Genomic DNA, 72,089 nt, shown 5'->3' with positions numbered 1-72,089 from the left:
GGCCTTAAGGCTCGACCTAGATTGAGTCTTTGTTCTCCATGTTAGTGCACCGCGGCCTTAAGGCTCAAACTTGAGTTTGAGCCTTTGCTCTCCATGTTAGTGCACCCCGGCCTTAAGGCTCGAACTTGAGTTTGAGCCTTTGCTCTCCATGCTAGTGCACCCCGGCGTTAAGGCTCGAACTTGAGTTTGAGCCTTTACTCCTTTGCTCTCCATGCTAGTGCACCCCAGCCTTAAGGCTCGAACTTCAGATTGAGCATTCGTTCTCCATGCTAGTGCACCCTGGCCTTAAGGCTTGAACTTGAGTTTGAGCCTTTGCTCTCCATGCTAGTGCACCCCGGCCTGAGCCTTTGCTCTCCATGCTAGTGCACCCTGGCCTTAAGGCGGCTCGACGAACTTGAGTTTGAGCCTTTACTCTCCATGCTAGTGCACCCCGTCCATGCTAGTGCACCCCGATCTTAAGGTTCGAAATTGAGTTTGAGCCTTTGCTCTCCATGCTAGTGCACCCTAGTCTTAAGGCTCGAACTTTAGATTGAGCCTTCGTTCTCCATGCTAGTGTATCCCGGCCTTAAGGCCCGACCTAGATTGAGTCTTTGTTCTTCATGTTAGTGCACCCCGGCCTTAAGGCTCGAACTTGAGTTTGAGCCTTTGCTCTCCATGTTAGTGCACCCCGGCCTTAAGGCTCAAACTTGAGTTTGAGCCTTTGCTCTCCAGGCTAGTGCACCCCGGCGTTAAGGCTCGAACTTGAGTTTGAGCCTTTGCTCCTTTGCTCTCCATGCTAGTGCACCCCGGCCTTAAGGCTCGAACTTCAGATTGAGCCTTCGTTCTCCATGCTAGTGCACCCCGGCCTTAAGACTCGAACTTGAGTTTGAGCCTTTGCTCTCCATGCTAGTGCACCCCGGCCTTCAGGCGGCTCGAACTTGAGTTTGAGCCTTTGCTCTCCATTGTAGTGCACCCCGATCTTAAGGCTCAAAATTGAGTTTGAGCCTTTGCTCTCCATGCTAGTGCACCCCAGTCTTAAGGCTCGAACTTCAGATTGAGCCTTCGTTCTCCATGCTAGTGTACCCCGGCCTTAAGGCTCGACCTAGATTGAGTCTTTGTTCTCCATGTTAGTGCACCCCGGCCTTAAGGCTCGAACTTGAGTTTGAGCCTTAGCTCTCCATGTTAGTGCACCCCGGCCTTAAGGCTCGAACTTGAGTTTGAGCCTTTGCTCTCCATGCTAGTACACCCTGGCGTTAAGGCTCGAACTTGAGTTTGAGCCTTTGCTCCTTTGCTCTTTATGCTAGTGCACCCTAACCTTAAGGCTCGAACTTCAGATTGAGCCTTTGTTCTCCATGCTAGTGCACCCCGGCCTTAAGGCTCGAACTTGAGTTTGAGCGTTTGCTCTCCATGCTAGTGCACCCCGGCCTTAAGGCGGCTCGAACTTGAGTTTGAGCCTTTGCTCTCCATGCTAGTGCACCCCGGTCTTAAGGCTCGAAATTGAGTTTGAGCCTTTGCTCTCCATGCTAGTACACCCCAGTCTTAAGGCTCGAACTTCAGATTGAGCCTTTGTTCTCCATGCTAGTGTACCCCAGCCTTAAGGCTTGACCTAGATTGAGTCTTTGTTCTCCATGTTAGTGCACCCCGGCCTTAAGGCTCAAATTCGAGTTTGAGCCTTTGCTCTCCAAGTTAGTGCACGCCGGCCTTAAGGCTCAAACTTGAGTTTGAGCCTTTGCTCTCCATGCTAGTGCACCCCGGCGTTAAGGCTCGAACTTGAGTTTGAGCCTTTGCTCCTTTGCTCCTTTGCTCTCCATGCTAGTGCACCCCGGCCTTAAGGCTCAAACTTTAGATTGAGCCTTCGTTGTCCATGCTAGTGCACCCCGGCGGCCTTAAGGCTCGAACTTGAGTTTGAGCCTTTGCTCTCCATGCTAGTGCACCCCGGCCTTAAGGCTCAAACTTAAGTTTGAGTCTTTGCTCTCCATGCTAGTGCAACCCGGTCTTAAGGCTCGAAATTGAGTTTAAGCCTTTTCTCTCCATGCTAGTGCACCCCAGTCTTAAGGCTCAAACTTCAGATTGACCCTTCGTTCTCCATGCTAGTGTACCCTGGCCTTAAGGCTCGACCTAGATTGAGTCTTTGCTCTCCATGTTAGTGCACCCCGGCCTTAAGGCTCGAACTTGAATTTGAGCCTTTGCTCTCCATGCTAGTGCATCCCGGCCTTAAGGCTCGAACTTCAGATTGAGCCTTCGTTCTCAATGCTAGTGTACCCCAGCCTTAAGGCTCGACCTAGATTGAGTCTTTGTTCTCCATGTTAGTGCACCTCGGCCTTAAGGCTTGAACTTGAGTTTGAGCATTTGCTCTCCATGTTAGTGCACCCTGGCCTTAAGGCTCGAACTTGAGTTTGAGCCTTTGCTCTCCATGCTAGTGCACCCCGGCGTTAAGGCTCGAACTTGAGTTTGAGCCTTTGCTCCTTTGCTCTCCATGCTAGTGCACCCCAGTCTTAAGGCTTGAACTTCAGATTGAGCCTTCGTTCTCCATGCTAGTGTACCCCGACCTTAAGGCTTGACCTAGATTGAGTTTTTGTTGTCCATGTTAGTGCACCTCGGCCTTAAGGCTCGAACTTCAGTTTGAGCCTTTGCTCTCCATGCTAGTGCACCCCGGCCTTAAGGCTCGAACTTCAGTTTGAGCTTTTGCTCCTTTGCTCTCCATACTAGTGCACCCCGGCCTGAACGCTCAAACTTCAGATTGAGCCTTCGTTCTCCATGCTAGTGCACCTTGGCCTTAAGGCTTGAACTTGATTTTGAGCCTTTGCTCTCCATGCTAGTGCACCTCGGCCTTAAGGCTCGAACTTCAGATAAGTTCATTCTCCATGCTAGTGTACCCTGGCCTTAAGGCTCGACCTAGATTGAGTCTTTGTTCTCCATGTTAGTGCACCCCGGCCTTAAGGCTCGAACTTGAGTTTGAGCCTTTGCTCTCCATGCTAGTGCACCCCGGCCTTAAGAATTGAACTTGAGTTTGAGCCTTTGCTCCTTTGCTCTCCATGCTAGTGCACCCCGGCCTTAATGCTCGAACTGCAGATTGAGCCTTCGTTCTCCATGCTAGTGCACCCCGGCCTTAAGGCTCGATCTTGAGTTTGAGCCTTAGCTCTCCATGCTAGTGCACCCCGGCCTTTAGGCTCAAACTTGAGTTTGAGCCTTTGCTCTCCATGCTAGTGCACCCAAGTCTTAAGGCTCGAAATTGAGTTTGAGCCTCTGCTGTCCATGCTAGTGCATTTCGGCCTTAAGGCTCGAACTTCAGATTGAGCCTTCGTTCTCCATGCTAGTGTACCGTGACCTTAAGGCTCGAATTTGAGTTGGAGCCTTTGCTCTCGATGCTAGTGTACACCAGCCTTAAGGCTCAAACTTCAGATTGAATCTCCCCTACATGGAACTTATGTTTTAAGGCTCATTCTCCATGCTTAAACATGGAACTTGGCCTTAAGGCTCCAACTTGAGTTGGAGCCTTCTCTATCTATGCTAGCGTATCCCTAGCATATGAGTGCACAACTTGGATCTAGGCTCCAGCTTAAGTTCGAGCCTCTCCTACATAAAACTTGGCCTAAAGGCTCGAACTTGAGCTTGAGCCTTGTCTCTATATGCTGGTGTACCCCTGTCATATGAGTGCATAACTTGGATCTAGGTTCTAGCTTAAGTTCGGATTTTCCCTATATGGAACTTAGCCTTAAGGCTCCAATATACTAGTGTATCCCTGGTATATGAGTGCACAACTTGTATCTAGACTCCAGCTTAAGTTCAAGCCTCCCATACATGGAACTTCGCCTTAAGGCTAAAACTTGAGTTTGAGCTTTGCCTCTCTATGCTAGCGTACCCCTAGCATATGAGTGCACAACTTAGATCTAGGCTCTAGCTTAAGTCGAGCTTCTATATGGATTAAGTAAATGCAAGTGAGGCCCTCGCTATTCAAGAAAACTAAGTGAAGCATCAATAATTGTAGCATGCATTAAGTTTCTTAAGTTTGATAGGTTTTGATTTGATATGTAGCATTTAAATCCATTTTTTTCTAAGGTTTTGAAACTTTTTTGGTGCTTCACAGGAATGGAAGCTAGCAGAGCGCCCGCTACCTCGTAACCACATGGTGCACCAATCTTTACTCTGGATGCTCTCGAAACAACAACTCAGGGGTGGATAATGTGGAGGACCTGGTGAAAGCGGTGAGGCATGCAAAGAAGGCTTTGGATTCATGAAAAAAGTCCATACCTGAAAAGGAGACAACAACCATTCAAGTTAGGAAAATTGTGGAGAAAAAAGGCAGGGCCATAGTGAATAGTGCACTTGAAGCATCTAGAAATGCTGGTGCAACTTCTTCAAAACATAAAAAGGATGGTGACAAAACAAAAGTCCTTGATGTAAGCACAATAGCTGAAGACATGGTAGGCTCTCAGGTGCAAGAAGAGGAGCAAGCACTTACAAAGAAGAGAACGGCAAAGCACTCTACCATGCTCATAGCCCATCAAGCTCTCAACCAAAGAAAGGTAGAAAAGTGCATTGATAGTGCTTATGAATGTACAACGAATGGTGATCATTGAAAGGAGCTTATCAACTACTAATATTAACATAGGTCTTGTTGAAAGTGTGGATTTGTTGAAAGGAGCTTATCAACTACTAATATTAACATAGGTCTTGTTGAAATAATTATTAGTCTTTTGATTAATACATTGGCTTTTTTGGATTCACTTTTAACATTTTTCTATTAAAGTGAATATTTCTATTCTACTTATCCTTTATTTCATGCCAACGTCTCGTACAAATGATGATGCACACTTACTATTAAGAAATTACTCCATATCCTAGTGTAGCAGAGCGAGGCTCAAACTTAAGAGGCTCAAAATTAAGTTTGAGCCCAATACAAATGATGATGCACACTTACTATTAAGAAATTACACTTACTCCATATCCTAGTGTAGCGGTGAGGCTCAAAATTAAGTTTGAGCCATACCTCCACTTATATCCAACCTTGGGGATGTCTTCTAACACAAGGCACAATCTCAAGTTGAGCGATCTTTACTTTGCCCTTGTAAGTGAGGCTCAAACTCAAGTTTGACCCTTATGTGAAAGTCTTGGCATGTAATATGGTTCCTAATTCATTATGGTACATCTCTCAATGTTGAGTAATCTAAGTTTGGATACAAAGTATATGTGTAGATATAAAAATGACTAGTATTACAACTACAAACAAATACGCCAAATAGTTGTGTCAAGATATAATCTAATGGCACAAAGAGTGCACCAACAAATAGATGTTAGCTCAAACTAGACAAAAATACCGAGTTTCCAACCAATCCTATAAGAAATGGGACTCGAATAATTCCCAAAATTCCTAAATTTGTCTTTAATATGGCCTCACACTTGAAGAGACAGGTGGAAATGCTATGTTTGTCTTGAAGCTGGATGAATGTCAAGTGGTTAAAGGTCAAAGACTGGAGCGTGTTAGTTTAACCTTGATGAGCCGAGCACTTAGAGGAAAGCCTTTAGAGACCCAAGAGTTAGATGTAACTGAAGACAGCAACAATAGGGATCAAGGGCATAAGCAAGACTACTACGGCATTCAATCAGAGAAGAACATCTGGTGGCAAGCAGCATGGGTCCTCCCAAAAGAGAACCATGATACCTTGAGGTGGTATTTTGAACGGTCTAGTATTCAACATGTCGTCTCTTGTCAGGTCAATGGTCAAAAGCTTGATGTTCCCTGAATAGGCTGCTTTAACATTGAATGGCACTTGGGTGGCGATCTAAAAACCTTAAAGTGTATGTTGGGTTGTAAAACAGGTGCGAATACTATATTCTCATGTGTTTACTGTTGTCATTCCAAGACAGCAGTAGACTCAAGAGTAAAAGGGAAACAACCTAGCAAAGGCAAAAGTCAAAAACAGGTGGGTGCAAAAAAAGCAATCGTTTTTTATGCTGAACAGAGGAAAGGATCAAAGGTATGGCATAATGACATATTAAGTTGTGACCAGAGCAAGCCACCTAGTTGTTGAACCAACATGAGAGAGAGAGAGATAGACACGTCATATGCATCCCCAAAGGTGTGTGGAATACACACAATAGATGAGTATATATAGAGGATATCCTAGGGCTATATATATAGAGACATTCTATATATAGCCAACACCCCCGCTCAAAGAAGGGTCTCTAACTGTGGATGAAAAAACCCTTGGGGGCTCAAGGGAAAAACCCACAGCTCTATATACACCTACCGCTATATTAAATTATTTTATAGTTACAAAGTATTATTCAAAGGAGCTACATCACTCCCACATATAAAATAGCCATGAAGGCTGCGAAGGAGCTACATCACTCCCATATATACAATATCCATGAAGGAGCTACATCACTCCCATATATACAATAGCCATGAAGGAGCTACATCACTCCCATATATACTTCATCACTCTTATGTGTACAATAGCCATGAAGGCTTTGAAGGTCATCCATCTTCATGTTGTCTTGATCCATTCATGTAGGTTGGGTGCGAGTCTATCTTCATGATGATGCCAAATAATATTTTTGTAGTCTCTTCTCTATATTGAAGCTCAACAATATCCAAATACAATCTTGATCCATAAACCCTGTAATATGGAAGAAGTCTCCATAACAAATGGAAAACCATAATTTTGTTATAGAAATATGAGATGTACACGAAAAGATGTACATAAAGAAATAGACATAAAGGTATCTATTATATGGTTGCTTAGGAATATAGTCCATCCGCAAGGACATGCATGGCAATGTCAACTTGTGGAAGATCATCCAATCAATGGCAAATGAACTAGATTTAGTAAGAGAATCTGGTTACTTGGAGAAGTTGACTTGGAAGATTGACCTGTCAAATAAACACTAAAATAGAAAATGACACTCATTCTAGTTAGTAAGGATATCATGGAAAGCTAGAATCATATCTTTGCCATGGGAAAAATCTATGACATAAGATCAAACCTCCAATATTATGAGTCAAGATAATGAGACAACTATAACTTGGATAAAACCTCCAAGATGACATGATATGAAAGTAAACCTCATAAGATGACAGGACGAGAAATCAAACCTCTGATGTCCATAGGTAGGATGACCAGACATGATGAAAAAGCAAACCAATAATTAGGATGTAGACACCTCTGACAGGACGAAAAAGTAAACCTCTGACATGACGTACTTGAAAGTAAACCTCATAAGATGATAGGCCGAGAAATCAAACGTGTGACATTCACAATCAGGATAGTAAACCTCATAAGATGACGAAACGAGAAATCAAACCTTTGACATCCCACAGGCAGCATGTAGCCAGGATGACATGATGTGAACATAAACCTCATAAGCTGATAGGATGAGAAATCAAACCTCTGACGGGAAGAGAAATCAAACCTCTGACATGTAGTCAGGATGACATGACGTGAACATAAACCTCATAAGCTGACAGGACGAGAAATTAAACCTCTTGGAAAATATGCTCGACAAAATTTCTTGTTAGTTGCCATAGATTGAATTCCAAGACTTGACCACCATTATAGCCATTTAGACCTGCATGGTTGCATTGTCGACCACAAAAGACATTGATAGACTTAAATAAACCTAGTCAATCTGATGAGCCAAAGCCAAGGCACGGTGCATCCACCAATGACCATGGCATCATGGATACAATCCATGGAAACGTAGTCAACCATCATTCACGAAACATGTAACCATCATTTGGAACAACACCATGGCATCATGGATAAAATCCATGGAAACACAATCAACCAGTATAGATTAGCCAAGTGAACCAACATCAACGAAACATGTAGCTTGGAATGACCAACATCAAAAAAACATATAGCTTGGAATGACCAACATCAACGAAACATATAACCATCATCATGGAACAACACCATGGCATCATGGATACAATCCATGGAAACGTAGTCAACCATCATCGACGAAACATGTAACCATCATCACGGAACAACACCATGGCATCATGGATACAATCCATGGAAACGTAGTCAACCATCATCTACGAAACATGTAACCATCATCATGGAATAACACCATGGCATCATGGATACAATCCATAGAAACGTAGTCAACCATCATTGATGAAACATGTAACCATCATCATGGAACAACACCATGGCATCATGGATTGTAGTGAGTGAATTACATCAATGCAATGAACACATATACTTATATCTATAAAATGTGTAACCATCACCACCATGGCATCATACCAAGGCACCAAAATTACAAACTCACCAAACCTGTCAGAATCACCGAGTCTTGCATGCTTAAAATAATAATTGTCAAGTCCGTGAGACTGGTTGTAATGTAACAAGCAAAGGTAGAACACATGGCACCTTTAACTATTTCTTGCAAAGGCTCCCGAGAAATAGTTGCATGCTTACAAAGCCTCTTGAGTAGTAACAGCATGCTAAGCATCAATAAAGTCCTCTTTACGCACAAGACAAACTTCCTCGAAGCCATAGAAAGGACAAGTACACAACTTCCTTGTGAGAACAATCAAACGAGAGATCAACATCACCACTGAGATAAAAGGATAATGAGATCATAACCGAGATGACCATGAGCAAGTAACTGTAACGATTCTGAAGTCATGAGATAAAACAATCAGATCATCACCGAGATGACCATGAGCAAGTAACTGTAACGATTCTGAAGTCATGAGATAAAAGGGTCTTCATTGAATTTACCACAAGCATTTCATGGGCACAAATTAGAACCAACCTATTTCAAACAAACTAATGCACACCTTTAGTTTGGTATGCGAGATTTTTGCTCACACGCACAGGGCTAAGAATTGATATTGAGAGAAGGAGTAACCATTCAAAAAGTAAGATCCAACATCAGATATGTAAGCAATATCAAGCAGACATACACCAAAAGGATAGCAAGCCAAAACCATGACATCATGGATAAAGTCCATGGAAACGTCATCAACGAATATAAAGAAATCATCATAATGACATCACAAAATAAAACCATGGCAGGATGAACAAAATCCATATACATAACATCAGTTGATCGAAAAGAAAGGCATAATTACCATCATGTGATAATACCTTGGATTGTCAATAAATACATTATGAACGTCCAAGCTTAATCATGTGATTCCTGTAGCTAGCACTAAAACAAGATCACAGCATATTAGCTCATGAAGCAATAAAAAAGATCAAGATTATCGTAGAAGTACATCATGGTAGCATAAGAGTTATACGAGACCATGGCATAAGTCATGATCAATGTGAGTTGCATAAGGTACGAAAGATCTTCTTCTACTTACATTATGAAAGTAAGAATCAAATATGTTGATTATCATGGACAAACAACTCTAAGGAATATGCATCTCATCAATATCAAATACCATATGATGGTCACTGCCATGAGGCAAGAACAGATGTGGAATCAATTTGGCTTATGTACAATAAGAATAGCTGAAAAGTATCACCAGGACGTCGGTGCCTGCTATGCACGTAGACGTACAAAGAAATTGGTAGCACCAATATTAATCCTCGCCGATTATGCCGTCATAACCCAATTCTGGTATCCCAAGCAAATCAAAAATTGTTGTGACAATATGCAAGGGCGACATAATGTCACCGAAGGGGACAAGAACAAGACTGGCAGCCTGCGTCAAAACACAAATAGGCGCCCAATTTAACTCGGCCTAGGAGCGGCCATGAAGCGTTGGGAAGTCAACGGACTGTTATAGAAATACCGCTAAATGTCTGAATAAGGCGGCTGCCTCAATTTGAAGGCGGCTGCCTCAACCTTTGCGATGTCGTTTGAGAGATGCGCCCACAATGAAAAGTGACAAAAGCAACCTTTGCGCAATCCTAGGGTTCAACCGATGGTGATGGTGTGCAAATCAGTTACTTTGCGAAGGGGAGCGATCCAGAGCTGTCCAGAGCTGCCAAAAAGCATGATGAAAGCAAAGAATTCGACCCAATACATGTCATGCTTGTCCGAAATAAGCACTAAGAAGATAAAGCTAAATCAGACGGTGCAGTCTGGCTAATTCTGTCCGAAATAAGCACTAAGAAGATAAAGCTAAATCAGACGGTGCAATCTGGCTAATTCTGCAGGGCTTGTGCTAATTCTGCAGGGCTGCAAAGTAGCGCTCTTTCGCGCTCTATCTCTACTGCACCTTTGTTCCTTGCTCTATCGCTGCTGCACCTTGCCTCCGCATGCAACCATGCACTCACGATTGGGCCTCATGCAGCCATGCACTCACGAGTGGGCCTCTCTATGCAAGCTGCACATGCATGTAGCCTTCTCTGCAACGCATGCAGCCTTCTCTGCATACTCTATAGAAACAAGTCACACACACAGGGCTGCTAGATGGCGGTTAGGAACATGCTATGAGCAACGTAATCAGAGGCTACGACTAATTACATGCATACAGCTAATTACATGCATGCACCAAACAAAGCCGTAATTACATGCATAATCCACTCAAAACAGGTGATAACAACGTTTATTTTGACGACGAACAATAAGCGATAGGCTAATACACAATTAAGCAACAACAAAAGAACAATATATCAAGGAGGAATACTACTTAGCTTCTTTGCTCGAGACGTCCGTGGAGCGTAGCCACAGCTCTAATACCATGTTGAACCAACGTGAGAGAGAGAGAGAGAGATAGACACGTCATATGCATCCCCAAAGGTGTGTGGAATACACACAATAGATGAGTATATATAGAGGAGATCCTAGGGCTATATATATAGAGACATTCTATATATAGCCAACACTAGTCGTGACCAGGAGGACAATGCTTGGAACCCAATCTTGGACATTCCACTATGTTAAGTGCATGTGTGCACATTATATGCAAGACTCAGGATTTTGGATAAGCTATTGATACTCCACATAAACTATGTCTGGAACATGGAGCCCGAAGATCGACGAGAAGAGTCAATACGTGCACTAAAGGGTGTACTTTCCTCTATTGGATTACATGCTGGAGCAGTGGTCTTGACAAAGGACAGAAAATCAAACCCTACACAAGACAACCCTAATAAAATTGGCATGGGTGGATTAAAGGCAAGACACTTGCTATCAAACCACTTGGGTTGTCATAGCCACACTAACTTTGAAATTTGGAAGAAGATATGTGATGTTACAACATATCGAGGAAATGATGGCAGGTTTGGCCTAAAACGTGCACGTGTATGGGATGTGTGTAATAAAATGGTCAATCTTCTAGAGCGACCTCACCTGGATGACCATGGTATTGAGGCACTTAAACAAGCCACTTGTAGATTTACAAAAGAAATGGTCGAGGCATGGGGAGAAACACACATTACTCACTACATGGTAATGTTATAATTCTTGTGTCCTTGAAGTATGTTCTTCATACTGTTTGTTGCCTTTTTGTAATTTTCTATGCAACATATATTGTATGCACATGGGCCATACTTTCTCGATAGATATGGCTCTTTAGCACTTTGGAGCAATCAAGGCATGGAGAAATCACATTACCAAGCAAAGACCGTGTATTTTAAGGGCACTCACCATGGTGGTGGGCAAAGTCAAGAGTAATGCGCTCCATGAAATGTTCAACTGGTTCTATCGCGTTCTGGTTGGCAAAAAAAGACAGAAAACTTGCGGTAATTTGTCTCTTAGGCGTCAAATAATGAAAACTGTTAATGCAAGAAGAGTTGAAGGATACAACAGATCAAATGCTAGGGAGAGACTACGGCAGTGGGTAGCAAGCAAGCGTCTGTGTGGTTCCTCATGGGCTTAAACTCTCTGATTATAATCTTTTTATGTTTTTAAATTTTCTAAAAGTTTTAAAGAATTATATTTATAGACATATTTAAGTCATTTTTCATTTATAGCCACCACATTTCAATTTCTTCTTTGTGCTCTACTCTCTCTTGCCCTCCCACTATCTCTCGCACATGTACATACCTAGGCCATGCCAGAAGAACAGGAACAAGACTTGTGGTTTTTCGATCAACTCGGCCCACTACCTGCTACAGCAAAAAGGAAAAATCTACCTATAGTAACAGAGCAAGAGGCAAAGGAGATGAGAGAAGAAGAGCGCAGGAAGGAGGCCGAAGAAGCGCAACGTAGGAAGGAAGCTGAAGAAGCAGAGCCTAGTAGAGAAGCAGAAGAAGAGCGGCATTGAAAAGAAGCCGAGGAAGGTCAAGGGCAACCACAGGAGATTGTTATTGAGGCCGACACCCTAGAACAGCTAGAAACACCATATTAGTGAATTTGGAAATTTCCCAATTCCCATTTTTGAATACTTAAAAAAGGGGACATGGATAACATGTTTGTAAGTTTCTCAAAACCCTATCATATGACCTATCGTTGGAAAGCGCTTGAAAAATGGAATCTAAAGAGCTATAAAGCACTCATTTTGGATTAGTGGTGTTCAAGTTAGGGTTAATCCAAACTTTTGACCATGTGTCCCAAACTTGTGGGAAATTCCCATATTCCCCAATATGGTGTTTAGAGGTTATCTTACAGAATAGGGAGGTTGAGCTCTTGTCCTATGGCATCACGAAAGATACCATTGACAAAGAGTTTGCTCTTGTGAGGGCGGCTTGGGAGATAGAAATGCAAAAGAGACAGCAGCCCAAAGAGGACACAAGGAGGGCAAGCCAAGCATAGCCACAAGTAGCCACAACATCCAGATGTCCAGTCAAGACGTGTGGCAAAAGAATGGAGGGCAAGTTTCGAGACCAACAAGAAGAGGAAGAGCGTGCATAAAAGAAAAAGAAGTTCAGGTCTGAACGACCATCGTGGGAGAATCAAAGACCACCACTGCCTCCACCGGTTACAAAGAAGAAGAGAAAATGGAGGCCAGGGACACTTGCACTACGAGAGATTAGGAAATATAAAAAAAGCATAGATCTTCTCATCCCCAAGGCACCATTCTCTCGACTGGTGAGAGAAACAATGGAAAAATTTATTGACAGGGTTGACCTCATACAGAGCACAGCTCTTGAAGCTCTTCAAGAAGCTGCTGAAGATATTGTAGTTTCTATTTTTAAAGACTCAGTGCTGGCTATGGTACATGCCAAGAGAGTCACTTTGAAGCCTGTAAATATGTCCCTAGTCCTACATCTACGTTTAGAGCGTAGCCTTCTACCTCAATAGGCTAACCCACTTTGTAATTCTCCCTACAAACTTTTGTAATGTTCCCAAATTCCTTTGTAGCATTTTCAAACATTAATGAAAGCTTTTTGAGTTGTGTTACATTCTTTGTTGAGTCCAATTTTTTTTGTATGCTCAGTGCCAATGAACATTTCATTTAAAAAAATATAAAAGCACTATACACATAGGAAAAAACACACATAAACACACACACACATATATATATATACACACATATATATATATACATATATACATATACACACACACACACACACACACACACACACACACATATATATATATATATTTATATATACAAAAAAGATAGAGTCTATAAAGTCACCTAGAGACCCTTATTGAGGGCCTTATGAGCCTCAAGACCAAAAAAAACAAAAAATAAATAAAAAATACCATGTGCGCTACGGCACGTTAATCGCCAGTTTGACCAGGTCAAAATGCCGATTTCCACGTCGTAGTGCACGTGGCTTTTTTTTTTGTTTTTTTTGGTCTTGTGAGGCTCATAAGGCCCTTTAGGTGCCCTAATAGCCCCAAAATCTTATATATTTATATAAGATATTATATATATATATATATCTTATAATAGCTCCAAAATCTTATAATATCTTATGTCTTATATATATATATATATATATCCTATATATCTTATATATATATATATATTATATATATATATATATCTTTCAATAGCCCCAAAATCTTATATATATATATATATATATATATATATATATATATATATATATAGGTACACACACACACACACATATATATGTATATATATATACATATATGTACATATATATACATATATATGAGTGTGTATACATCTATAAATACAACATTTTCAATAGTACCGCTCTAACCCAATCTCGAATACTTTTTTTAATCACGATCAAATTTAAAATGAATCCTAAACAATATTTTCTATGAACACATGAACAAAATCTTGAAATTGCGAGGCTTGAAATGGTATATCACAAGTACGCCAGGAAAAATCACAACTTACAATGCACAACAAATTTTTTTTATTAAACTTGGAAGAGAAGTTTGCATTACATCTTTTTAATAAGCTCTTGGAAGAGCTCAGGAAAGAGAGTTCTAGAGGCTGGTTTCTGGCCTAAGCTTTGAAATATATCACTCGGCTTATTGATTCCTTGAGCCTGAGAAAGGGCACAATGGCTTAAAACTGAGCCGGGATGCTTGCCCATAAAGCAATACAAGGCAGCTTCCCTAGCTACCAAAATACATTTATTTATGTTTGAGGCTAAGGGGTTCTCCGACAAGACTGCACTAAGTGCTTTACATTTTAGGAGCTCGGCATAGGCAATCTTTGAATAGTCTAAATGAAAAACCCGCACTATGTCGGCTCTGAGGGCAGGTATGTAGTGCCAAAGAGATGCATCTCGACCCTCTCTGACTTTGGCCGCGTTCCTCCTACGTGCATAGCAAACTTATCCAATTCAAAAGCAGTCTGTCAACATGTCAATATAGAAGTTAGGAAGCGTGAAATGATACAACTAAAAATAATTTGCTTTACAACTAAGAAGTTAGGACATACCTCAGTTGCATCGTCACTTGCAACTAGTTGTTGCTCATTTGTCAAGTTTATGCTTCCTTGGTCTTGAGCATCGCCAGCAACCAAGGGCATGTGTGGTTCAAAGGCAGCTACGCTCTCATAGAATTGCACATCTTGCTTTATTTCAACGAGCGCTTTGGCCACTACATCTTCCAAGGAACTGCTACCAATATCATATGCAAGCGCTTTTGTGAGGTTGTCATCTTCTAAAGAGATTTTCACTTTCCCTTTGTCTTGACCCTCAGCATTCATGACAATAATAGACAGTGCCTCATCCTCGCGAAACCCGAGTGTCTTGGCAATGTCATCCAAAAATAAAAATTCTTTCCCATCAATAATGATTGGATGCAAAGACATGACAACAAGGTCTGGGACCTCCTCAAGTACTTCATCGCCCTCTAGAACTAGGTCCAGAACCTCCTCGGGGACATTCTCTTGTAGAGTCACCAATGCAATTGAGGCCTCCCATTGTTCTATAACATTCTCTTCCTCAGCATGGGCCTCTTGGACCTGCTCCATTAGCTTTGCTTTGCCCTTTTCTTTTTCCTTGCCACTTTCTTTCGCCACACCCTCTTGTAAATAATAGAAGGACCAAAACCATGTCCCAGCTCAGGAAAGAAGTGCCGATGTTGCCCATTTGTAGATCCAAGAGTTAGTCTTCCTCCTCATTCATGTAGTCCTTTTCTGTGAGGGATTTTAAAAACCTTGATAGGCGGAATCTAAAATTCTTGTCTTCCCTGATTGATGAGGTCAACCAGAACCCATCGGCCCTCATCACCCTCAAACATGACGGAGTACGTGCTGATGTGTTGATCCATATACTGAATGACATCTGTAAAAGCATCCGCGTGTAGATGCATTGTTGCACGCACATCAATTGCTCCCTCAAACATAGGGACGATCTCATCAACCCTATGAAGTAGCTCAAGCTTTCCTAGCTGTGCAATAAGTGCGTCAAGTAGAGGTGCCATGACTATGATTGATTGCAAGAAATAGAGAGTGCGTGATACAGAAAGGTGTGCAAAATTGAGAGCAAGTGTTAGGAGAGAATGATAATGGTCAATTGATGAAAATGAGTAAAGTATCGTTTATAAATGGGCGACCTTGTTATAAAATTTTTAAAAACTTTTAAAATTTTTAAGTACCAAAAAATTTTAAAAAAATGGTATGCGAAAGCAAGAACGTATCCTTCCATCTCGCAAGGTCATTTCTAATTTACTAGTGGCTCAAGCCACAGATGCTTGTGTGACCAACCTTACACTATCACAAAAAAATAAACTTACACAAGACAATTGAAAACCCTTAATAAGACAGTGAGGTAAAAAAATTGAAATTGAATTTACTTCAATCCAAGATTACATATCTAGTGGTTATTTGATAGCTACACAGCCAGGGAAAGTAATTTCTCTACAAAGAAAAGATCGTTCCTGCCTTTTGCGCACTACTCTACCATTGATTATCAAAGCAAAATCACCACTCACGAAGAACTAAGTAGTCACGTAAGTTGGCAAGGGACCAGTCATCATTCACAGCAACATCTTCTACATCCCCACCTTGCATGGATATATGTAGTACACCCTATTCTGTAGAGGTTGTGTCGGAGTCTAACGCCTCCCATTCTCCATTTGTAAGCTTCCATCGCCTATAAGGAAACGCAATGGACAACTGTTGCTTGGCAATATGGTAGTGCATCACAACCTTCTCAACTATTACTCCGCTTCTGATGGTGTCTCCATTGTGTTGAACAACTTTTTTATCCCATGCAAGTGATAAGAAACAAGTCAGAGCTCTCTCCCCCTTTGCAATCCATAAAGTTGGGGTGCGATGTGTGTCACTTGTACGGAACAGGTACACAAAGAGGTGTAGAGGTATGAAGCAGGTGATGGTTGCTTTGTGAGATCCATATGTGCACTTAATAGCATTTTGCACCTTGCTTTCGATCTGCAAACAAGCCATGGCCACTGAAGCATTGTCTGGAATTGGCCATTCAATAGATGTGAGTTGGTGTAGGTTTTGGAACTAATTTTCCAGTACCATTTGCTATCGTGGGAACCACATATGTATCCTCATAGAAGAAGATGTTTCGTGCAAGAAGTTGTGCCACCCTCCAAAGATTAAACTACCAAGCTCCACATGGTATGCTTCAAAGGTTCCTGAAATTGCCTCCATAGGCTCCCACTCACTATAGTTTGAGGGAAAAATATCTACGCAGAGGAGCCCAAGAACAATCAAAGCAGTGCTCAGTATACCATTATTAGCATACAATTGATTTAAAAACAAGAATATAAAGTGGTGAAATGACTTACAATTTGCAGGAAATCGTTGACGTTGGTCATGGCCTACTAGTGTCACCTCTGTTGCCTTGTAAACATGTTGGACCTTGGCTAGCTTTTTTTCATCACGATCTTGTTTGAGCTCCAATATCCGCCCTTTCTAATGGTGACTTTGTATATCAACGTATCGCTTTGACACCTTGTGGGTTCCTCTTGTACTAGGCTGCATCGTAATCCAATTCCACTTCTCGTACTGTTTGATGTTCCAGTGCCCATCCTCATCTTGACCACTGCTACAAGAGAGAGATTGAATACTGATCAGAGGTCTTCGAGCTCTAGAAGAAGACATCAGATGTATATATTAGGGAGATTATAAACCTTGATGGCAAAGAAAAATAGAATGGTGAGAAAAAAACTTAGACTAGGGAGATGTACAAAAGAGAAGGAGTTGTAGAGCAAGTTCCAAGGGCTTGGCTATGCTATTACTGCACTTTGAAAGAGGATATTAGAGGGGGTGAGAGGAGACAATGAGTAAGATTATGAGAGCCAAAGCATTTGCAACTCAAGCTTCCATAGCTTGGCTCTGCTGTTACACTCTATAAAAGGAGGTTGGACAAGGTAGAAGGATGAAGTAAGGAAATGTAAGTGAGGATCAAACTTCCATAGCTTCTGAGAGGAGGTTGCAGATCAAGCTTCCATAGCTAAGCTCTGCTATTACACTCTGTAAAAGGAGGTTGGACAAGGAGGAAGGATGAAGTAAGGAAATGTAAGTGAGGATCAAACTTCCATAGCTTCTGAGAGGAGGTTGCAGATCAAGCTTCCATAGTTGTAGATCTAGGTTTCTGAGTGAAGAGAGAGGTAGATAGCTAAAAGTAGTGTAGAGAGTGAAAAATGCCCTGCTATGAGAAAGGGGGAAGAGAGAGCGTTTTGGAGGGAACGTGGGAGAGAGGGATACTGGAAAGTGAAGGAGAATGTGCATTGAATGCAAGATAATGATGGGAACTCGTTTTTAGGCCTCTATCACTTTAGAGACCTTACTTAATGGCTGCAGTTATCCTTTTCTATAAAAAGCTGCAGCTATCCTTTTCTATAAAAAATAGGGAAAAAATTCATATACGTATAAATTTTTTGAGTTTTAGTTGATTTTAAAAATTAAAAAAGAGCCTATTTAGCCTATTATTCTAAGTTTGACCACTACCTTCTAGGCTCTTATACAAACCATTGGTTTCAGTCCACATGTAATCTTCCTATTTGTCTATTTCTTAATCACCTCCATTAGGAAATGGCAAATTAAAGGGCCCAAAAAGACTCCATTGAGTTCCTAATGGATCACTTGGTTCACCCTTTCAATTTGACCATCGGTCTCGGGGTGGTAAGCTGTGCTGAGATCCAAGAAAGTTCCTACTGCTTCAAAAAATGCAGTCCAAAATCTTGACATGAATTTGGGATGTCGATCACTTACTATTCTTCTGGGTAGGCCATGCAATCTGAAGATTTCTTTGAGGAACACTCTGGCCACATCCACTACAGTAGTGTAGGTTTCTTTTACTGGAATAAGATGGGTAACTTTGGTTAGTCTATCATCTACCACGAAGATGGAGTTGTAACCTGATTGCACTGAGGGTAATCCAGTGATAAAATCCATACTGATGCATTTCCACTTCATCTGGGGGATGTCTAATGGATGTAACTTCCTAGGCATTTTTACTCTCTCGGCCTTGACTTTCTAATAGGTCAAACATTGATGTACATGATTAAGCACATCCTTTTTTAGACGAGGCCAAAAGAAGCTTTTCTTCACAGACATGTAAGTTTTGATGAAACTTGGATGCCCTGCAACAATAAGCCTGTCATGGGCTTCATTCAAAATTTGACCCTTAGTTTCCTCATCATTAGGAATGCATCGTCTACGATTATAATACATAATTCCATCATCCAGGCTGTACCCTTGAACTCGGTTGAACTCCTCTGGAGTTTTACTTTCCTGCATAAGTAGGATAGCAATAGGGCCAAAGAATCTATCCTACATGATCTTCTCACTTGCTTCAATAAACAAGGGATTTGACATTACAGTAATTGCAAGCAAGGAGGCTTTTCTACTGAGGGCATCTACTACCACATTTTCTTTTCCTGGGCAGTACTTGATTTCAAAATCAAAGAAAACAAGAACAAAATCATCCAAGTATTCTCTGAGAATGTCTTGCAAATTCTAGGAGGCCTGACCTCATGTGGTGTTTTGTTCTAAGATGTGTTTGTTGTTGTTAGTGTGAGATCCCATTGCCCCTCTGTGCACCGGATTCCAGTTGGTAGCAATGGAAGTAGCTTCCTCTAGCGTGGGGCACGGTTTCCCACTCGGGGCCTCACCCTCGAATGTCCGGGCACAAGACTAATCTGGTGGTCATTTCGAAACTGAAACCGGGAAAATTTCCCTTGCTTGGAAAATGGGGACGATTCCACCTTTTTGAATTTCTTAACGAATTTTCTAAGGTCAAGAGACTAAACTGACCTTCATCTAATTAAACCAAATAGAAAGGAAACTAATACAGACTTAACTTGAAGGAATCTTGATGCCTTTTTCCTAATTGAATCAGGCACAGTTGTTGATCTATTCATTTGAGAAGTCTTCAGGCTTTTATTTAACTACTCAAGTTCTAAGCGTATTCCTATTAATCAATTTTATTACTAAAACTCTATTGATTCTAGCCTAACCCCATCCGGCCCATGGGCTAGAATTGGTAGAACCAGACAAGTACTCACCCACCCCTAATTGAATGCTTTTCTTAACTTTTGCTTTAGAATACAAATACGCACACACTCCTCTTTAAACTTTAGCTTATGAAACCAACCATTGTCAAACAATTATTGATTACAGATATCATAACTCAAAATTTCCTTCCAGTTCTTATTTCTCAAAAATAGGTGTCACTCTGGACTCTTCGTCAAGACCAGCTGGTCAGCAACAACGAGATCCAGTAATAGATTACATTTTTTTTCGTCATCATACATATATATATCTTCCACGACATATGCATGGGTGTCCTAAGCACCGCGAGCCCGTGCATCGCCTGGTCAGAACCCTCCACCAGGATCCATAAAAGTGTTACTTTTAGCATAATTGAATTTCATGCATAGAGGTATCCATAAAAGATGAATATTTTATTATAAAAGTGTTCATTTTAGCATAATTGAATTTCATGCATAGAGGTATGCATAAAAGATGTTTTATTATAAAAGTGTTACTTTTAGCATAATGGAATTTCATGCATAGAGGTATGCATAAAAGATGAATATTTTTTTATAAAAGTGTTACTTTTAGCATAATTGAATTTCATGCATAGAGGTATGATTTATGCATAAAGGATGATTATTTTATTGTAAAAGTGTTACTTTTAGCATAATTGAATTTCATGCATAGAGGTATGCATAAAAGATATGGGAAATGATAAGATGCATATGAGATGAGTTAGGATGTGATAAGATGAGTTAAGAAGTGATAGGATGTGTATGGGATGAGGTAAGAAGTGTATGCGATGGGATAAGATGTATATGGGTTGTGATAGGGTGAGAATATGGATGTGAATGTGGATGGGTATGTATGGATGTATGCATGTAGATGTGGATGTGAATGTGGATATATGGATGTGAATGTGGATGTGGATGTAGATGTGAATGTGGATGTGTATGTATGGATGTATGCATGTAGATGTGGATGTGGATGTGGATGTATGGATGTGAATGTGGATGTGTATGTATGGGTGTATGCATGTAGATATGGATGTATGAATGTGGAGGTGGATGTATGGATATGAATGTGGATGTGTATGTATGGATGTGTGCATGTGGATGTGGATGTATGAATGTGGATGTGTATGTATGAATGTGGATGTGGATGTATGGATGTGCATGTGGATGTGGATATGGATGTATGGATGTGAATGTGGATGTGGATGTATGGATGTGAATGTGGATGTGGATGTGGATGTGGATGTATGGATGTGAATGTGGATGTGTATGTATGGATGTATGCATGTGAATGTGGATGTGGATGTATGGATGTGAATGTGGATGTGGATGTGGATGTATGGATGTGAATGTGGATGTGTATGTATGGATGTATGCATGTAGATGTGGATGTGGATGTATGGATGTGAATGTGGATGTGGATGTGGATGTATGGATGTGAATGTGGATGTGGATGTGGATGTATGCATATAGATGTGGATGTATGCATATAGATGTGGATGTATGAATGTGGATGTGGATGTATGGATGTGAATGTAGATGTGGATGTGGATGTTTGGATGTGAATGTGGATGTGTATGTATGGATGTATGCATGTAGATGTGGATGTATGAATGAGGATGTGAAAATGGATGTATGCATGGATGAGTATAAAGAATAATGAATGTGAATGGGTATGGGAAATAATGTGTCATCGATATGAGTAAAGGGATGAGAATGAATACATATGAATGGAATGTGGAATAAGTAATGTGGATTGAGGAGGTATAATATGGAAAGACAGAGTTCGATATAGAAACTGTATTTTGTGACTGTTTCATGTCAAGAATGTTGGGAAAGCATTTTGACCATCTTATGGATTAAGGTCATGGAGACCTAACTGATAAAGTTGCAACTGCTGATGGAGAGTCAATGGAGGACGTCTCGCGTAGCAAGGTCTACCGAGGTCTTGACCAGCCTTGGTTCGATTTAAATGGTGAGCTTCCGGTATGGTGGATGAGGGACCAAGGAAGCGGCCTATGAGTGAAGCGCTAGGTCACCTGCAAAGGATCCTAGAGGGTGCTGACCGTACGGTGCTCGGGCTCTGGGTCACCGAAGATACCCACACGTGCGTCGTGGAAGATATTGGAACAAGGAATAAGAGTTGTTTTCTAAAACCGGGCATGGATCTAGTTGATTGACCTTGCTGGTCCTCAACGTATGAGTCCATGGCTCTTTTATATGGATCTGTAGGTTGATCTTGCTGATCTTCCACGGAGATTCCATTCTATTATATGAATATATTGCCGGTTACTATGAGCTAGGAACTATGGAAAAGGCCACTGAGTGAATAGGTGGTGAGCGTTCTGGTTGCCAATGATGCCATAAGTATAGCGATGACTAGAAATAACGATTCAACCAGAGACTTTGACGATTGTCATCAGTGACATAATGGTTTCATTAAAGGATTGTTTTAAAGTTAGCTGATGCTAAGAAAAAGGCAATTTCATATTGGGTGTGTAAGTGGTGTGGCTAGTCTTATGTTTGCATGAACTTCCGACTAGGGGGCCTTAGAACTCTTTTCCTTGGTACCCAGGACAAAACCTAACCAAATTCCAAATTGGATCCCATCACTATAGTGGTTGGGCAGTTGGCTAACCCATGGGACTGGATGGGGTTAGGTTAGACTGATGGATCCGTAAATCAAGACTCAATTTTTGTTATTACGATAGATAAAGTAAATCCCGGATAGTAATTGTTCTATGGATAGGAATCAACGGCTGTGCCTCTTGATGGGGAAAAAAGCGTTGATCCCAATGATCCAAGTGCAAGTTTCTTCCTTGATCCGACCGAGTATCTTTATAGGTGCAGTCAGATCAGCGTGATCAGTAATGATCTTGACTATGTTAGAGTAAAAAGTTATCCTAGTGGAATCGCCCGTTGTCGTGCCACGGCACGTCTATGGTGTGAAACCATGCATGTTGTTGAAATTTGAGCAAAATGATGAGCTATGGTGGATCAAACACTAGAATCAACATAATTAACAAAGTGATTAGCAAGTGATTAAGACGTAATTAGTGAATAATTAGCACATAGATTAATGTAGGCATGGATACTCAAAAACCAGCAAATTCTCATTAGGGCTATGCCTCAATTTATAGAGTTTACATCAAGCATCAAATCCCATTGATTTCTCCATAATTTACTCCCAGAATATCTCCACCTTTTGCCTGATTCTCTCCACCTCTTCTCTTTTCCCAGATTATCTCCCAGAATATCTCCACACTCCTAAATTCCCTCATGCTACCCATTATTCTCTCCCAGTAGATTCTTCTAACCTTTTCACAGGTTCTTTCACAATTACATCTCCTCTTTTACAGCCTCTATCCAAGAGCTTGTTCCCACACACACCCTATTCACTTGTATATTTCAACACCTCCCCTCAAGTGAATAATCCTAACACACCTGGACCCTGTATCAAGTTTCCCTCTTACTTGATAGCCCGCGACCAGTGCCTCAAGTCCCTAAACTCCATAGTCCTTGACACTCTCTCTCTCTATGTGTCCAAGGCTACTATAAGTGCCCGCGACCTTGACTAAAGTGCTCACACATACATCTACCACTTGGCCTACATCATCGGTGGCTCAGAGGTGGTTTTACTTTATTGGGGCAGGTTACATTGGGTTGTGGGTTCTCTCTCTCTCTCTCTCTCAGAAAAGATGATCCGACTCCACTTCTCTTGGAGCCTCCATGAAGTTTGCCGATGTCGTTCCCTCTTCACTGGGTTTGCTGTAGCAGTCTCTCGCCATGTGTCCTGGCTTTCCACATTTGTGGCAAGTGAAGGTCCTCCCTCCTACTCTGCCTCTTCCTCGTCCTCGTCCTCGAGAGAATCCTCCTCGGGTGACGAATGCTTTTTCCTCTCCTACTGTTGAGTCGAGCTCTTTCTTCTCTTTGCCTCTGCTCTCTTGCTCTAGTAGAGCTGCTTCTATCTCGTGTATCTTCAGTTCAGGTACATTCTTTAGTGTTGCTACAATGTTTTCATAATCTCCTTTGTCCACACTCTTCAAAAGTACAGCTAATGCTTCATCATCTTCTACCTTTTTGCCAATAGCTGCCAGCTGTTGCTTAATACTTTTATATTTGTTCAAGTGTGTGATTAAGGGTTCACTTTCCTTCATGTCCAGTTTGTAGAATTGCATTAATAGATTTATCTTGGAATTTTTTGCTTGTGTACCAAATAATTTATTGAGTTCATCCCATGCATCTTTTGCCCACTGTATCCCTGTGATATGATGAATGATCTCATCATTTAAACTGAGTGCAATAAGCCCCAATGCTTTTTCATTCCTACTCTTCCACTCATTTTCCCCTCTCTCTGGGCATTCATCTCTCCCTTCAACTAATCCCCACAGATTTTTCCTCATCAGCAAATACATGGTTTTTGTTTGCCATGTATAAAACTGTTCTCCATTAAATTTGGCTATTTCCTGTGCTGAATTCATGGTGATGTGAAGGGGGTCTTACCTCTTGATCCAAATTCAAGATTCAAGGGCAGTGTCTACCCTTTTACAACTCAATCTGGTGTTTAATAGATGATTACAACAATTTTATCAGCATAAAATCACCAGAAATTACATTAAATTGAGAGTAACCAATTTGTATGGGATGGTTGGAGTATCAAACCAACTCTGATTTGCAATCTGAAGCTTTAGGGATCTGTATCAGATACCTAATGGTTAACTTGAACCCTCAATTGCACCAAAGTATAGTGATTAGCACTGATTAATCACTGATTAGCAAATTAATGCTCTAGTTTGTGTGCAGAAAACAGAGTATGCGGGGAGCCCAGATCTGGTGCCTTCCACTTCAAATGAGCTCAAATGCTTTGAAAGGCATCAATAGCAATGAGCCTAGTAGAGGATTAAGCCAAGAAACACAAGATTTGACCAAATAATGAAAGCTTAATCTCTGTTTTACCAAAGTCACCTGCAGATTTGATGAAGAGCTTGGATCTCTCTGTAGACTTGATGAAATTGATTTCTGTCTTCACCAGCTTGTAGAGCATGCTTGATTACCCCTTGTGCTAAAGGGAATTAGAAACATTTGAACTATGCTTGAAGAAATCTCTATTTTGCTTCAGAAAAACGGCGCCTGCAGAAATGACGAATTCTCCCAGTTCCTTCGGCGGTTTGCTGCACCGTTTCGATGGGCTGGTAGCCAGGGGTGTTGGCTAGCTTAAGCTAGAAGCTTGTGACCTAATTTGAAGTGTGCTAAGTGCTAGAGACCCTCCACTGGCTGGGGGTGAAGGGGAAGAGTGAAAGCTTACTAAAAAATTTATTTTTTGCTAATTATTTTACTAATCCTAATTAATTCACTAATGGGCTCATAAATCTGGTTGATTCTAGGCATGGCTTTGATACCATGTTGAAATTTGAGCAAAATGATGAGCTATGGTGGATCAAACACTAGAATCAACATAATTAACAAAGTGATTAGCAAGTGATTAAGACGTAATTAGTGAATAATTAGTACATAGATTAATGTAGGCATGGATACTCAAAAACCAGCAAATTCTCATTAGGGCTATGCCTCAATTTATAGAGTTTACATCAAGCATCAAATCCCATTGATTTCTCCATGATTTACTCCCAGAATATCTCCACCTTTTGCCTGATTCTCTCCACCTCTTCTCTTTTCCCAGATTATCTCCCAGAATATCTCCACACTCCTAAATTCCCTCATGCTACCCATTATTCTCTCCCAGTAGATTCTTCTAACCTTTTCACAGGTTCTTTCACAATTACATCTCCTCTTTTACAGCCTCTATCCAAGAGCTTGTTCCCACACACACCCTATTCACTTGTATATTTCAACACATGTGAGGCCATTAAATGCAAATCCAGATGCATGGGATTAAGTGCCTGTGTACATATGGGATGTATGGCGTGTGGAGGGTTTTGCTTTTGAGGGCGTCACCAGGTGTACAGGTGAAATGGTTTGGTGTTGAGCTTGTTACAAGCCTGTCTGGAGTAAGGTTCACTGGAGGTGAGATCAGCTGCTTGGTCGTCTGAATTTGTGGGCGCGTCCAAATACAATGGGCACTCGCGTGAGTCAGTATTCTGAGGCATGGGCAATTAGGAAAGTAATGGCCAAAAGATTGGTGTGAAAGCATTGTGTAGCCAAATTAAATATATATATATATATATATATATATATATATATAGATAAGGTGGCCAACCTATAAAAGGGGCCACATGGCTATTTGCGCTATCGCCAGCAAAGGGCCTCTAGAAGGTTGGTGTGGGTGATGCGCAGCTGACTGGGCAGCGGGAGAGAAAAGGAGCTCTCTGGCACAGCAAAAAGGAAGAGCCAAGGGGAATTCTGCAGACGGGGAGAGGGGGGGCTTCTAAAACGACAGAGGGGAGCGTGCAGCTCTGCAGATATACAAGGGGGGTCGTCTAGAAGCACAGAGTGCAAGGGCGCTGGAGAGTGGAGAGAAGATCGTGCTGCTGGCGAGCTGAACCAGGATACTGGGAAGGGCGCTCTGAAGAAGAAGGCCGGGCTGGTAATATTGGGGGGGTGGGAGAAGTAGAAAAAGAAGGGGGGTCGTCTACAAGGCAAAGGCGAGGAAGGGCCGGGCAGGTGAAAAGCGAGGTTGACAACCAGAGGCGCAAGGCCCTGGTCATTCTGAAGGGGGCCAGCAGGTTGGCAACAAAGAGTTGACAGCTGCAGAATTGTACAGTCAATCAGCCATCTATGTAGTTGCTGCACATGCTTTGAAGCCTGAATATCCGGTTTATAAGAGCGCATTACGGCTAGTGCGATCAAAGGAGTTGAGTGGTATTGTGTCGATTAAGGATAAGAGGTCAATTGTGAAGACAGCAAAAAAGAAGTTCCGGGCAGCAATCACACTTCAGTTTGATTTCCACCGTGCCATATACAATCTTGGAACTGTTCTGTATGGTCTGGCAGAGGATACAATTAGAAGTGGGGGCCTGGAAGGCGCTGGAGGGACAGCATAAAAGAGAACGGGTGGCCGCCTGGACGTAAAAAAGGGCTGGGGAATTCTATTGACAGGGAAGAGGGGACAGAAGCGCAGAGTTTTTTTTGTTTGTTTGGGGGCCGTGTTCTCTACGGAGGGAGTCTTTGGCCGTTGAGAGAGGGAGATGCTGCTGAAGCTCTGGGATGCAGCCGACTGAAGCGTTCTATGTTCTCTCTCTCTCTCTCTACCACAGGAAGGCTGAAACGTTTGATATCTTTCTCTCACACACAGGCATTAGGGGAAGGTTGAGGTCTATGGGGGCCCTTTAACCTGCCATGAGATTAAGGAGATGATTAGTGTGAAGGCCAATAGGAAAAATAAATGTGTACAAAAATGTTGGGTTGATTAAGACCCTAAATCTTGTGGTCAAAGGTGGAATCTTACCTTTTTCAGATCTGCCAGCAAAGAAAATCTTCAATATCTTTTTTTTAAATATTTTTTTAAAGGAGTGTTTCTCTCTCCTCCCTTTTAGACTAACCCACTTTCTACACCCTCACTTGTAGCCCTATCTCCATCCCCAACTTGAGGAAAGCTCTTTGCTACCACCTACTCAGAGAAAGCTCTGTTATCAGCCTCTTTCTCTCTCTAGAGGAAGCTCTGTTATCAGACTCTGTCTCTAGGTCTCTCTCTCTCTGTGTGCAAGCAGGCACCTAATGCAATCTCTCATTAGCTTTCTTTTGAGGAAAGCTCTTTGCTACCAGCTACTCAGAGGAAGCTCTGTTATCAGCCCTTCTCTCTCTCTCTAGAGGAAGCTCTCTTATCAGACTCTCTCTCTCTCTCTCTCTCTCTCTCTCTGCATGCAGGCACCTAATGCAATCTCTCATTTGCTTTCTTTTGAAGGTTTAGCTTTCTGTGTGTGTGTGCATGTGTGTGTGTGTGTGTGTGTGTGTGTGTGTATTGTGTGTGTGTGTGTATGGATTTGCAGCAAACTTCTTTGAAGCTTTAGCTAGCTCTCTCTCTCTCTCTCTAAGCAGGTATTTGCTTTTTTGCCATATTCTTAACATTCACTTTCTTTTCATTTGGGCCATCTATGGCTCTTCAGTGTGTACGTAGGCCATCATCCACTATGGAGTCCATGGCTATTTCCACAGTACAGGATGATGAAGGTTATTGGATTCCTACCGTTTTTAAGCGGTTCATGTGGATAACAATGCAGCCCAGTTTGAGGGGTGCACACAAGGTTCGTCGAAGGCACATGGCTTCCACAAGGAAAGGAAGGATCTTAGAATTCAAAGTTTGCAACAAGGATGGAAAGCGGCTTGCAAAGGTGCAACATGTTTACACCTCAAGCCAAATACATCTTGAAGATGAGAACTCACCACGGTTCCCAACTAACTGTAAGTTTCAGTACTTGTTTAATGTTTCTTTGCTTTGGAGAAATGCTTGCATGAAGACTATGTGAATATCAAGAACTCCAATGTATTCTATTGTATGCAGATGTTTTCCCTTCAACATGTGTGGAATGGCAGCCTCTAGAATGTTTTACAGGGACCTTCGAAGCATGTCATGTTGATCTAGGTAGGCTTATGTATGCTGGGGAAACAAGTTCCGAACTTGCAAATAGAGGAGTATTTTTCATTGCTACAACATATGTTGTGCCACAGAGGGGAAGGTTTGGAGCACTTGAGCAAATTTCTCCTCCTGCACTAAATAGCCCGGAATGGCCCATTCCAGACCCCACTACAATGGAGAGCTTTCAGCGCAGGATTTTTCATGACATTCAGTCAAGCCGAAAGGCTGCATATGGATCCCACAGGATAAGTGTATCTCTTTTCATGCCTTTACATGTGTTTATTGCTATTTTCAAAGCAGGCAAGTTCCATGGCAACCCAACAATGTGGATGAGCAAAGATGGGGCCTCTGAAGCTCTAGATACATTTCTAAAAGGCGATTGGACCACCAAGGTGGCAGAACATAAGGGCGATGTAATAAAGTGCTTAGCGGTAATGTCAATGGTAAGATGCAGGTATCAGATAGGCAAGCAAAATCTAACTATGGTGTACCCTATTAGAAGGTGGAAATGCTCGCATGGTGAATGGGAGGCTTTGGACTCTGATCTCTATGCTAGGGAGGAGGTAGAACTTCATATTGAAGTTCACCCAGGAGAGGAGCATACAGTGGTAGTTAATGATGATTGGAATTTTGCTCAGTTGAGAGATCGTATTGTCATGTCCTTTAATGTAAGGAACCAATTCAAGTTTGTTGTTTCTAATCGACCCATGCGTCAAAGGTCAGAGAAACATACACTCTGTGTGTCATTGGAGCCCCCTAGGGTCCTTAGCTTGAAAGACTGTTAAGTTGCAGACTTAGGTAACATTTTGAGTGATTTTGGGCGATAATTTGTAGCGGTGTACTTTTGAATACAAAATTATTGATTGCACCATAGTCCCAATGTCCTCTGTATTTCACTGCAATTTGGATTTTAATTTTGTTAATTTTAAAATTTTTAAGTATGTTCTATAAATTTATTAAACGTTATAGTGGAATGCTTTATAAGAATAGGTTTTGCTCTATAAAGCTCATTTCATTCTGAAGATCTTGCAGTTTCTATTTCCCTTCAATATCCCGCCATGGCTTCAAGCTCTAACTCGCTACGCGCAAAACTTGAGAAAATTGGGCTCTCAGAGCAGGTGCAGGTGAGAACATCGCCATTTTTGAGGGGGTGATCGATATGCAAAAAACTATAGACCTTCATGCAGAGGCTTTTCAAGAGCAGGTCTAGTACATGAATGATGTAGTGGCACAATATGTCGTGCAATTGCCTGAATCCACCACTAAATGGGTTCCAGTGGACTTAATCAGGCATCTGTACCATGGTGACAAGTCGTTCTGATTCAGGCTCAACCGATTTTTGAAAGGGCTTACATCTAGCAATTATAGGGTCGAAGATGATGACACCGTTTATGATTTGCAGGTTGGTAATGTAGGCACCACCTTCCTTTCATGGGATATGACGTTAGCACTGTTTCTGCAAGAAGCCAGGGATACAGAAAAAAAGAAGGGAAAGGCAGTGAGTAAGGAAGTAGCTCTTGTGAAGGAATCCAAAGGCGAGGTGGAAGAGGTTTTCTCAGAAGAAGCTGAAGCGTCCATGGCCTTGGTGCTTCTCCAACAAGGGTCAACTAAGGATGAAGAGCCTCATCGTGACCTCGAAGGGGATGAAATTGTGGAAGAGATCCCTGAGTTGGATGTAACCACTTTGAATCCCATCATCATGGATAACAAGGAATTTCTTTTCCTTGATGACATTTGTAAATCCTTGGGGTTAAGGGAGGATGAGGCCTTAAGCATATTAGCAATTGGGTCTAGTTTCTGCAAAGAAGACACAGTTGAGCAATAGACTACAGGTGTACAGATTGATTTTGATGACCATGATCTTACCAAAGCGCTAGCATTCCAAGGTTATGATACAGAACGTACAATTGAGGAAACTGTTTCCAATGCTCTTGTTGCTATAGAAAATGTAGCAGCAGAGTATGAAAGTGTCCCTCAAGAAGCATTTCAACCACATAAGCGCTTGCATGTAGATACATCAGTTGAGCAGCGTGGAAGCAGTATAGACATATGCAACCCACGCATTAGCCAATGTGATGATGACATTGAGGTGGGGTTAAATCAAAGTTGTGCCTTCATATTTATAAGTGAGTTATTACTAACACCTGATTTTTTTCTCTTGTAGAAAGCTTATATTTTTGACAAGTTTGCTGCACGTGGAGGTGGAGTTCGTGTGCAATCCGATGGACGAGACACCTCCCTGATTCATTACCTTCCTAGCTTCTCTCCATCATTTATTCGAGTAATCCATTTAGAGTACTCTGAGGAGGCACAAGCAGAGCTCATCAAGTGTAAAGCTCTAAGTGGGGTTCTCACCGAAGATGGGCTAGCAAATAATGCAAACAAATGTATACTTATTAGCAGGGAGGCAGCTATGTATACATTTGCAGGCAACTACAAAGGCCACGTGCTAAGCCATTGTGCCACTTCAATCTCCAAAGGTGTAACCAATCCTATTATTATAGCTAATAGCCAATGTGAGAAAACCACACAGAGTGACGAAGCTAAAGAAGCTCTCAGAAATCTTCTGAGGAACTTGTAATTTTCTTTCTACGAAATCAATACAAAATGTATACTTTTTTAATTGTAATGTTTCTAAGAAGTCTGAACCATTTCTCTTGTTTATTTGTTGTGTCAGCACTGTGCCCTCTAAACTTTTGGCAGGCATGTGAATGTGTAGGAAATTTCATTGATAATGATCAAATATTTGTTCTTTGAATGTCACTTAACATCCAGCTGAAATCTGGCAGTACAAAATCTTAACAATTTTTAAAACATCAAAATTTTTTATGTTTTTTGATATTTGTAAGCATATTTTTCATCAAAAAAGTGCACATAATGCTGGAAAGAGTCCAAAAATTTAAAAAAAAGAGCTGTGCGCTACGGCACGAATTTCAGCCTTTCAAATTGCAGGCCAGGCTTAAATTCGCGCCGTAGCGCACAGCCCTTTTTTTGATCATTTTTTCACACATAAGTGCATTGTGTGCACTTTATTTTGATGATTACTCTGCCTGGAAACATAAAAAAAAAAGAAAACTGCTGCTTTTTTAAAAAATATTCTATCTAATGCGAGATTTCACCAGGTGATTTTGAGCCCCAAATAACTTTTTTTTTTGTCCCTGAGCTTTTCTAAGGCCTTATTGAGCTTTAAGCCTTTTTTTCGGACCAAAAATAAATTCAATATAATTTTGTTTCTGCACTATGTAAGGATCCTCTGTTCAATGCCAACAACAATACCACGTATAACAAGATAATGTTTCACAATCACCTTATAAATAATATAAATTTTGTTCCTGTTTAACTAAGGCTCTTAATACATGATCAACAGTTTTACCCATTCAAACAACAGTACAAGAAATGAAATGTCTGCTTTTATAACACAGTTAAAACAAATGAATACGTTGGTTAACGAGTCATTGACAATATCTTATAGATTCAAAAAAATGTATTGCAATGTCGAGATTACAAAAGGCACAAAGGCCGGTGCCTAAAAGCTTAATCCTATCCTATAAAGCCTTGCTTATGGAGCGCTTTATCTTGACGTAAACGTAGTGCAAGTGCCATGTCAACAGGCTTTAGGGTCACCCTGTTGGCGTGAGCATGGCACAGCACCGAATCTTGAAACAGAGAGACCAAAATTGTTTCTGACGCCTCTTGGAGGGCCTCCAGTGCCGTACTCTGTACCTGAGTGACCCTGTCCTCACTGTACTTGTCGATGACTTCTTTTACAACTCTTGCAAAAGGGGCCTTCGCCATGATGGGGTTTGTGCTCTTTTGGTACTTTCTAATTTCTCGCAGAGCCACGGTCCCTGGTTTCCATTTTCTCTTCTTGTTGGCTACAGGGGTGGTGGTGGATGCGACCTCTCTTCCCATGGTTGTCTATCATTTCTAAATTTTTTTCGCCTTTCTTGCTCAGCTGGATCTAGATTTAGTCTTCTCTTACTTGCTTCTGCCTTCTTCTTTTCTTGTTCTTGTTTTAATCTGCGTGCTTCTTGAATTCTTTGTTCCCGTCTTTCCCTCTCCCTTTGCACCTCCTGCTCCAGTCTTTCCCTCTCCCTTTGCTCCTGCTCCAGTCTTTCCCTCTCCCTTTGCTCCTCTACTTGTCGTCGATCCTCCTCTTCGATCTCCACCTCTTGCTGCGTGTTTGCACGTTCCTTCTTTCTCTTGACACGAATCTTTATTCTTTGTTTTTTAGGTGGAGACGGGGGCTGACGCCTCTCAAGTTCCTCATGTAGTGTTTGTGCTAAGAGCCTATCCTGCTCTTCACGATGGCTTATTTCCTCTGCTTCATAGAAGTCAGCAGCTAGTTGATACTGCTCTTGCTCAATACACAGAAGTGCTTCCTAGTCTTCCTCAAATGCGACCCTTAGCTCCTCTTCTAGCTGCTGAGGGAATAGGGCTTGCTGTTGCTCTCTTCTTCTATGCTCCTCCTCATCAATCTGGCGTTCTTGCTCTTCCAGCACACGCTCCTGCTGCTCAGCCTCTGAGAGAGGTCGGGGGAATGGTGTACGCGTGGCTCTAAATGAGCCGGTGTCTCCAGGCTGCTTGGAGACATCCTCAATATTGTCCAGTCCTGAGAACACATCCGGCTGTACATCTTCCTGTCGGGTCTCTACCTCTCTGTCCATGCTTGTATGCTTCTTTTTGATACGTTTTTGCACTTGTTGAAATGCCTGTGCCGCGGCTACTGCGTGTATTAAGTTGTGTGCACCAGACGGTACGTTTGGGTTCTCAGTTTTGCGTGCAGTGTGCTTAGTTCTAGCCATCCATTGACGTACACGAGTGAATGAACGTGAAAATGTAATTTTAAAACTCACTTTTACAGGTTTATATAGTTTTTGAAAAAAAACTTATTAATAAAAAAAATCTCGACATTAATAAAAAAGCTTTAACTTAAAAAAGGCTACAATTTTTTAATATTGAACCCATTTTCGACCCATACGCCTCCGCGCAGCGAACCACTCACGCATCCCATGCACGGCACTTGATGCTCGCCAATTTCTCGTTGCAGATTGACATTTTTTACAACCCTTCGTAGTAATGACACCTGCCCTTTTGGTTTCTGTCGGCGTCGACCTCCCAAACTGCGATAAAACCAATTAAACATCTCATGCAAGGCATTACTTTTTTCCTTACCACCTCCACCATGTCGCATGTTCTTAAAGTATGCTGCCTTAGCTTGATAATGAGAGCGCTCCATTCCTTGGGTGCTCCAAATTTCCATTGGACCATATTCGTCGAGAAAAAACTGTGCGTGGGCAAATATAATGTGCTGCAACAAAGATCATATCAGAATTTTACTCTTTGTTATCAGTAAATAGAAAGAAAGGTAAATACCATATAGTGGGTGATATGTGTTTCTCCCCATGCATCAACCATTTGCTGAGTAAATGTATGTATTGCAGTCTTTAAGTTTGCAATCTCCTCAGCAACAAGTGGATCCTTTTCTAGCAATTGAATCATTTTGTCAAGTGACTCCCACAGCCTTGCCCGCTTGAGACCAAGCTCTGCATTATTCCCACGATAAGTGGTGCATTCACAAATGGCCTTCCATAATTCATATTTTGTGTGACTATTGTACCCCTCGTAATTTGAGAGAAGGTGTCTTGCTTTGGACCCACCCATGCATATTTTGTTTGGATTATCCTGACCCGGTCCTGACTTTTTAGTATCCTTAGTTAACTTTACAGCACCACCATGAAGCCCCACACTTGAAAGGACATCTTCCAGCTTACTGATGCATTCATTGCGAAGATGTTCAGGCTCCATATTCCATGCATAATTGATATGTAACTTCAGTAATTTGTCCATTATGCGTAACTTAGCATGAAGCGTGCAAATATGAACACGAGAAAGTGGAATCTCTAATATAGGGCTCCATGAGATATCTTCTTGATCACGATTAGGCGGACAATTGGTATTACAATTCATGATGCCATTGACCCACTGCATAGGTTTCTTTGGATCTTTGTTTTGCGTTGCACTCATTGAAGTTGGTTGTACATTTTTCTTGCCCTTTGCATGAGATTTGGTCGTCTTGGTGGCTGCAACCTTGCCTGAAGCTTTGCCGCGATCAATATACTCTGATTTTGAATGGCAGCAATAAATACATGGAAAAAAAGTATTTGCTCCTAGCTTGCATCCCAGCATACACTTCAATGTCTTTAAATCACCTGCCATGTGCCACTCAACTGTAAATGTTCCTACATCTTCCACATGCAAAGTTTCTCCTTTTGATTGCAATGATATGACATTTGGGATGCCTGTTCGGGTAAGGTACCATCGCAATGTATCATTCGTCTCCTGTGGAAGCTCAAATGCTGCCAACCACCATATATTCTTTTCTGATTGCACTCCATAGTAATCTTTTCCCTGAGATTGACTTCCCTTGTTGGAATTTGAGGCTTGTGCACTACAGTCAAGAAGATTATCATCCTGTTCCAGATTTCCTTTGATAGCCCTGTTCATAAGTGTTAGGCTGACTCTTTCTAATTTTCGTCCTTTTACAATTTGACACTCATCAAGCTTTAACACAAACACAGCCTGACCTTGGCACTCCTCAATGCTTAGACCATAATAAGAAATCATAGCTCTTTGAAGGGTCCTTAAATCAATAAAGACATTGTTGTACTTATTGTATTCAAATACCTTTGTAGTACATACAGGCAGAGCATCCTCCACATGACGGTAGCCACCTAACATGGTCGCAATTTCTGAGTTTGCACTTTTTCTTGCCATGGTTACACTGTATGGAGTTGGTAGCATGGGTCGAAGAAAACCTTTAGCACGATGACCTAGTGTAAACACCCTGTAGATGGCTTCATATCCCTTCCTACTGACACCAGCACTATCACATGCATCCATAATCTGTATGGGGCTTACCATATTTTGCAGCTCTCCAGAAATTCTGTTTCGGATTTGCTTAGATATTTTGCATGTGGGATCTTCTAGCAGCTTATATATGTCTGATAACTTAACAACATGTTTCAATATGCCTGCTCTACATTCCTCAGCACCACCTTCATATCCCATCATATCCCCAGCAATATCTCTACATGGAACATAAATACAAAATAACATCAATATGTTTCGCAAAACAGAAAGGCCTGCAAAACAATGGCAAGAATAGAAGTTACCTTGTTGCTCGTACACGTCGTTTTCTTGCTCCACTTAGGGTTGCCAAGGTTTCTAGGGACTGACGCTTTCTTTTTCGTTGTCGAAAGCCTACTGGAAGCTTCTTCAGGCTTGCAAGGTGTCGTTGCTTGTTTCGTGCATCCTGTTTGGCTGCATTCACCTTGTCCCGTTCAATATCAAAGGCCTGCTTAAGCAAAAAGTTGTTCTTCTGGAGCTCCTGATTCTGAGTTTTCAAGTTGTTCACCACTTCTTCAAGCCTATCAATGTCCTTCTTGTGTTGCTTCTGCAACTCAAGCCATAAGCCTCGGAAATGCAGTATTGAATGCGATTCCTGAGCTGCAACAAAAGAAAGCCTCCTACAATAGCCAAATAGACCATTAGCTCCATCACCTACATAACTAAGAAATGTAGTGATATTAACAAAATGAGGTGGAGCATTGGCGAGCGGGTCAATAGGGTATATGAATCCATTCATCCAGAGGTCAATACATTTTCGCCCTTGTGATCGAAGAGTACCCAATGGCACATCGGTCACACCACTTGATTTTGTGCTGCAGATTGTAGCATACTCAGCAGCCAAATCTACACGTAACCTGAACTTTGGTGCTCTGTTAGATATATCTTCAAGTGGCATTTTCTTTAGGGTTAGGCAATGCTGAAAAGAGCTTCTTGTAGAACACAATGCAAGAGTGAGGATAGGGTATTCTGAGGAGAGTGCAATGAAGTTTTACTGTAAAAAATATTACAAGGTCATAGATCTTCTTATTAGGTAATAGGAGAAAGGACAAGGAAGATGGCAAGAGGCATAGAAAATGGTAGATTGAGGTTTTGCAGCATAATGCAGTAGAGAGAGAGAGAGATGTAGATTGCAGACAGAAGTAGGGGATATGTATGGTAAACAATGCAAGAATGGAAAATGGTAAGCTCTGAAGCTATGGACGTTGACAGAGGGATTTTCTGCACTTCAATGGGGGAAAGAAATGAGAGAGAGAGAGAGAGAGAGAGAGAGAGAGAGAGCAGAAAATGATAAAAAGATGAGGCATGGAGGATGAGAGAGTGTGAGATATCTGCATTTGGAAGTGCAGAGGTTATGGAAGCTTACTAATCACAGATGCAGAGCCATGGCACACCCAAATGTGAGAAAGGGGAAGAGAAAGAGAGTGGTAGAGAAATGAGGGCGTCTTAGAGAGAGAATGTAGAGAGAGAAAGTGGGGGGGGACCTAAACGTGGAGGGAAGAGAGGAGGGAAGGCTTTTCAACCATTTTGAATTTGGGGAAACCAAAAAGTTACCCCCATTTTAGCTCAAGTAAATATATATTTGAAAAAATAGAAATTCAAATAATGATTGCATAAAGATCCCCTTGTCAGGCCTAGTCAAAGTATGTTTAGAGTCCTTAAGCAAAAGTACTTAAAAACATAATATGGCAGCTTAAAGGGCCCCCATAGACCTCAACCTTCCCCTAATGCGGAATGATAGTCATAAATATGCTCACTGGAATGTGCCACAAGTATCTCTCTTTCCTTTCTTTCAAAACTGAACTACAGGAATACTCCATCATGTCTATTCTTGGCTTTTCCAAGGCTGTGCACAAAGAGGAGAAGAGGGATAGCTTGTCAAAAACTTCATTGTTCTCCATTGGGTAATTTACTGTATACAGGGTTGTGTACGAAGTGTATCACTCTCTCGACACAGGATTCCAAACACACTGGTACAGCAAGTATTCTGTTGTTGAGCTTTTAGTTTGATGGTTATTAGACTCGTTTCTTTGGAAAGTTGCGAGCAGCTTGTAGCTATTGTTATGTAGAAAACATTTCCAAGGTGGTTGTTAGGCAGATTGGGTGCCCTATCCTTTTGATCTTCGAAGAGAGGCTAAAATACCATAGGTGTTGTGTTTTGGTGACTGGTGTGCACTACTTGTCTCTGGTCTTTACGAAACTCTTTTCCAAAATAATATACTACATGATTGCATTGATGAGGCCATGTGTTGGTGACCTGCTACTCTCAAAGCCAGAAGTCTCGCACTTTCCTAGCGATACCGCCCACGTCACGACAGCTTTGGTGAACCCGACGTGAAACTGCTGGGGTGAGAGTGTAGTGAAATACACACGGAAGCTATGGCTGATAATCCTGAGGGTCAGGGGGTTCATTTTGACCTCGGGGTTATGCAAATGTTTCAGATGTTTACTATGTATATGCAACAGCAGCAAGCGACTGAGAGGGAGCAAATTTCCATGACTAAAGCACTGAAGTCAATCGTGAAAAAGGTGGATCAATTTGATGGTAAAGACATCACAAAGTACCTACGCAATTACACAAAGGAAATGGAGCTAAACAGGGTGACTGAGGAGCATATGGTTCGAAGTTTTGAGCTGGTATGTGTTCCCGAAATAAGAGAGCGCATAAGAAGATTACAGGCAGCACATGGTGGCAGAAATTGGGAGGAGTTCAAGCTTGCTTTGAAGGATGATTATTTCATGGAGGATTCAGAGGCAGGAGACTGTATAGGTCTTGAGACTGGCTGGGAAGAACCTGTGGATTCTCAATCTGTTCATGCCTACATTGCAAAATGCCAGAATAATGAGGCACAGGTAGAGGAAAAGCATAAGAGGGAAAATGACAAAGGAGATGCCATGGATGATGGTTATGATGCTTCTATGAATGCTTTGCCATGTTTGTTTGATAGTGTTCAAGGTGTTGATGATATGCATATTGCTAATGATGTTATGGAGGATAGTGCATATGTGACCGGAAGTCATACGAATGTTGTTTCAGAGGATGTTTGCTTTGCAGATGGTGGTTTTTGTTTGGAGTTTCTCTTTCAAGACAAGCAGGTTTTGTTAGAGGATCAGTTTAGTGAAGTTAATGTTTATGTGGATGAGTCTATTGCTCAAGACAGTGAGGATCTTGGGATGGCTCAGCTGTTTAATGATGATGAGTTTCTATTTGCAAACATCGGTAACCAACAATCTATGAACGAGGCTTCTTGCACTCTTGATGATGCTAGAGATGTGTTTTGTTTACATGACAAAGATGATGCTTTTGATGCCTATGCTATTGATGGACCGGGACATTTTGATGTAGCATCACACCTTGATTTTCTTGCACCAGTTTGCATAGATGCAGGTGAAGCATGTAAAGGCTTTGACAGCATATTGGTGGTGAAGATAGATGAGGAGGTAATATGCAAAAGAGCACAATGTGATGAATGGCTTGCTATGATGCCATTATGTGTATTTGAACCAAGGATATGTTATAAGTCAATGGAGCAGGCTCATGTGGAATGCAAATGGGTATTTGATCGTGGTATATGGATTGTTGACAACCATGACAAATGTATTTGGGGATTGAATGCAGAACAATGGTGGATAATCAGGAAGGCTTTGTTTTTTTTACTTGTTTGATATTTATGGATACCAAAGCTTGGTTTGAAACACTTTAAAGTGTTCCAAACATGGGGGTTGGCCAGATGACAGGTTCTTTTTGCTGATTAATGTATGAAGATGATATTCAGATATATGTGGATCTTGATGATGACTTGGCACATACCGGAGGATGTGCAGGTTTAGAGGGGGTGAATGTCTTGCCACGGCACGTCTATGGTGTGAAACCATGCATGTGAGGCCATTAAGTGCAAATCCAGATGCATGGGATTAAGTGCCTGTGTACATATGGGATGTATGGCGTGTGGAGGGTTTTGCTTTTGAGGGTGTCGCCAGGTGTACAGGTGAAATGGTTTGGTGTTGAGCTTGTTACAAGCCTGTCTGGAGTAAGGTTCACTGGAGGTGAGATCAGCTGCTTGGTCGTCTGAATTTGTGGGCGCGTCCAAATACAATGGGCACTCGTGAGTCAGTATTCTGAGGCATGGGCAATTAGGAACGTAATGGCCAAAAGATTTGGTGTGAAAGCATTGTGTAGCCAAATTAATATATATATATATATATATATATATATATATATATAGATAAGGTGGCCAACCTATAAAAGGGGCCACATGGCTGTTTGCGCTATCACCAGCAAAGGGCCTCCAGAAGGTTGGCGTGGGTGATGCGCAGCTGACTGGGCAGCGGGAGAAAAAAGGAGCTCTCTGGCGCAGCAAAAAGGAAGAGCCAAGGGGAATTCTGCAGACGGGGAGAGGGGGGGCTTCTAAAACGACAGAGGGGAGCGGGCAGCTGCAGATATACAAGGGGGGTCGTCTAGAAGCACAGAGTGCAAAGGCGCTGGAGAGTGGAGAGAAGCTCACGAGTGCTGCTGGCGAGCTGAACCAGGATACTGGGAAGGGCGCTCTGATGAAGAAGAAGGCCGGGCTGGTAATACTGGGGGGGTGGGAGAAGTAGAAAAAGAAGGGGGGTCGTCTACAAGGCAGAGGCGAGGAAGGGCCGGACAGGTGAAAAGCGAGGTTGACAACCAGAGGTGCAAGGCCCTGGTCATTCTGAAGGGGGCCAGCAGGTTGGCAACAAAGAGTTGGCAGCTGCAGAATTGTACAGTCAATCAGCCATATATGTAGCTGCTGCACATGCTTTGAAGACTGAATATCCGATTGATAAGAGCGCATTACGGCTAGTGCGATCAAAGGAGTTGAGTGGTATTGTGTCGATTAAGGATAAGAGGTCAATTGTGAAGACAGCAAAAAAGAAGTTCCGGGCAGCAATCACACTTCAGTTTGATTTCCACCGTGCCATATACAATCTTGGAACTGTTCTGTATGGTCTGGCAGAGGATACAATTAAAAGTGGGGGCCGCTGGAGGGACAGCGTAAAAGAGAACGGGTGGCCGCCTGGACGTAAAAAAGGGCTGGGGAATTCTATTGAAAAGGAAGAGGGGACAGAAGCAAAGAGTTTTTTTTGTTTGTTTGGGGGCCGTGTTCTCTACGGAGGGAGTCTTTGGCCGTTGAGAGAGGGAGATGCTACTGAAGCTCTGGGATGCAGCCGACTGAAGCGTTCTATGTTCTCTCTCTCTCTACCACAGGAAGGCTGAAACGTTTGATATCTTTCTCTCACACACAGGCGGAATGATAGTCATCAATATGCTCGCTGACTTGAATGCGCCACAAGTATCTCTCTTTCCTTTCTTTCAAAACTGAACTACAGGAATACTCCATCATGTCTATTCTTGGCTTTTCCAAAGCTGTGCACAAAGAGGAGAAGAGGGATAGCTTGTCAAAAACTTTGTTGTTCTCCATTGGGTAATTTACTATATACAGGGCTGTGTACGAAGTGTATCACTCTCTCGACACAGGATTCCAAACACACTGGTACAGCAAGTATTCTGTTGTTGAGCTTTTAGTTTGATGGTTAGTAGACTCGTTTCTTTGGAAAGCTGCGAGCAGCTTATAGCTATTGTTATGCAGAAAACATTTCCAAGGTGGTTGTTAGGCAGATTGGGTGCCCTATCCTTTTGATCTTCGAAGAGAGGCTAAAATACCATAGGTGTTGTGTTTTGGTGTGGTTGGTGTGCACTACTTGTCTTTGGTCTTTACAAAACTCTTTTCCAAAATAATATACTACATGATTGCATTGATGAGGCCATGTGTTGGTGACCTGCTACTCTCACAGCCAGAAGTCTCGCACTTTCCCAGCGATACCGCCCACGTCACGACAGCTTTGGTGAACCCGACGTGAAACTGCTGGGGGGAGAGTGTGGTGAAATACACAGGGAAGCTATGGCTGATAATCCTGAGGGTCAGGGGGTTCATTTTGACCTCGGGGTTATGCAAATGTTTCAGATGTTTACTATGTATATGCAACAGCAGCAAGCGAACTGAGAGGGAGCAAATTTCCACGACTAAAGCACTGAAGTCAATCGTGAAAAAGGTGGATCAATTTGATGGTAAAGACATCACAAAGTACCTGCGCAATTACACAAAGGAAATGGAGCTAAACAGGGTGACTGAGGAGCATATGGTTTGAAGTTTTGAGCTGGTATGTGTTCCCGAAATAAGAGAGCGCATAAGAAGATTACAGGCAGCACATGGTGGCAGAAATTGGGAGGAGTTGAAGCTTGCTTTGAAGGATGATTATTTCATGGAGGATTCAGAGGCAGGAGACTGTATAGGTCTTGAGACTGGCTGGGAGGAGCCTGTGGATTCTCAATCTGTTCATGCCTACATTGCAAAATGCTAGAATAATGAGGCACAGGTAGAGGAAAAGCGTAAGAGGGAAAATGACAAAGGAGATGCCATGGATGATGGTTATGATGCTTCTATGAATGCTTTGCCATGTTTGTTTGATAGTGTTCAAGGTGTTGATGATATGCATGTTGCTAATGATGTTATGGAGGATAGTGCATATGTGACCGGAAGTCATACGAATGTTGTTTCAGAGGATGTTTGCTTTGCAGATGGTGGTTTTTGTTTGGAGTTTCTCTTTCAAGACAAGCAGGTTTTGTTAGAGGATCAGTTTAGTGAAGTTAATGTTTATGTGGATGAGTCTATTGCTCAAGACAGTGAGGATCTTGGGATGGCTCAGCTGTTTGATGATGATGAGTTTCTATTTGCAAACATCGGTAATCAACAATCTATGAATGAGGCTTCTTGCACTCTTGATGATGCTAGAGATGTGTTTTGTTTACATGACAAAGATGATGCTTTTGATGTTTATGCTATTGATGGACCGGGACATTTTGATGTAGCATCACACCTTGATTTTCTTGCACCAGTTTGCATAGATGCATGTGAAGCATGTAAAGGCTTTGACAGCATATTGGTGGTGAAGATAGATGAGGAGGTAATATGCGAAAGAGCACAATGTGATGAATGGCTTGCTATGATGCCATTATGTGTATTTGAACCAAGGATATGTTATGAGTCAATGGAACAGGCTTATGTGGAATGCAAATGGGTATTTGATCATGGTATATGGATTGTTGGCAACTATGACAAATGTATTTGGGGATTGAATGCAGAACAATGGTGGATAATCAGAAAGGCTTTGTTTTTTTACTTGTTTGATATTTATGGATACCAAAGCTTGGTTTGAAACACTTTAAAGTGTTCCAAACATGGGGGTTGGCCAGATGACAGGTTCTTTTTGCTGATTATGTATGAAGATGATATTCAGATATATGTGGATCTTGATGATGACTTGGCACATACCGGAGGATGTGCAGGTTTAGAGGGGGTGGATGTCGTGCCACGGCACGTCTATGGTGTGAAACCATGCATGTGAGGCCATTAAATGCAAATCCAGATGCATGGGATTAAGTGCCTGTGTACATATGGGATGTATGGCGTGTGGAGGGTTTTGCTTTTGAGGGCGTCGCCAGGTGTACAGGTGAAATGGTTTGGTGTTGAGATTGTTACAAGCCTGTCTGGAGTAAGGTTCATTGGAGGTGAGATCAACTGCTTGGTCGTCTGAATTTGTGGGCGCGTCCAAATACAATGGGCACTCGTGAGTCAGTATTCAGAGGCATGGGCATGCATGTGAGGCCATTAAATGCAAATCCAGATGCATGGGATTAAGTGCTTGTGTACATATGGGATGTATGGCGTGTGGAGGGTTTTGCTTTTGAGGGCGTCGCCAGGTGTACAGGTGAAATGGTTTGGTGTTGAGCTTGTTACAAGCCTGTCTGGAGTAAGGTTCATTGGAGGTGAGATCAACTGCTTGGTCGTCTGAATTTGTGGGCGCGTCCAAATACAATGGGCACTCGTGAGTCAGTATTCTGAGGCATGGGCAATTAGGAAAGTAATGGCCAAAAGATTTGGTGTGAAAGCATTGTGTAGCCAAATTATATATATATATATATATATATATATATAAGGTGGCCAACCTATAAAAGGGGCCACATGGCTGTTTGCGCTATCGCCAGCAAAGGGCCTCCAGAAGGTTGGCGTGGGTGATGCGCAGCTGACTGGGCAGCGGGAGAAAAAAGGAGCTCTCTGGCGCAGCGAAAAGGAAGAGCCAAGGGGAATTCTGCAGACGGGGAGAGGGGGGGCTTCTAAAACGACAAAGGGGAGCGGGCAGCTGCTGCAGATATACAAGGGGGGTCGTCTAGAAGCACAGAGTGCAAAGGCACTGGAGAGTGGAGAGAAGCTCGTGCTGCTGGCGAGCTGAACCAGGATACTGGGAAGGGCGCTCTGAAGAAGAAGGCCGGGCTAGTAATACTGGGGGGGTGGGAGAAGTAGAAAAAGAAGGGAGGTCGTCTACAAGGCAGAGGCGAGGAAGGGCCGGGTAGGTGAAAAGCGAGGTTGACAACCAGAGGCGCAAGGCCCTGGTCATTCTGTGGGGGCCAGCAGGTTGGCAACAAAGAGTTGACAGCTGCAGAATTGTACAGTCAATCAGCCATCTATGTAGCTGCTGCACATGCTTTGAAGCCTGAATATCCGGTTTATAAGAGCGGCTAGTGCGATCAAAGGAGTTGAGTGGTATTGTGTCGATTAAGGATAAGAGGTCAATTGTGAAGATAGCAAAAAAGAAGTTCCGGGCAGCAATCGCACTTCAGTTTGATTTCCACCGTGCCATATACAATCTTGGAACTGTTCTGTATGGTGTGGCAGAGGATACAATTAGAAGTGGGGGCCTGGAAGGCGCTGGAGGGACAGCGTAAAAGAGAACGGGTGGCCGCCTGGACGTAGAAAAGGGCTGGGGAATTCTATTGACAGGGAAGAGGGGACAGAAGCGCAGAGTTCTGGGATGCAGCCGACTGAAGCGTTCTATGTTCTCTCTCTCTCTACCATAGGAAGGCTGAAACGTTTGATATCTTTCTCTTACACACAGGCGGAATGATAGTCATCAATATGCTCGCTGATGACTGGAATGCGCCACAAGTATCTCTCTTTCCTTTCTTTCAAAACTGAACTACAGGAATACTCCATCATGTCTATTCTTGGCTTTTCCAAGGCTGTGCACAAAGAGGAGAAGAGGGATAGCTTGTCAAAAACTTCGTTGTTCTCCATTGGGTAATTTACTGTATACACGGCTGTGTACGAAGTATATCACTCTCTCGACACAGGATTCCAAACACACTGGTACAGCAAGTATTCTGTTGTTGAGCTTTTAGTTTGATGGTTATTAGACTCGTTTCTTTGGAAAGGTGCGAGCAGCTTGTAGCTATTGTTATGTAGAAAACATTTCCAAGGTGGTTGTTAGGCAGATTGGGTGCCCTATCCTTTTGATCTTCGAAGAGAGGCTAAATTACCATAGGTGTTGTGTTTTGGTGGCTGTTGGGGACATCATAGCATAGCGGAGGCTACACTCCAACCCACACACTTGTCAATCCGTGAATGCAACCCGGTTAGCGCATAGAGGCTATCCCGAATGGGAGAAGAGGAGTTAACCACACACCAATGACCTCTAGTCCTACTCAATCCTTCTCAACACTCAAGCAATCAATCTTACATAATCAAAGCATCAAGATTAGGCTACACTTAATCACACAAATGCAACTTATGCAAGGAACCTAATATGCAAAGAGCTATCACACAAGCCTCAACTACACATTATTTCAAGCACAAGCTTCATCACAAGCACTCTATAACTCACAAATCAAAACATCATTAAGAAATCTAGATTAGCAAGAGTGTAGACCAAAACCTCATATCATTGAAAATGTAAAGAATAGAAAGTACATGATTGAAACAAGAATGGAGATGGAGAGCCTTGGGAGAGCACTTGAGAAGGAGCTATGGAGCAAGCTCTCTCTATGAGCCTCTCAACCAAATGACCAAAGAGTGTGTTCCCTCTCTCAAATGGGCCACCTTTTATACAAAAATTCTAGAACTCCCAAAAGTTCCCATGTGGGATTATTGTCAAGCCCCCTCCCACATTCATCTACAACTTTGAACTCTTTTCAAGAGCCCTAAGTGTCTTTTTTGTTGCATCCTTGTATTGATCTTCATTTGCATGCAACACTCCCCCCTTCCTATTTTGCGCACGTCCTCGAGCGCGGTAGTAGCAAGAGCTGCAACAAAAAAACAATTGATACGAGTAAAGTCCCTTATTGAAAAAAGAAAAGAAAAGAAAAGAAAAGAAAAATCAGCAATGATAATTTCACACATGAGCATACAAGTGCAGGGCTGATTAAAGTTTTAATGAGTACTAAAATAGGTGAGTAAAGACTAGTCAAAGTGAGACTTAAGTGGTAGATAATGCTATGCAAAGGCAAGTGTGCTTTGTACACCGCCGGTTATGACCGTAGTCTCAATGTCCTACCAGTATGTAAGTTACTCCTAAATGGCATACCTACTCCTAAATATGAGCAAAGGTGATTGGAACTCTCGTTTTTTTTTTAAAAAAAAAATCTGTGTGTAGAAGTTGATGAAGATTAAGGTTCTATCCCAAAGAGACCCAAGCAATGGCCAAGAGATCTCCGCCAAGAGAATCTAAAGACCGCTAAGTATCTCAAGGGCGACAGACCCTTTTTCTTTCTTTTATGACCTAAGGAGTACCCCATGAAGATGAGGGCATCGGTCTCAAGGGCCCATAGTGTACCCCAGAGTCCTACCAACATCTATCAAGGCGATAGATTCCTCAAAGTTCTTCTTCTGAAGTTCTTAGACATCAGTGTTCATCCCATGGAAACGAAGGCATCGGCCCCAAGGTGCTAAGACAACCTCAGGTCCTACCAAGCATTTCACATGGCGGTAGACACTTCATGTCTCAATTCACTTTGTATATATATATATTTTTTAGGGTATATTTTCATAAATTTTTATGACTCCTAGCACCTAGCTCATATCTAAGAGGTAGCTACCACTAAGGATAACTAATATACCTTGAAAGCATAAGTACTTGGCATACTCCATTGGTATAGATCCTACACTGTCTTTAGATAGAATTATCTTTTACTAAGTCTTCTAAGACTCTAGAATTCACTCACCATATTTTAACAACTAATCAAAAACTGAAACCAGTCAACATTGTGTGAACATGCAAACCATGTATTCAAAAGATAAAGGTACTTAAAGAAATAAAGATTAAGATTTGAATACACCTGTTGTAGTGTCCTGTTGTTGATGTTGTTTATTTGCATTGATGCATTGCTGATTTTGTGCAGATTACTCCTCCTTGATCTTTGTAAGCGTAGCATGTCTCCCCCCTTCCTAATTTGTGTGCACGATAGGTGGACTATTGGGGCGTGTGTTTGATGCTCTTGTGTTAGCGAAGATCTCTGCAAAATTTTTATTAACAAACAAGAAAAGAGAAGAAAAGAATAAAAAATTTTCCATTGGTACCAAACACCGAATATAGCCGAGGGGAAAAAAACCAATGGGAGAAAAGTGTCCTGGCTTGTCGTTCTTATTGTGGAGTCGTTTTTACTTACCCTTGCGCTGGTGGTGGAGATCATCTCAAAAAGAACATAATCCTTTAAAGGCATAAGGAACCACACTATTCAAACATTGATCGACCAAAGAGCTTCATTTGTAGTGTTAATGCCTTATCTTTGGTGTTAGGTATGTCCTTCTTGAGTGAAAATTTTATCAATTGTCTTGGAATTTGAGCAAGATAAGAGGATTTAGGCTTTGAAATGCTAGAATCTATGCTCAAATGAGACTCCTTTGGAGTTGGAGGTACACCAGTTGATGGTGGAATTGTGTAACAAGGAGAATTTGGGACAACTGGTGACTCATTACATGTTTTAGGAAGATCAACACAAGTAGATTTGTAGGTGCTATCACAGCCACCTTTCCTTTCTTGAAGAGTTTGTGTTGATTTCTTTTGCACCCACTGATATGGAAAATCAAGGGTGGTATTTGGAATCTTTCTGAAAGACTCTTTTACCCCTAGCAAAGCATGGCATTTTGGAAGCCAAATTGCTGTTGCACCCTCATAATAGCCTTGTGCTTTAAGAACATGTTTTGGGACCCATCGAGTAACAATCCGAGGTTTAGGCTTGGAAATGATGTGCTTCTTAGGAGGCTTAGCAACTGGACTAGATGGTACAAGTTTGTACGCATCTTTGGGTAGCCACATTGATAATTCCTTCTTGCCCGGCCTTCTTTGAGCAGCAACTAGAGTAGTTGGAACATGCCAGCCATGGCCCTCACTTGAGTACTCATCAATTATCCACATCATTTGTGTTGGAGCTTGTGTCTCTTTCTTATCAGCATCATTAACAGATTTGAGTGTTAAATTATCAACTGAGACTTCCTCGACATGCATAGCTGTTGTTTTGGATGTATCCCTATAGTACAAATGATCTAGAAGAGCACGTGGTTGTACCATTCGTATAGGTATAATGTCATATCCATCTGAGTCACAGAATTGAATTGGCTTCGGTAAAGCACATGTCGATAATGTTGCAAGGACATGACTCCATTCTAATGGATCAATTAAATGCTCAGGGAAGGGTTGTGGAATGTATGCCTCGTCTGATACACTTCGATTTCCCTTAAGTCTCTCAGTGTTGAAATCCCTACATGAGGCTCCGCACATCCATAGATCTTCTCGCCCGTCTGACAATGTAACTCTTGAGCCCTCAGATGAAGCAGAATCAAACTCATCTATTGGAGACCTTGTTACATCACGATATGAGTGATTCCTTAGGTTGACCCTTGTGATGACAGAATCATGTCGGAGGTACAAGTAATTGTATCCCCAATCTTGAATCATTTGAAATTGTCGCATGAATGGTCTACCTAATATCACTTCGTAGTTTGGATGTTTTCCAAAATCCACTACTGCAAAGGTGTGCTCATATTCAATCCCACATGTGGTGACCAATACGTTCTCGAGCAGCCCAAGGGGATGTTCTAAGCTTCCATCTGCTAGCTGCAAGCGCATCCTTGTACTCCTAATAGCTGGTTTGCCCCACTTTTCCCAAATGGACCTTGTCACAATACCCACTCCTGCGCCACTATCAAGTATTGCAGTTGAAGATACTTTTCGCACTTCTAATGGGAGGGTAGCATTTCCCTGATCGTCCTCACAAAATTTTCCTACTTTGTTGATAGGAACTGGCATTACATGCTTTGTCTCAGGGTGTATAGTACACTCATGGTGACCCTTTTGTAGCAATACCTGCTCTGACAAACATGTGGCAATATCATTCCACAACTCAGGTTTAAGCTTTATCAACTCAAGCAAAGGTAAGGTACAAGCCACTGGTGCTGACAAAATAGCCTGCACCATACTCATATCTTTCTCCTTTGTCAACCTTTTATGCATGGAGGGTATCCTCAAGGTTTGAGAACAATTCTCATATTCTCCCAGATATGATGGTAAGGTTTTCATTGTATGCTTACTTCTAGGAGAAACAATTGTTTGAACTTCCTCCTGAATGCTTGGGTGTCTAAATTTGTTTTCCGTGCCTCTGGTAAAATCCACCTCAGAGAATGGAGGCGAACTAATAGAAGACATGTTCTCATGAACTTTCTCATGAACTGCAGCCCACATGTCATTTGCCATGTCTTCATTAGCATCAATAACTTCATCATTGTATGGGAAGACAAGGCTAGGTGATGGCAGAATGTCATCTTTCAATGGAGTGTCAATTGGTGCAGACCTTTCGCTCTGAGCTTGTGAAATGAGCTCACTTTTCATTTCTCTACTTGATGACATTTCTGGTATAGTTTCTAATGTTGGCTTAAGAGAGGTTGGGCCACGAGGAATAGGTGGTGGTGGTCCCTCAAGTATTGACTGAGCTTCCCTAATGAGTTGCTGGTGTACAGCCAAATTGATCTTCTCCTCACGAGGGTTTGGGTATTCTTGAAGCTTCTTGGGTAGCTCAGATAAAGCTGCAATGCAACTTCTATGAGCATCAATGATGGCCTCTAGAGTCTCATTCACTTTATCCACAAAAACAGAACCCCCAGAACTAACCTCAGTCGTACTAGCCTCATCTTGTTTAGCACTAGGCCCAGGTTGAGGTTGATGTTCCTCATGCACTTCTTGGGAAGTAAAAGTTTTATCCCTCATGTTTTGTTTAGAGGTTTCCTGAGAACTAGTGGATGTACTTTTAGTTTGTTTGTTTCGGTTCTTCTTCCTCCTAGTGGTTTTTTTTCTATTGGACTGTAGGGTCTTGTCCACTAGATTTGTCTTTGCATCCCTAGTTCGAGGTGTCTCATCAGTTTGCATTTCTGCATTTCGTGTTTGTGATCTAGTCATGACTCTGAGTGGCACGACATCCTCATTCTCAGATGAAGGTGGCGATGGAACTGTGCCTACAAGGTTGAGTGAAACCTTTGGTTGAGAGGTGCCTTCCTCATGTGGTTTCAGCAGACAGTCTTTTGGGAAGTGTTCTACACAACACCCTAGACAATATCTTTCAATCGGTGGAAACTGTTGTACTGTTGTATTTGACCGAGATGCTTGCCTTGAGCGATGTGGACAATCACGAGCCCAATGGGGTTCTCCGCACTCATAACAGGGGCCCATAGGTTTGGCCTCTACTTTCCTTGGCTGCCATTGACCTGAGGGGCTTGGAGTCCTAGGTTGATAGCCGCCTAGCAACATTAAAGAGTTTTGTTCCCCTGGTTGAACGTCCAGTGCTGGGCTTGGGTATGCGGGACTTTCAAAGAGATTATCTTTGGATGAATATGATGCATATTGTTCTTCCACATAGCCTGGGTTTACCAAGTCTCTACACATATTTGAATTGTCATAGTCGACAACCCTCACAGGAGCAGTCCCTGGAGCAGGAGGTTGAGCACCAAGAACAGGTCGTGCTTGTTCTTGTGTCATCGGTGGCTTACGTTCAAAACTAGTATACTGTTGATACATTTGTGGAGCCACTCCACCCCTCGGCTGCTCACGTTCCTGTCTCATTCTCACAATGCGAGTACAATCCTGTGTGGTATGAGTAAAGTTCCAAGCACAGGCTTGGCACCACTTCTTTGTGGGTTGGTTTGTGACTAGAGGAGAAAAGGTATTACAGTCCTCTGTTTTATGGTCACCGCCACATGCTCCACAAAGATGAGGACCTGTAGGAAGTATACTCCTCATTCTCTGCTGCTGTTGTTGTGGCTGCATGGGTGGACGATAGGTTTGTCCTAATCTCCGTAGTACTAGGTTAGCTATCTGGTCAGGATTTACTAGCGCGCTAGACCCTGAACTTTGGTCATCACCCCATTGATTTCTAGGTTTCACCTCTGGGCCAGAACCATCCTGGAACTTGAAGTTATCGGTGAAATCCATAGCATCATGGCAACACTCATTGAAATTTGTATGCTTCTTTGCATAGAGATGTGTATGCAGTGTTGAATTTTTGAGGCCTTTTAAGAAGAGAGAAATTAATCGACTTTGGGCGGGCTTCTCATCTTCTGGGCAACGATTAATGTACTGCTTCATTCTATTTACACAGTCTCTAACACTCTCATTCTCGCCTTGCTTGAAAGAGTAGATGTGCGCTACCGTGTCATGTTGAATTCCCATCAAAGAAAAAGCAGCAATGAATCTCTCTTCCAAAACTCGTAAAGAAGTTTTGTCAGAAGCTTCTAATGCCTGAAACCAAGCTAGGGCTTTTCCTTCAAGAGTGAGTCCAAACCCTTCTATCTGAGTATGCTTATCAACAACTTGCTCAGCTCGAACTGCTTGCCTAAAAGCTGCTACATGATCGTATGGATCTCCCGACCCTTCATACTTCTTAACCAATTTCTGAAGAGTTGATGGCCTTACTTGTCGTGAATACTCATCATAGGGCCTACGGCCTCTCACTCTCAGTGGAAATTGTTCCTCTCTTTGGAAAGATGGTCCACATGTTTCCAAAATTGGTGTGGGTACCCTATTACCAGCCTCACCAAACCCCTCCAAAGATCTTGTCACCCTCATTTCAGGAGGTGCATTTATGGGAGGCCGAGTTAGCTCCCCTATCCTCCGATTGTTATAATGAGAGAGATGTTGGTGTGGTGTGACCTGAGGTCGCACATTTGGTGTAGGATAATATCTTGGTGCTAGAGTTGGGCTACTAGCAGTGGTCCACTTAGATGTTGAAGGTCCCTCTCTAGTGAACTCTCGTAGGGGAGGAGCAACAGTTTCTCCAAGAAAGGCTGTCTCTCCTGGTTTGGCTATATTTGTTGAGAACACTTCCATAAATAATGGTTGTCCTTTCCACGTGAGTTCCCGAATCTCCTTCCAATCTAAGGTTCGGTATTCATTGGCCCATTTATCAATTATTCTGTTCATGTGTCCTGCAAGCTTCTCAACTACCACCACATGAGCTAGAGGAAGATCTAGCTGTGGCAATTTAGTCGTGGCATAATATCCCTCTAACGAGTCCTTATAGACCTCTTGAAGTGGGTCATCCTGTAAGACCTTAGTCACAGGAATTTGTCGTACAAACTCCCAGTGGCGTTCAACCCCCTGATCCAGTTTACTCTTGCCTTTCCTATCCCTTTCCAAATTTAGATCTACAAAGAGTAAATCATCTATGGATGGCTTTGAGGATTGGGCATTGGATGGTCCAGGCATGTCCGGCTCGATAAGCCAATCATCTCTAGACACCCTTGCTCTGGAAAGTTCTGATAAGTCTAAGAACTCGGTTTTAGAGAGCTCCCCTAATTTGTCTACCTTTTCTGGATGGTAGGTGACTTCGTAGCGAACACCATCTCCACCCATATACATGTTACCCTGGTCATTGACTAGAGGTGCTCTATCAAGTTCTGAGAATATGTCGGCGATCTTAACAAGATACCGTTGTTGTGGGTCCCTAAAGATCTCAGCTCCCTGAGCATTTGTGTAGACATATTGGAGTCTCACATTGAGTGTTAACCCCATGGTGTCGGCTTCAAATGGATTAAAGGATCTTGAGGGTGTCCTATTTGGGGCTACGGGATGACTATTTGTCGGCCCTAGATTGTCCATGGACAATGAACTAGTTGTTCTAGAGGAAAGGGTATCGGATTGGGATTCCGAAAGGGTTTCAGCAATATCTGCCAAATTGCCTACCGATTGGGTCCCACTTTCTTGCGTAGGTACTCGAGAAGGTGCCCTATGTCCTATGGCAAAATCTACACGACGTCCCGACCGCAAGTGCATAAGGTCAAAATTTTGTTTTGGTTTTGTTATGTGTTTTTGTTTTGTTTTGGTTTTGGTTTTTTGTGTAAAACATATATATATATATATATATTATTTAACCTACCTAATCACTAAAGGCAGCTAAAAATGGGTCTGTGTGGCGTAACTATCTACCCTATTTTTTGTTATTTGTTTTTTTTTAAATGTTTTTTTAAATGATTTTATGTTTTTATGATTTTTACTTTTTTTAACACAAAAATTATGAATCACACTAAAAAAATACTAATTATGCACAAAGTTACAAAAATGAAAAAAAATTTAGGTTAAACTAATTATGCAAAAAATTAAAGAATGAAGAATTACAAATTATGCAAAAAAGTAGACTCCTAAAAAATCAAAAAATTTTCTTTTGTCTTCTTTTGTTTTTTCCTCTTTTTTTTTGGGTTTTTATTGTTTGTTTGTTTGTTTGTTTTTATTTTTATTTTATTTTATTATTATTTTAAAAAAAAATAAATTTTGTGCCAAAAAATATGAGTTTACTAATTATGCATCATTTACATACTTCTAAAAAATAAAAATATGCAAGCTTCTTTATTATGCAAAAATTTAAATGATGAACAATGATTTCGAAATAAAAATTGTTTTTTTTTCTCCTTTTTCTTTTTCTTTTTTTTTCTTTTTGTTTTGTTTTGTTTTTTTTATTTTTTTTTTATTACAAAAATTTAAAACAATGCAAATTACTCTAATTATGCTAAAAATTACAGAAATGAAAAAAATAAAAATTATGCAAATAATATGGACTCTTAAAAATAAATATTTTTTTTTATTTTTTTATTTTTATTTCTTTTTTTCTTTCTTCTCTCTATTTTTTTTTAAATTTAATTGTTTTCTTTTTTTTCCTTTTTTTTCTTCTTTTTCTTTTTTAATCTCTTTGTTTTTTTTAAAGAAAAATTTAATTGTTTTTTAAATCTTTTTTCTCTTTTGTTTTTTTTAATTTTTGGTTTTTGTTTTATTTAAAAATACAAAAAAACATTGAAAATTTAATTTAAAAAAATAAAAAAAATAAAAAAAAGAAGAATACCACCTACCTTATCCTCCTCGCCGCTCACTGCTCCGGATTTCGCGCCGGCGCACACGTGGTCGTCTTCAACGCGCCAGCTGCTCGTCTTCACCCCACCGCCTTCTTTGCTCTGCTCTGGTTGCGCTCCTTGCCCTGGCTGCAGCCTTCAAGCTAGCCTTCGCCAGATTTGCCGCCTCTCGTCTGCTCTCCTACCCGCCTACACCAGCTTCGCCCACGCCTCTGCTGCTGCTGCTGCCGATGACAACGCCCCCCCCACAGCGCCTCTCCACTCCACCTCTTCCGCCTCCACGCTTCTGCCAGCCGCCACGTCAGCTGCAGCGCACGACCTGAAGGCTGCTCTCCCTCAGCTTCAGCACTCGATGAAGACGTCTCCCCACAGAGCTCTGCCTGCTGCCACGCTTCAACGAATAAATATATATATATTTATTTCTTTAGCCTTCTTTTGTCAGCCGACTGAGATCCTTCCCTCCTCGTAGCTGCCTCCTTCGTGCCCGCCAACAACTGCCCTCTCGCTTCCTTCACCGCCAGCTTGCGCTCTTCGCCCACAGCAGCCGACGGCCACCACCTGCTTGCAGACGAAGCTACCGCCTTCGGCCACCTCCACTGCCGGCCTCCAAAGCCTTAGCGAAACTATATATATATATATATATATATATATATATATATATATAGTTTTCTTTGCTGCTCTCCTACAGCTTCAGCCTTCACAACTGCAGCTGCCAACCAGTTTTCTTATTCGCCGGCTTCAGCTGCTTCTCGCCGGCACCCTCCACGATGCTCGTCAGCTGCAGTTGCCAATCGTAAAAACGATTAAAATAATTATATATATATATATATATATAATTGTTTTTTTCTCTTAAAAGCCGTCTCCTCTACGATGCTGCCACTGTAAAAAATAGAAATATAAATCTATATATATATATAGATGTAGATGTATATTTTTTTTAAGGCCGCCTCTCCAAGCTAGCATTTCTTCTTTAATTCTTTTTGCTGCGATTATGGAGATGCCTCCCCACACGATAACAACACAACAAGACATCAAAAGAAAGGTCGCCTCCTATGCTTTCAACCTACCTCTTGCCAACTTGCAAAAATACAAAAATAGAAAGTACTTAAATTCTGATTAATGGCGGGATTACTCAACCGCAATGGGGTTTAAATTTTTTTCTTGCTTCTCATCAAAAAAATGAAAACACACAAGGCGCCCTTGAGATCACACACTCAATGCCCTTGTAAACTCTCCTCTAATCTACCCTAATCCATGATTTTGCAATCAATGGAGCACTTAGTAAGAAGTAATGGTTAACACCCTTCACTAACTTAGGTGTGCGTTCCCCGGCAGCGGCGCCATTGTTGGGGACATCATAGCATAGCGGAGGCTACACTCCAACCCACACACTTGTCAATCCGTGAATGCAACCCGGTTAGCGCATAGAGGCTATCCCGAATGGGAGAAGAGGAGTTAACCACACACCAATGACCTCTAGTCCTACTCAATCCTTCTCAACACTCAAGCAATCAATCTTACATAATCAAAGCATCAAGATTAGGCTACACTTAATCACACAAATGCAACTTATGCAAGGAACCTAATATGCAAAGAGCTATCACACAAGCCTCAACTACACATTATTTCAAGCACAAGCTTCATCACAAGCACTCTATAACTCACAAATCAAAACATCATTAAGAAATCTAAATTAGCAAGAGTGTAGACCAAAACCTCATATCATTGAAAATGTAAAGAATAGAAAGTACATGATTGAAACAAGAATGGAGATGGAGAGCCTTGGGAGAGCACTTGAGAAGGAGCTATGGAGCAAGCTCTCTCTATGAGCCTCTCAACCAAATGACCAAAGAGTGTGTTCCCTCTCTCAAATGGGCCACCTTTTATACAAAAATTCTAGAACTCCCAAAAGTTCCCATGTGGGATTATTGTCAAGCCCCCTCCCACATTCATCTACAACTTTGAACTCTTTTCAAGAGCCCTAAGTGTCTTTTTTGTTGCATCCTTGTATTGATCTTCATTTGCATGCAACAGTGGCTGGTGTGCACTACTTGTCTCTGGTCTTTACAAAACTCTTTTCCAAAATAATATACTACATGATTGCATTGATGAGGCCATGTGTTGGTGACCTGCTACTCTCACAGCCAGAAGTCTCGCACTTTCCCAGCGATACCGCCCACGTCACGACAGCTTTGGTGAACCCGACGTGAAACTGCTGGGGTGAGAGTGTAGTGAAATACACAGAGAAGCTATGGCTAATAATCCTGAGCGTCAGGGGGTTCATTTTGACCTCGGGGTTATGCAAATGTTTCAAATGTTTACTATGTATATGCAACAGCAGCAAGCGACTAAGAGGGAGCAAATTTCCACGACTAAAGCACTGAAGTCAATCGTGAAAAAGGTGGATCAATTTGATGGTAAAGACATCACAAAGTACCTGCACAATTACACAAAGGAAATGGAGCTAAACAGGGTGACTGAGGAGCATATGGTTCGAAGTTTTGAGTTGGTATGTGTTCCCAAAATAAGAGAGCGCATAAGAAGATTACAGGCAGCATATGGTGGCAGAAATTGGGAGGAGTTCAAGCTTGCTTTGAAGGATGATTATTTCATGGAGGATTCAGAGGCAGGAGACTGTATAGGTCTTGAGACTGGCTGGGAAGAACCTGTGGATTCTCAATCTGTTCATGCCTACATTGCAAAATGCCAGAATAATGAGGCACAGGTAGAGGAAAAGCGTAAGAGGGAAAATGACAAAGGAGATGCCATGGATGATGGTTATAATGCTTCAATGAATGCTTTGCCATGTTTTTTTGATAGTGTTCAAGGTGTTGATGATATGCATATTGCTAATGATGTTATGGAGGATAGTGCATATGTGACCGGAAGTCATACGAATGTTGTTTCAGAGGATGTTTGCTTTGCAGATGGTGGTTTTTGTTTGGAGTTTCTCTTTCAAGACAAGCAGGTTTTGTTAGAGGATCAGTTTAGTGAAGTTAATGTTTATGTGGATGAGTCTATTGCTCAAGACAGTGAGGATCTTGGGATGGCTCAGCTGTTTGATGATGATGAGTTTCTATTTGCAAACATCGGTAACCAACAATCTATGAATGAGGCTTCTTGCACTCTTGATGATGCTAGAGATGTGTTTTGTTTACATGACAAAGATGATGCTTTTGATGCCTATGCTATTGATGGACCGGGACATTTTGATGTAGCATCACACCTTGATTTTCTTGCACCAGTTTGCATAGATGCAGGTGAAGCATGTAAAGGCTTTGACAGCATATTGGTGGTAAAGATAGATGAGGAGGTAATATGCAAAAGAGCACAATGTGATGAATGGCTTGCTATGATGCCATTATGTGTATTTGAACCAAGGATATGTTATAAGTCAATGGAGCAGGCTCATGTGGAATGCAAATGGGTATTTGATCGTGGTATATGGATTGTTGGCAACCATGACAAATGTATTTGGGGATTGAATGCAGAACAATGGTGGATAATCAGGAAGGCTTTGTTTTTTTTACTTGTTTGATATTTATGGATACCAAAGCTTCGTTTGAAACACATTAAAGTGTTCCAAACATGGGGGTTGGCCAGATGACAGGTTCTTTTTGCTGATTAATGTATGAAGATGATATTCAGATATATGTGGATCTTGATGATGACTTGGCACATACCGGAGGATGTGCAGGTTTAGAGGGGGTGGATGTCGTGCCACGGCACGTCTATGGTGTGAAACCATGCATGTGAGGCCATTAAATGCAAATCCAGATGCATGGGATTAAGTGCCTGTGTACATATGGGATGTATGGCGTGTGGAGGGTTTTTCTTTTGAGGGCGTCGCCAGGTGTACAGGTGAAATGGTTTGGTGTTGAGCTTGTTACAAGCCTGTCTGGAGTAAGGTTCACTGGAGGTGAGATCAGCTGCTTGGTCGTCTGAATTTGTGGGCGCGTGCAAATACAATGGGCACTCGTGAGTCAGTATTCTGAGGCATGGGCAATTAGGAAAGTAATGGCCAAAAGATTTGGGCGCGTCCAAATACAATGGGCACTCGTGAGTCAGTATTCTGAGGCATGGGCAATTAGGAAAGTAATGGCCAAAAGATTTGGTGTGAAAGCATTGTGTAGCCAAATTAAAAAAAATATATATATATATATAAGGTGGCCAACCTATAAAAGGGGCCACATGGCTGTTTGCGCTATCGCCAACAAAGGGCCTCCAGAAGGTTGGCGTGGGTGATGCGCAGCTGACTGGGCAGCAAGAGAAAAAAGGAGCTCTCTGGCGCAGCAAAAAGGAAGAGCCAAGGGGAATTCTGCAGACGGGGAGAGGGGGGCTTCTAAAACGACAGAGGGGAGCGGGCAGCTGCTGCAGATATACAAGGGGGGTCGTCTAGAAGCACAGAGTGCAAAGGCGCTGGAGAGTGGAGAGAAGCTCGTGCTGCTGGCGAGCTGAACCAGGATACTGGAAAGGGCGCTCTGAAGAAGAAGGCCGGGCTGGTAATACTGGGGGGTGGGAGAAGTAGAAAAAGAAGGGGGGTCGTCTACAAGGCAGAGGCGAGGAAGGGGGCCGGGCAGGTGAAAAGCGAGGTTGACAACCAGAGGCGCAAGGCCCTGGTCATTCTGAAGGGGGCCAGCAGGTTGGCAACAAAGAGTTGACAGCTGCAAAATTGTACAGTCAATCAGCCATCTATGTAGCTACTGCACATGCTTTGAAGCCTGAATATCCGGTTTATAAGAGTGCATTACGGCTAGTGCGATCAAAGGAGTTGAGTGGTATTGTGTCGATTAAGGATAAGAGGTCAATTGTGAAGACAGCAAAAAAGAAGTTCCGGGCAGCAATCACACTTCAGTTTGATTTCCACCGTGCTATATACAATCTTGGAACTGTTCTGTATGGTCTGGCAGAGGATACAATTAGAAGTAGGGGCCTGGAAGGTGCTGGAGGGACAGCGTAAAAGAGAACGGGTGGTCGCCTGGACCTAAAAAAGGGCTGGGGAATTCTATTGACAGGGAAGAGGGGACAGAAGCGCAGAGTTTTTTTTGTTTGTTTGGGGGCCGTATTCTCTACGGAGGGAGTCTTTGGCCGTTGAGAGAGGGAGATGCTGCTGAAGCTCTGGGATGCAGCCGACTGAAGCGTTCTATGTTCTCTCTCTCTCTACCACAGGAAGGCTGAAACGTTTAATATCTTTCTCTCACACACAGGCGGAATGATAGTCATCAATATGCTCGCTGACTGGAATGCGCCACAAGTATCTCTCTTTCCTTTCTTTCAAAACTGAACTACAGGAATACTCCATCATGTCTATTCTTGGCTTTTCCAAGGCTGTGCACAAAGAGGAGAAGAGGGATAGCTTGTCAAAAACTTCGTTGTTCTCCATTGGGTAATTTACTGTATACAGGGTTGTGTACGAAGTGTATCACTCTCTTGACACAAGATTCCAAACACACTGGTACAGCAAGTATTCTGTTGTTGAGCTTTTAGTTTGATGGTTATTAGACTCGTTTCTTTGGAAAGCTGCGAGCAGCTTGTACCTATTGTTATGCAGAAAACATTTCCAAGGTGGTTGTTAGGCAAATTGGGTGCCCTATCCTTTTGATCTTCGAAGAGAGGCTAAAATACCATAGGTGTTGTGTTTTGGTGGCTGGTGTGCACTACCTGTCTCTGGTCTTTACAAAACTCTTTTCCAAAATAATATACTACATGATTGCATTGATGAGGCCATGTGTTGGTGACCTGCTACTCTCACAGCCAGAAGTCTCGCACTTTCCCAGCGATACCGCCCACGTCACGACAGCTTTGGTGAACCCGACGTGAAACTGCTGGGGTGAGAGTGTGGTGAAATACACAGAGAAGCTATGGCTGATAATCCTGAGGGTCAGGGGGTTCATTTTGACCTCGGGGTTATGCAAATGTTTCAGATGTTTACTATGTATATGCAACAGCAGCAAGCAAACTGAGAGGGAGCAAATTTCCACGACTAAAGCACTGAAGTCAATCGTGAAAAAGGTGGATCAATTTGATGGTAAAGACATCACAAAGTACCTGCGCAATTACACAAAGGAAATGGAGCTAAACAGGGTGACTGAGGAGCATATGGTTCGAAGTTTTGAGCTGGTATGTGTTCCCGAAATAAGAGAGCGCATAAGAAGATTACAGGCAGCACATGGTGGCAGAAATTGGGAGGAGTTCAAGCTTGCTTTGAAGGATGATTATTTCATGGAGGATTCAGAGGCAGGAGACTGTATAGGTCTTGAGACTGGCTGGGAAGAACCTGTGGATTCTCAATCTGTTCATGCCTACATTGCAAAATGCCAGAATAATGAGGCACAGGTAGAGGAAAAGCGTAAGAGGGAAAATGACAAAGGAGATGCCATAGATGATGGTTATGATGCTTCTATGAATGCTTTGCCATGTTTGTTTGATAGTGTTCAAGGTGTTGATGATATGCATGTTGCTAATGATGTTATGGAGGATAGTGCATATGTTACCAGAAGTCATACGAATGTTGTTTCAGAGGATGTTTGCTTTGCAGATGGTGGTTTTTGTTTGGAGTTTCTCTTTCAAGACAAGCAGGTTTTGTTAGAGGATCAGTTTAGTGAAGTTAATGTTTATGTGGATGAGTCTATTGCTCAAGACAGTGAGGATCTTGGGATGGCTCAGCTGTTTGATGATGATGAGTTTCTATTTGCAAACATCGGTAATCAACAATCTATGAATGAGGCTTCTTGCACTCTTGATGATGCTAGAGATGTGTTTTGTTTACATGACAAAGATGATGCTTTTGATGTTTATGCTATTGATGGACCGGGACATTTTGATGTAGCATCACACCTTGATTTTCTTGCACCAGTTTGCATAGATGCATGTGAAGCATGTAAAGGCTTTGACAGCATATTGGTGGTGAAGATAGATGAGGAGGTAATATGCAAAAGAGCACAATGTGATGAATGGCTTGCTATGATGCCATTATGTGTATTTGAACCAAGGATATGTTATGAGTCAATGGAGCAGGCTTATGTGGAATGCAAATGGGTATTTGATCATGGTATATGGATTGTTGGCAACTATGACAAATGTATTTGGGGATTGAATGCAGAACAATTGTAAGATTCCTCCCCAGCCTTCGAGGTATACAGGAGTAAGAATCTCCCTTTCTGATCTTATAATTATTCCCTCTCTAAAATAAAAGAAAGTTCTGTTTAACAAAGGAAGACCCTTTTCCTAGAATACTTCTCAAGAGTCCCACCTGTTTTAAGGATTCAGAACAATGAGTTCAGAAGTGAGAATCGATGTTTTGGATATCAAGGTTTTGGTCTCGAGTACGGCCCAAAAGAAGTTCTTTATCTCTTGGGGAGTATATGAAGTTATCCCCCAGATATTGTGAGCCTTATATCTGAATTCAATGAAAGTAGGTGACTTAGCCTACAAGCTTCTTTTATCTCTTCATCTCAAAATTCTTAATGCCTTCTATAGAAAAATGTGTCAAACCCAAATCATGGAAAGACGGTAAAACTTCAGTGGCAAGTTACCGTTGGCTTCTAAGTTACGCTAGCTCCTTCCTTTATATAAGTCGTAACTTTTACTTGTCGCTCACAGTAATCTTACTTCCATCGATCTCCTTTCTTTCTTAATCTCCTTCATGGCTTGGCAACAAGAACTAGTTTTATCCCTAATGATTTCTCACCTTCAAGACGCAAGGGAGTCTGTGAAGAAAGATTTTATAGAGCAGTATGAGCGCTCACTTTTCCCTCACTTGGGAACTTCTGTAGCGCAGACAAAATGGCGGATCTATCAAGACATAACTAGGGTAACACCCTGGGGTCAGCAGCACTTTCGTAACAATGTCCGCTTGGCCATGGTTATTGAAGCTTTGGGTTTGGGTCCCCGATACTACTGCGTCATGAGATCAAGGCATCCTGGGTTTTCTGAGCGGGTCTTCTTACTGGCGTGTTTTCTTCCTCATGAGAAGATATGCCTTTACCCCGTTTTTGGCTTGCCTCTCAGAGGTCCTTTTCTTAGAACACCTCATACCACTGAGATAGGCGCAGCAATAACCCACAGAATCATTCCCATAGATGAGTTACCTTATACTTGTGCAGTTTGTGAGGACTGCTTTTGTGACCATATGATGGACGGACTTATGGAAGTGTAAAGAGTTCCTCTATCTTTACTGTATAAGTTCCGAGAATGAATAAAGTTTAAATCTTGTTCGTATTTTGAATCTTGCTCTCTTTAAGACTTATCTTGGTGGTTAATCTTGATTAAAATTTTTCTCTAAGTCTCATATTCGTGCATCTTGCGAAATTATCCCAGTTTGCGAGATGAGGACATCTCGCATTTTTTTTAAGTGGGGTAGAATGTAAGATTCCTCCCCCACCCCCTTTTTGATGTCTAGTATCTTTCCGTGTAATCAATCCCTCTTCAGAAATATAAAGACCTTGTTTTTATCTGTTTTAGCCTAGAGAGAGAAAAATATTCTAGAGAGAGAATATTCAGATTTTGAATATTTTTGGATAGAAAAATATCTCTTCTAATTCAGATGAGTTCCCCTGAAACAGAAATTCAAAAAGAATTTTCCAATGTGCAATTGGAATTAATTGAAAATAGCTATAAAGAACCTTAGCCTAAGGGTCTAGATTTTCAGAAATCTTTAGACTATGGTCCAATTAAGGTTCCTATGGACCAATAGCATCAATCCATGTGTAGGGAGGAGATAAATCCAACTTGTAAAAAGAAAATACCCAAAAATGAGTAAATGCTCACATGAGGTGAAGAGTTGAAAATGTACAAGGATTATTAGTAAAAAACTATGAGCAATATTAAAAATATGACATATGTAAGGAAGGGAAATTCTTTAAAGGAGGTGCATATTTCACATAAGATGAAGAGTTGAAAATGTACAAGGTTTATTAGTAAAAAACTATGAGCAATATTAAAAATATGACATATGTAAGGAAGGGGAATTCTTTAAAGGAGGTGCATATTTCACATAAGATGAAGAGTTGAAAATGTACAAGGATTATTAGTAAAAAACTATGAGCAATATTAAAAATATGACATATGTAAGGAAGGGGAATTCTTTAAAGGAGGTGCATATTTCACATAAGATGAAGAGTTGAAAATGTACAAGGTTTATTAGTTAAAAAAAACTATGAGCAATATTAAAATGATTCCATTATGACACATATGTAAGGAAGGGGAGTTCTTTAAAGGAGGTGCATATTTCACATGCTTGAATGAGTTTTAAACTCATAAAAATTGAGATATTTCATCTCTCCTCTCTCCTCATTCAAGTCTAGTTCCAAAAAGTTAGCCTAACTGATCTAAAAATGGTCAAATATTGACCAAACTGATTTAGAAAATTCTAGAATCAGTTTGTTTGGTTAGGAGCTCAATTTTTCCTATAAATAGAAGCCTCCCCCTTGTTGAAAAATATATAGTGTTTATGCATCGTTACTCTACTCCACCTAAGCCAGAAACTGTGAATTCATTTAATAATTCACTAGTTTTTGGAGCTTCCCTCTTTCTTCAATCCCCATTAGTGGCTCCATCAACATACTTAACCAATTGATTGGTTGGGGGCCTCTACCATGAACAAAGAATCAAGCAAGTTGTAAGGTAATTAGTGAATATTGATCTTTCTATAATTTCTCAATGTTTCTCTCTTCTCAACCCCTCTCAAGCTTGAGAAGTTTAATTGGTATGGTTGTTTTTTAATGCTATTGAAGTTTGAATAGTAGTGAAGAGTTACATAATGCTATTGAAGTTAATTTTTATTTATGTTTAAATTCTAATGATTTTTATGTAAATTCTCTCTCTCACTCAAGAAATGGTCATAATCATGAACCGTTCTCAATCCAAATCAAGCTTTTCATAAAGCTTTTCCTTAACCCAAGATTAAGCTATGCTTGAGGCCAAATTAATGGCTTTTTCTATGCTTTTAGTTTATATATATTAATGATTCAATCCATTATGGATTGATAATCCAATTAGAGATTATTTTAATTATTTTCTTAATGATAAGCATTATCCCTTAGAAAAATTGAGATTTATCAGTCATAGCAGCGGAGCTATGGCAAAATTTTTATAAAAATTATGCATAAAATAATCTCATTCAAAGCATAAAAAGAGGACTTCCTACCATATTCTAGGAATTATCATCCTAGATTAATTGAAAGAATTTCATTACAATCATGGAGAAATTGAATTTTAATATTATGCATAATGGATAAATTTTTATATCAAAAGTGTTATTTTTATCATTTTTAATTTTCATGCATAGAAGTATGCATAAAGGAAAATTTTTATATCAAAAGTGTTACTTTTATCATTTTTAATTTTCATGCATAGAAGTATGCATAAAGGAAAATTTTTTATATCAAAAGTGCTACTTTTATCATTTTTAATTTTCATGCATAGAAGTATGCATAAAAGATAATTTTTTATATTAAAAGTGTTACTTTTACCATTTTTAATTTTCATGCATAGAAGTATGCATAAAGGAAAATTTTTATATCAAAAGTGTTACTTTTATCATATTGGATTTCATGCATAGAGGTATGCATAAAAGTTGAATATTTTATTATAAAAGTGTTACTTTTAGCATAATTGAATTTCATGCATAGAGGTATGCATAAAAGATATGGGAATGTAGATGTGGATGTATGGATGTGAATGTGGATGTGGATGTGGATGTATGAATGTGGATGTATGGATGTATGAATGTGGATGTATGGATGTGAATGAGGATGTAGATGTGGATGCATGGATGTAAATGTGGATGTGGGTGTATGGATGTATGCATATAGATGTGGATGCATGAATGTGGATGTATGGATGTGAATGAGCATATAGATGTGGATGTATGGATGTGAATGTGCATGTAGATATGGATGTATATATGTGAATGAAAATGTGGATGTGGATATATGTATGCATGTGGATGTGGATATGGATGCGTATGTATGAATGTGGATATGGGATGTGGATGTATAAATGAGGATGTGAAAATGGAGTTAAGCATGTAGATGTGGATGCATGGATGTAAATGTGGATGTGGATGTATGGATGTATGCATGTAGATGTGGATGCATGAATGTGGATGTATGGATGTGAATGAGCATATAGAGGTGGATGTATGGATGTGAATGTGCATGTAGATATGGATGTATATATGTGAATGGGAATGTGGATGTGGATATATGTATGCATGTGGATGTGGATATGGATGCGTATGTATGAATGTGGATATGGGATGTGGATGTATAAATGAGGATGTGAAAATGGAGATAAGCATGTAGATGTGGATGCATGAATGTGGATGTATGGATGTGAATGAGGATATAGATGTGGATGATGGATGAAATGTGCATGTAGATATGGATGTATAGATGTGAATGGGAATGTGGATGTGGATGTGGATGTATGTATGTATGTATGTGGATGTGGATGTATGAATGAGGACATGATAATGAATGTATGCATGTGGATGTGGATATGGATGTGTATGTATGAATGCGGATATGGATGTGGATATGGATGTGTATGTATGAATGTGGATATGGGATGTGGATGTATAAAGGAGGATGTGAAAATGGAGTTAAGCATGTAGATGTGGATGTATGGATGTGAATGTGGATGTGGATGTGGATGTATGGATGTGGATATGGATGTGAATATATGATATGTGATGTGAAGGAATCTGAAGTGAAGAGATGGAAAATGGTATGATTGGATGAGTATACATATAAATGAAATGTGGAATAAGTAATGTGGATTGTATGAGGGATAATGTGGAAAAATGAGAGTTAATATAGAAATTGTATTTGTAAACTGTTTGTAAATGCTGTTTGTAAATGGCTGTTTTATGTCAAGAATGCTGGGAAAGCATTTTGACCGTCTTGTGATTAAGGTCGTGGAGACCTAACTGATAAAGTTGCAACTGCTGACGGAGAGTCAATGGAGGACGTCTCGCGTAGCAAGGTCGGCCGAGGTCTTGACCAGCCTCGGTTCGATTAAAATGGTGAGCTTCCGGTACGGTGGATGAGGGACCAAGGAAGCGGCCTATGAGTGAAGCGCTAGGTCACCTGCGAAGGATCCTAGAGGGTGCTGACCATACGGTGCTCGGGCTCTGGGTCGCCCAGGATACCCACGCGTGCATCGAGGAAGATATTGGAATAAGGAGTAAGAGTTGTTTTCTGGAACCGGGCATGGATCTGGTTGACTGACCTTGCTGGTCCTCAACGGATGAGTCCATGGCTCTTTTATATGGATCTGTTGGTTGATCTTGCTGATCTTCAACGAGAGTCCATCTTGATAAGTGATTATATTGTTGAGTATTATGGGCTAGGAACTATTGAAACGGCCCCTGTGTGGACAGGTGGTGAGCGTTCTAGTTGCCAATGATGCCATAGATACTCTGATGAAGGAATGATGGGAAATTATGAATCAACTGGATAAATTGGAAGATTGTGATCAGTGGTACTATGGTTTCATTAAAGGATTGTTTTAAAGTTAGCTGATGCTAAGAAAAAAGGCAATTTTCATATTGGGTGTGTAAGTGGTGTGGCTAGTTTTATGTTTGCATGAACTTCCGGCTAGGGGGCCTTGGAACTCTTTTCCTTGGTACCCGGGACAAAACCTAACCAAATTCCAAATTGGATCCCATCACTACAGTGGTTGGGCGGTTGGCTAACCCATGGGATCGGATGGGGTTAGGCTGGACTGATGGATCCGTAAATCGAGACTCAAACTTTTATTTTTACGATAGATAAAATAAATCCCGGACAGTAACTGTTCTATGGATAGAATCAACGGCTGTGCCTCTTGAATGGGGAAAAAAGCGTTGATCCCAATTATCCAAGTGCAAGTTTCTTCCTTAATCTGACCATGTATCTTATAGATGCAATTGGATCAGCTCGATCAGAAATGTTCTTGACTACGTTAGAGTAAAAAGTTATCCAGGTGGTATCGCCCGTGCTTTCCGGGTAAGGGAAGTTTTTCCGGGTCCGGTTTTGGAAAAACCGACGGATTAGTCTCTTGTCCGGATATCCGTGGGCGAGGCCCCGAATGTGGGACCCCTGTCCCGCGCGAGAAGTGCTACTTCCGCTGCCAGTATCTTGAATCCGTTGCTTGGTGGGAACAGGGATCTCACAGTTGGTATCAGAGCGAATTGGTTAATAAAGATCAACTGAGAAGACAAATATGTCAAAAATTTATGTAGAAACACAAAAAGGTTGTAATTGTGTGATATAATTCATACAATTTGATATTCAAACTGAAATTCGTATTTTGGTAATTGGGTCTTCAGATAGAAGTACCGCAATTATATAGAATCCCTGACTTGCTTGAGGCCTAGACATGATGGTATTTACCTTATAATTCCAAGAGCCACGACTACCCGTATATACCGAGAGTATACTGCAGCTCTTTACTGACAGTATATACGAGTAAATCTAAGACTTGAAATTATAAGCGTTAATGCTATCCAGATGATGAATTCGAATGTGGTTGATATGATTTTTAATTCTATTTGAGAATTGATGAATTGAATTGGATTCTGATTGAAAATTCTGATTGAAAAATGATGATTTCTGAAATTAGTTGAAATATAAAAATCTGAACAAAACCACAATGAGGATGAATGGGACGAGTCCCAGTGATGATATTCATAACTGGAATGATGATAATGAATTCAGCAAATCACTATGAGATTAGTGGGTTGTGCTGTCAAATTGTTACTGTTAACACTTGATCAGTAGATCAAGTTAAGGGATGACAAATTGAGAACTTGCTTGACTGAAATTCCCGTGGAGGAATGTTCAGAAGGAAATTTTTCGGTCTAATGGACCATTATCATGTTAAAGATATGAATGATATGATCTGAATATTAATGATGAGTTCTATATAAGGGATATTTATCCCAGTGTTCTGCTGGGTTGACCAGAATATAAGGAACCCCAAAATAAAATTGGATGTTAAGAAAAAGAGTTGTCCTCTACCTTGCGAGATGAGGACATCTCGCACTTTTTAAGTGGGGTAGAATGTAAGATTCCTCCCCAGCCTTCGAGGTATACAAGAGTAAGAATCTCCCTTTCTGATCTTATAATTATTCCCTCTCTAAAATAAAAGAAAGTTCTGTTTAACAAAGGAAGACCCTTTTCCTAGAATACTTCTCAAGAGTCCCACCTGTTTTAAGGATTCAGAACAATGAGTTCAGAAGTGAGAATCGATGTTTTGGATATCAAGGTTTTGGTCTCGAGTACGGCCCAAAAGAAGTTCTTTATCTCTTGGGGAGTATATGAAGTTATCCCCCAGATATTGTGAGCCTTATATCTGAATTCAATGAAAGTAGGTGACTTAGCCTACAAGCTTCTTTTATCTCTTCATCTCAAAATTCTTAATGCCTTCTATAGAAAAATGTGTCAAACCCAAATCATGGAAAGACGGTAAAACTTCAGTGGCAAGTTACCGTTGGCTTCTAAGTTACGCTAGCTCCTTCCTTTATATAAGTCGTAACTTTTACTTGTCGCTCACAGTAATCTTACTTCCATCGATCTCCTTTCTTTCTTAATCTCCTTCATGGCTTGGCAACAAGAACTAGTTTTATCCCTAATGATTTCTCACCTTCAAGACGCAAGGGAGTCTGTGAAGAAAGATTTTATAGAGCAGTATGAGCGCTCACTTTTCCCTCACTTGGGAACTTCTGTAGCGCAGACAAAATGGCGGATCTATCAAGACATAACTAGGGTAACACCCTGGGGTCAGCAGCACTTTCGTAACAATGTCCGCTTGGCCATGGTTATTGAAGCTTTGGGTTTGGGTCCCCGATACTACTGCGTCATGAGATCAAGGCATCCTGGGTTTTCTGAGCGGGTCTTCTTACTGGCGTGTTTTCTTCCTCATGAGAAGATATGCCTTTACCCCGTTTTTGGCTTGCCTCTCAGAGGTCCTTTTCTTAGAACACCTCATACCACTGAGATAGGCGCAGCAATAACCCACAGAATCATTCCCATAGATGAGTTACCTTATACTTGTGCAGTTTGTGAGGACTGCTTTTGTGACCATATGATGGACGGACTTATGGAAGTGTAAAGAGTTCCTCTATCTTTACTGTATAAGTTCCGAGAATGAATAAAGTTTAAATCTTGTTCGTATTTTGAATCTTGCTCTCTTTAAGACTTATCTTGGTGGTTAATCTTGATTAAAATTTTTCTCTAAGTCTCATATTCGTGCATCTTGCGAAATTATCCCAGTTTGCGAGATGAGGACATCTCGCATTTTTTTTAAGTGGGGTAGAATGTAAGATTCCTCCCCCACCCCCTTTTTGATGTCTAGTATCTTTCCGTGTAATCAATCCCTCTTCAGAAATATAAAGACCTTGTTTCTATCTGTTTTAGCCTAGAGAGAGAAAAATATTCTAGAGAGAGAATATTCAGATTTTGAATATTTTTGGATAGAAAAATATCTCTTCTAATTCAGATGAGTTCCCCTGAAACAGAAATTCAAAAAGAATTTTCCAATGTGCAATTGGAATTAATTGAAAATAGCTATAAAGAACCTTAGCCTAAGGGTCTAGATTTTCAGAAATCTTTAGACTATGGTCCAATTAAGGTTCCTATGGACCAATAGCATCAATCCATGTGTAGGGAGGAGATAAATCCAACTTGTAAAAAGAAAATACCCAAAAATGAGTAAATGCTCACATGAGGTGAAGAGTTGAAAATGTACAAGCATTATTAGTAAAAAACTATGAGCAATATTAAAAATATGACATATGTAAGGAAGGGAAATTCTTTAAAGGAGGTGTATATTTCACATAAGATGAAGAGTTGAAAATGTACAAGGTTTATTAGTAAAAAACTATGAGCAATATTAAAAATATGACATATGTAAGGAAGGGGAATTCTTTAAAGGAGGTGCATATTTCACATAAGATGAAGAGTTGAAAATGTACAAGGATTATTAGTAAAAAACTATGAGCAATATTAAAAATATGACATATGTAAGGAAGGGGAATTCTTTAAAGGAGGTGCATATTTCACATAAGATGAAGAGTTGAAAATGTACAAGGTTTATTAGTTAAAAAAAACTATGAGCAATATTAAAATGATTCCATTATGACACATATGTAAGGAAGGGGAGTTCTTTAAAGGAGGTGCATATTTCACATGCTTGAATGAGTTTTAAACTCATAAAAATTGAGATATTTCATCTCTCCTCTCTCCTCATTCAAGTCTAGTTCCAAAAAGTTAGCCTAACTGATCTAAAAATGGTCAAATATTGACCAAACTGATTTAGAAAATTCTAGAATCAGTTTGTTTGGTTAGGAGCTCAATTTTTCCTATAAATAGAAGCCTCCCCCTTGTTGAAAAATATATAGTGTTTATGCATCGTTACTCTACTCCACCTAAGCCAGAAACTGTGAATTCATTTAATAATTCACTAGTTTTTGGAGCTTCCCTCTTTCTTCAATCCCCATTAGTGGCTCCATCAACATACTTAACCAATTGATTGGTTGGGGGCCTCTACCATGAACAAAGAATCAAGCAAGTTGTAAGGTAATTAGTGAATATTGATCTTTCTATAATTTCTCAATGTTTCTCTCTTCTCAACCCCTCTCAAGCTTGAGAAGTTTAATTGGTATGGTTGTTTTTTAATGCTATTGAAGTTTGAATAGTAGTGAAGAGTTACATAATGCTATTGAAGTTAATTTTTATTTATGTTTAAATTCTAATGATTTTTATGTAAATTCTCTCTCTCACTCAAGAAATGGTCATAATCATGAACCGTTCTCAATCCAAATCAAGCTTTTCATAAAGCTTTTCCTTAACCCAAGATTAAGCTATGCTTGAGGCCAAATTAATGGCTTTTTCTATGCTTTTAGTTTATATATATTAATGATTCAATCCATTATGGATTGATAATCCAATTAGAGATTATTTTAATTATTTTCTTAATGATAAGCATTATCCCTTAGAAAAATTGAGATTTATCAGTCATAGCAGCGGAGCTATGGCAAAATTTTTATAAAAATTATGCATAAAATAATCTCATTCAAAGCATAAAAAGAGGACTTCCTACCATATTCTAGGAATTATCATCCTAGATTAATTGAAAGAATTTCATTACAATCATGGAGAAATTGAATTTTAATATTATGCATAATGGATAAATTTTTATATCAAAAGTGTTATTTTTATCATTTTTAATTTTCATGCATAGAAGTATGCATAAAGGAAAATTTTTATATCAAAAGTGTTACTTTTATCATTTTTAATTTTCATGCATAGAAGTATGCATAAAGGAAAATTTTTTATATCAAAAGTGCTACTTTTATCATTTTTAATTTTCATGCATAGAAGTATGCATAAAAGATAATTTTTTATATTAAAAGTGTTACTTTTACCATTTTTAATTTTCATGCATAGAAGTATGCATAAAGGAAAATTTTTATATCAAAAGTGTTACTTTTATCATATTGGATTTCATGCATAGAGGTATGCATAAAAGTTGAATATTTTATTATAAAAGTGTTACTTTTAGCATAATTGAATTTCATGCATAGAGGTATGCATAAAAGATATGGGAATGTAGATGTGGATGTATGGATGTGAATGTGGATGTGGATGTGGATGTATGAATGTGGATGTATGGATGTATGAATGTGGATGTATGGATGTGAATGAGGATGTAGATGTGGATGCATGGATGTAAATGTGGATGTGGGTGTATGGATGTATGCATATAGATGTGGATGCATGAATGTGGATGTATGGATGTGAATGAGCATATAGATGTGGATGTATGGATGTGAATGTGCATGTAGATATGGATGTATATATGTGAATGAAAATGTGGATGTGGATATATGTATGCATGTGGATGTGGATATGGATGCGTATGTATGAATGTGGATATGGGATGTGGATGTATAAATGAGGATGTGAAAATGGAGTTAAGCATGTAGATGTGGATGCATGGATGTAAATGTGGATGTGGATGTATGGATGTATGCATGTAGATGTGGATGCATGAATGTGGATGTATGGATGTGAATGAGCATATAGAGGTGGATGTATGGATGTGAATGTGCATGTAGATATGGATGTATATATGTGAATGGGAATGTGGATGTGGATATATGTATGCATGTGGATGTGGATATGGATGCGTATGTATGAATGTGGATATGGGATGTGGATGTATAAATGAGGATGTGAAAATGGAGATAAGCATGTAGATGTGGATGCATGAATGTGGATGTATGGATGTGAATGAGGATATAGATGTGGATGATGGATGAAATGTGCATGTAGATATGGATGTATAGATGTGAATGGGAATGTGGATGTGGATGTGGATGTATGTATGTATGTATGTGGATGTGGATGTATGAATGAGGACATGATAATGAATGTATGCATGTGGATGTGGATATGGATGTGTATGTATGAATGCGGATATGGATGTGGATATGGATGTGTATGTATGAATGTGGATATGGGATGTGGATGTATAAAGGAGGATGTGAAAATGGAGTTAAGCATGTAGATGTGGATGTATGGATGTGAATGTGGATGTGGATGTGGATGTATGGATGTGGATATGGATGTGAATATATGATATGTGATGTGAAGGAATCTGAAGTG

The 72,089-nt window shown here is 41.0% G+C and overlaps 2 protein-coding genes across 2 annotated transcripts; one reads left to right on the top strand and one right to left on the bottom strand.

Annotated features, from left to right (window-relative positions):
* Positions 1-25,985: 25,985 nt before the first annotated feature.
* Positions 25,986-53,756, top strand: LOC147609043 (uncharacterized). Its single transcript, XM_086788706.1, has 5 exons — positions 25,986-26,025; positions 26,172-26,296; positions 26,400-26,726; positions 43,684-43,792; positions 53,569-53,756. The coding sequence occupies exons 1-5, from the start codon at positions 25,986-25,988 to the stop codon at positions 53,754-53,756; spliced, it is 789 nt and encodes a 262-aa protein (XP_086644832.1).
* On the bottom strand, positions 33,609-35,982 carry LOC147609044 (uncharacterized). The gene is made up of 3 exons (XM_086788287.1): positions 35,461-35,982; positions 35,207-35,375; positions 33,609-33,626 (listed from the first exon to the last, which is right to left on the bottom strand). Exons 1-3 carry the CDS (start codon positions 35,931-35,933, stop codon positions 33,609-33,611), a joined length of 660 nt encoding a protein of 219 aa, XP_086644413.1. The 5' UTR covers positions 35,934-35,982.
* Positions 53,757-72,089: the final 18,333 nt, after the last annotated feature.

Source organism: Cibotium barometz, chromosome 52, assembly GCF_041138505.1.
Source record: "Cibotium barometz isolate CiBa-2024 chromosome 52, ASM4113850v1, whole genome shotgun sequence".
Classification (NCBI taxonomy): Eukaryota; Viridiplantae; Streptophyta; class Polypodiopsida; order Cyatheales; family Cibotiaceae; genus Cibotium; species Cibotium barometz.
The sequence above is the reverse complement of the archived record's forward strand: the minus strand, read 5'-3'. Positions and strand labels throughout refer to the sequence as shown.

Bases quoted from the DNA above. Each gene is read 5' to 3' on its own strand.
- LOC147609043 (XM_086788706.1), top strand. From the start codon at position 25,986: ATGGCTATTTGCGCTATCGCCAGCAAAGGGCCTCTAGAAG. The intron at 26,297-26,399 runs GTAATATTGGGG...TGACAACCAGAG, and splicing joins TGAAGAAGAAGGCCGGGCTG to GCGCAAGGCCCTGGTCATTC. The intron at 43,793-53,568 runs GCTAGTGCGATC...CCCTGGCTGCAG, and splicing joins ATATCCGGTTTATAAGAGCG to CCTTCAAGCTAGCCTTCGCC.
- LOC147609044 (XM_086788287.1), bottom strand. From the start codon at position 35,933: ATGAATGGATTCATATACCCTATTGACCCGCTCGCCAATGCTCCACCT. The intron at 35,376-35,460 runs GTAACTTCTATT...TGTTCCATGTAG, and splicing joins CGACGTGTACGAGCAACAAG to AGATATTGCTGGGGATATGA.